Here is a 59,070-nt window from a genome sequence, read left to right on the forward strand (position 1 = left end):
CCACGGGGTGAGATCTTGCGTGGAGCCCCAGATCGAGGGAGATTATCAGTGGTCTTGTATGTCTTCCATTTCCTAATAATTGCTCCCACAGTTGATTTCTTCAAACCAAGCTGCTTACCTATTGCAGATTCAGTCTTCCCAGCCTGGTGCAGGTCTACAATTTTGTTTCTGGTGTCCTTTGACAGCTCTTTGGTCTTGGCCATAGTGGAGTTTGGAGAGTGACTGTTTGAGGTTGTGGACAGGTGTCTTTTATACTGATAACAAGTTAGAACAGGTGCCATTAATACAGGTAACGAGTGGAGGACAGAGGAGCCTCTTAAAGAAGAAGTTACAGGTCTGTGAGAGCCAGAAATCTTGCTTGTTTGTAGGTGACCAAATACTTATTTTCCACCATAATTTGCAAATAAATTCATTAAAAATCCTACAATGTGATTTTCTGGAGAAAAAAAAACTCAATTTGTCTGTCATAGTTGACGTGTACCTATGATGAAAATTACAGGCCTCTCTCATCTTTTTAAGTGGGAGAACTTGCACAATTGGTGGCTGACTAAATACTTTTTTTCCCCACTGTACTCTCTGCATCTAAGTGTGACTGTGACCTCTCCAGCTTGCTGACAATAAACAATGATGCATTTAAGATTGACTTCGAGTGTCCCTGTTTTAGAATTTCTAATACAATTGATAAAATAAAATACATTCTCATCAATCTACACACAAAACCCTATAATAACAAAGCGAAAACAGGTTTTTAGTCATTTTAGCAAATGTATATATAAAAAATATATATACTTTATTTACATAAGTATTCAAACCCTTTGCTATGAGACTCGAAATTGAGCTCAGGTGCATCCTGTTTCCATTGATCATCCTTGAGATATTTCTACAACTTGATTGGAGTCCACCTGTGGTAAATTCAATTGATTGGACAGGATTTGGAAAGGCACACGACTGTCTATATAAGGTCCCACAGTTGACAGTGCATGTCAGAGCAAAAACCAAGCCATGAGGTCGAAGGAAAACATTTCTGCAACATTGAAGGTCCCCAAGAACACAGTGGCCTCCATCATTCTTAAATGGAAGAAGTTTGGAACCACCAAGACTCTTCCTAGAGCTGGCCGCCCAGCCAAACTGAGCAATCGGGGGAGAAGGGCCTTGGTCAGGGAGGTGACCAAGAACCCGATGGTCACTCTGACAGAGCTCCAGAGTTCCTCTGTGGAGATGGGAGAACCTCCCAGAAGGACAACCATCTCTGCAGCACTCCACCAATCAGGCCTTTATGGTAGAGTGGCCAGACGGAAGCCACTCCTCAGTAAAAGGCACATGACAGCCCGCTTGGAGTTTGCCAAAAGGCACCTAAAGACTCTCAGATCATGATAAACAAGATTATCTGGTCTGATGAAACCAAGATTGAACTTTTTGGCCTGAATGCCAAGTGTCAAGTCTGGTGGAAACCTGGCACCATCCCTATGGTGAAACATGGTGGTTGGCAGCATCATGCTGTGGGGATGTCTTTCAGCGGCAGCAACTGGGAGAATAGTCAGGATCGAGGGAAAGACGAATGGAGCAAAGTGCAGAGAGATTCTTGATGAAAACCTGCTCCAGAGCGCTCAGGACCTCAGACTTGGGTGAAGGTTCACCTTCCAACAGGACATTGACCCTAAGCACACAGCCAAGACAACTCAGGAGTGGCTTTGGGACAAGTCTCTAAATATCCTTGAGTGGCCCAGCCAGAGCCCGGACTTGAACCCGATCGAACATCTCTGGAGAGACCTGAAAATAGCTGTGCAGAAGAAGACTCAAGTCTGTAATCTCTGCCAAAGGTGCTTTACTGAGTAAAGGGTCTGAATACTTACATAAATGTGATATTACCGTTTTTAATTTCTAAAAACCTGTTTTTGCTTTGTTATTATGGAGTATTGTGTGTAAATTGATGAAAAAATAAATATTTTATCAATTTTAGAATAGCGCTGGAACGTAACAAAATGTGGAAAAAGTGAAGGGATTTGAATAGTTTCTGAATACACTGTATTGTTTCTGCAATGTGGATTCACCCTCTATAGATAATTATTTGGTCATTTGTCTGCAGAAAAACGTTGTTATTAGGTCAAAAAACAGTAGCAGTATGCAAATCAGGGAGCCAAATGAATGGCCACAGATAGAACAATGAGTCAGATATTTCACTGGATGTATAAATGTGAAGAATCCATTTGGCTTATCTACTCATTATCAAATATGGTGATGAGAGGAAGCCCAGTCGCCAGCAATGGGAGAAGATGGAGCGAGATGGATTTTGGCTCCATACATGTGTGGATTCATGTTTTTTTCCCTTCTCCATAATGAATGTACCATATTATTATTATTATTAATTTATTTTTTGTACTTTTTACCCCTTTTGCTCCCCAATTTCGTGATATCCAATTTGTAGTTACAGTCTTGTCCCATCGCTGCAACACCCCTACAGACTCAGGAGAGGCGAAGGTCGAGAGCCATGCGTCATCCAACACACGACCCTGCCAAGTCACACTGCTTCTTGACACACTGCTCGCTTAACCCGGAAGCCAGCCGCACCAATGAACACCGTACAACTGGCGACCTAAGTCAGCGTGCCCGGCCCGCCACAAGGAGTATAATGAATGTACCTTTTTTTCATATTTTTCTTTTCACCCCCGTCCAGTTGGGGCGGCAATACAACAATAGTTGTGGTGCACCATAAAATCTCAGAGAAGAAGATCACCTGTGACTCCTCCAGAAGATTAACTGTTAGATGGATTATATTAATATTTCTCTACTGTGATTTCTAATTATTGAAATGGAGGAGACAAAGGAAGGTTTAACATGTAAAGGGGTCGCTGAAAGGCTGACACTTGGTATCACCAGAGTGCTTGGTATGCATTCCTTTTCGCTGGCTAGCTAGCATTTGATTAGCAAGCCTGTTGTTGCTGCTAGGCTAGCTAGCTAGCTAGCTAGAAGCCTGTTTGGGACGTCCTGTTAGGATTTTTTTCTCATTACATTACAGTTGTGGCTAACATTAATTATCATTCTGCTGTATCATATTTTGGTGTCACAGAGAGTATGCCTGGGGTGATGGACGTGCGTTTTGTGGAGAGGGAGCCTGCAGAGAAGCGATGTCTGCTGTCATGGGAACAGGTAAAAACACAGGCTTGCTGTCCTTCTTTCCATCACGACAGTGTAGGAAAGGAGAGAGAGAGGCTCCTTATCCCGGTTTGGGAGTGTATTCTGTGTATATCCATTTGAATTCAATCACTTTTTGACAGGATCACTTTTTGACAGCAACAAACTTCCCATACATATTTGCCCATGGAAGAAGTGGTCAGAAAGTGACTTTTTGGACCTAGCCCAAAGGCCGGCAGATGGCGATATTGAGTTGTCATCTTACCGTCCAAATGCATTGTATGCAGCCAGCAAAACATTAGTATCCCTTGTGGACCGGCACATACCTAAAACATTCTCCATTCAGGCTGCATGGGCTTTGATTTCCTCCTTAAAGGGATACTTTGGGATTTTACCAATGAGATACCCATAGACTTCCGTTCATTGCGCTAATGCTAGTTAGCATTTGCTCTCAAAACTACCTCTAACTAATGCCTTCATACTGGACATAAACATACAAATGGTATCCACCACTTCATCTGACTCTGGGGAAGTAGATGAATTGCCTCATTTCCAAAATCCCTTTAACTTTATTTAATAGCGAGAAGGCGGAAAAAAATGGAAAAATATGCATACTTTCCTTATGAAACACAATTTTCCACCACCACGCTATAGTGGCTAAACGCTAATCCTGGATGTTGTCTATCATGTTCAGGCAATCAAGTTGCAGCAGCAGGGCTGCCAACTTTTGAATATACTGTAGCTTTGAGTGAGATTTCCTATCGTGAATGTCATTGGCTCCACCTCTAGTCGGGGGTCTGTTATTCAAAAGCAAATTTCCTGCCATTCTATATAATATGAGCTTTTAAACTGACCAAATCAATTAAACAGATAATACAATCCCCTGAACACAATATTATATAGTTTAAATCTGTATTGTCCCCCCACTAGAATCAGTTACACATTTGGGTTCACAATCTGTTTGGGAAAAATTATGTTCATAATTAGACAAATCAAGTCACCCTACCGAAATTCATGGTTAATGCTGCCTTTTCGTTATTACATCCTCATGAACCTAGTGCTAAATTGCCAATGACCAAACGAGGTGAATTATGTAGCCTATGGATCTGAGCTAATGGAAGTAAATCACTATAGTAGGTTATTATGACACGCTGTCATTTACATTTTACATTTTAGTCATTTAGCAGACGCTCTTATCCAGAGCGACTTACAGTTAGTGAGTGCATACAATTTTTTTATTATTATTAAAAATAAATAAATTATACTGGCCTCCCGTGGGAATCGAACCCACAACCCTGGCGTTGCAAACGCCATACTCTACCAACTGAGCTACATCCCTGCCGGCCATTCCCTCCCCTACCCTGGACGACGATGGGCCAATTGTGCGCCGCCCCATGGGTCTCCCGGTCACGGCCGGCTACGACAGAGCCTGTCATAAGCAGTGGAGGCTGGTGGGAGGAGCTCTAGGAGGACGGGCTCATTGAAATGGCTGGAATGGAATATTGGAACGGAGTCAAACGTGGTTTCTATATGTTTGATACCGTTTCATTTATTCTATTCCAGCCATTACAATGAGCCTGTCCTCCTATAGCTCCTCCCACCAGCCTCCTCTGGTCATAAGGAAGCATTCTGAGACAGGGACAGGACTGACAGCAAATTAATCTGTTGACAATTATGTGTACAAAACAGTTTTACAAGTTGCCGTGCTGCTCTTTTGACAATTGAGTTCATAAAATTTGATCAGTGGAAAATGAATGTGCATGTCCAGTCCGCCGTGGCTGCACTCTTCTCTAATCGTGAGGAGCGTTTCTTCACAAACGCGCATCCAATCTCCTTGATCCCCGAACCTTACTAAACCAATCACAAGCTTCAATCTGCCGCAGTTCACAGTGCGGTGGCAGGAACATGATGGATCTCCCCAGTGAAGCTGCTGCGGTTACAATGCTCATGATGTAGAATAACAAGCGCATATACAGCTGTGGAAAAAATTAAGAGACCACTGCAAATTATTCTTAAATCAGCATCTCTACATGTATGACAGCCATTCCATTCCAGTGTCTGTTGAATTCCAACACAGGCACACCTCATTCTACTGAATTAGGTACTGATTAGGTGATCACCTGAACCAAATCTTATTTAACGAGGAAAAGTATAAAAACCACTGCTGTGGTCATCACTATCCTCTTGCAATAGGACCAGCTGGATGGCAAAAACAGTGCTAATAGTACCTCAAAAGTAATATTAATCAAAAAATAACTTTTGACCATGCCAAAAGAGTTGAAAAGGAAAGTTTTGAGTGAGGAAAATAAGGGTTCAATTCTGGCTTTACTGGCAGAGGGATACAGTGAGCGTCAGGTTGCTTCCATCCTTAAAATTTCCAAGACGGCGGTTCATAAGAACAAGGTCAAGTAGCAGACATTGGGGACAACAAAGCTACAGACCGGCAGAGGGTGAAAACGACTCTCTACTGACCGGGATGACCGCCAACTCTTTCGAATGTCACTCAACAACCGTAGGATGACATCAAATGACCTACACAAAGAATGGCAAACGGCAGCTGGGGTGAAGTGCACGGCGAGGACGGTTCGAAATAGGCTCCTAGGGGCAGGGCTGAAGTCGTGCAAAGCTAGAAAAAAAGCCCTTCATCAATAAGAAGCAAAGAAGAGCCAGGCTGAGGTTTGCAAAAGACCATAAGGATTGGACCATAGAGTACTGGAGTAAGGTCATCTTCTCTTATGAGTCCAATTTTCAGCTTTGCCCAACACCTGGTCGTCTAATGGTTAGACGGAGACCTGGAGAGGCCTACAAGCCACAGTGTCTCGCACCCACTGTGAAATTTGGTGGAGGATCGTGATGATCTGGGGGTGCTTCAGCAAGGCTGGAATCGGGCAGATTTGTCTTTGTGAAGGGGCGCATTAATCAAGCCACTCTACAAGGTTGTCCTGGAAGAAAACTTGTCTTCCTTTTGCTCTGATATTGTTCCCCAACTCTGAGGATTGGTTTTTCCAGCCGGACAATGCACCATGCCACACAGCCAGGTCAATCAAGGTGTGGATGGAGGACCACCAGATCAAGACCCTGTCATGGCCAGCCCAATCTCCAGACCTGAACCCCATTGAAAACTTCTGGAATGTGATCAAGAGGAAGATGGATGGTCACAAGCCATCAAACAAAGCCGAGCTGCTTGAATTTTTGCGCCAGGAGTGGCATAAAGTCACCCAACATCAATCTGAAAGACTGGTGGAGAGCATGCCAAGACGCATGAAAGCTGTGATTGAAAATCAGGGTTATTCCACCAAATATTGATTTCTGAACTCTTCCTAAGTTAAAACATTAGTATTGTGTTGTTTAAAAATGAACATGAACTTATTTTCTTTGCATTATTCGAGATCTGACAACACTGCATATTTTTTGTTCTTTTGACCAGTTGTCATTTTCTGCAAATAAATGCTCTAAATGACAATATTGTTATTTGGAATTTGGGAGAAACGTTGTCAGTAGTTTATAGAATAAAACAAAAATGTTATTATTACCCAAACACATACCTATAAATAGTAAAACCAGAGAAACTGATCATTTTGCAGTGGTCTCTTACTTTTTTCCAGAGCTGTATGCTCCATTTTTTTCAATGTGTGAGAAATAAGAGGTGTGGCGTGTGAGTGTGTAAAGAGGGTAAAAGCGTGAGACGGCCAATGCCTGTGAGTTGGCAGCACTGCAGAAGTCTGTTTTTCCACTCCTAACCTAATGCAGCGCTATATCGCATTAGTGGAAACTAAGACCGTTCTCAGGGCGGGTCTGTCGGTTTTGACTTTTCGTAGCAGGTGAGAGGAACTTACGCAGCAGGTTAGGAGAATTAGGGTAAGGTTAGGAAAAGGGTTAGGTTTAGCTCAAATTGTCCCCAACGTGACTCGAACATACTGTATCTAGCTACAACCAGGTCTGCCCTGGTTTCCACTAATGAGATGCTACCAATGCCGCAGGCCTAAAAGAAGCAGAACTCGTGGTCTGATAGTTTCAACCTGATTGGCTGAATGCGATACACAACATCTGGGATTAGTATTTAGCCACTAGCATGGTGGTGAAAAATATGCATTTTCCGCGTTCTCGACATTAAATAAAGTTGAGGAGGAAATCGAAGCCTATGCAGCCTGAATGGAGAATGTTGTAGGTACGAACCAGTCCACGAGGGATACAAATGTATTGCCGGCTGCATACAATGCATTTGGACGGTAAGATAACACGACTCAATAATGCCATCTGCCGGCCTTTGGGCTATTTTGGACCTGAATGCCAAAACATTCAGGAGATAAAGGTGCTCCAAGTTGACCCATTTTGCATACCCCACCCTACCGTGAGACATCCATGTCTTCATCACTGGAAAATATAAACGGTTGAATTTGATATCATTTAAAAGCTTAAACTGTTGTCAAACTATTTTATTATTTATTGAAAAAAGTTTACTTAGTAAAACGTTTCATTTTTAAACCTTTAACGTCAATTGTCTAAAAACACGTAAACTCCTATTTATTTATTTTTTCTTCGCATATGTTGTAGCTTAGACCCTATTTCACGTCATCTGAGGTTTTTGTTGTGCTGCCATTGGTTGAGACACAATTTGCTCTTGAACACAGGGTGGGTCTAATTTCAATCATATACACTGAACAATGATATAAATGCAACATGCAACAATTTCAAAGATTTTACTGAGTTACAGTTCATATAAGGAAATCAGTCAATTGAAATACATTCATTGGGCCCTAATCTATGGATTTCACATGACTGGGAATACAGATATGCATCTGTTGGTCACAAATACTTTTAAGAAAAAGGTAGGGGCGTGGATCAGAAAACCATTTGCCTCATGCAGCGCGACACATCTCCTTCGCATGGAGTTGATCAGGCTGTTGATTGTGGCCGGTGGAATGTTCTCCCACTCCTCTTCAATGGCTGTGTGAAGTTGCTGGAGATTGGCAGGAACTGGAACACGCTGTCGTACACGTCGAGCCAGAGCATCCCAAACATGCTTAATGGGTAACATGTCTGCTGAGTATGCAGGCAGAAGAACTGGGACATTTTCAGCTTCCAGGAATTGTGTACAGATCCTTGCGACATGGGGCCGTGCATTATCATGCTGAAATATGAGGTGATGGCGGCGGATGAATGGCACGACAATGAACCTTAGGATCTCGTCACGGTATCTCTGTGCATTCAAATTGCCATCGATAAAATGTAATTGTGTTCGTTGTCCATAGCTTATGCCTGCCCATACCATAACCCCACCACCACCATGGGGCACTCTGTTCACAACGTTGACATCAGCAAACCGCTCGCCCACACAACGCCATACACGCTGTCTGCCATCTGCCCGGTACAGTTGAAACTGGGATTAATCCGTGAAGAGCACACTTCTCCAGCGTGCTAGTGGCCATCGAAGGTGAGCATTTGCCCACTGAAGTCTGTTACGACGCTGAACTGCAGTCGGGTCAAGACCCTGGTGAGGACGACGAGCACGCAGATGAGCTTCCCTGAGACGGTTTCTGACAGTTTGTGCAGACATTCTTCGGTTGTGCAAACCCACATTTTCATCAGCTGTCCGGGTGGCTGGTCTCAGATGATCCCGCAGGTGAAGAAGCCGGATGTGGAGGTTCTGGGCTTGCGTGGTTACACGTGGTCTGCGGTTGTGAGGCCGATTGGACGTACTGCCAAATTTTCTAAAACGAAGTTGAGCATTCAATTCTCTGGCAACAGCTCTGGTGGACATTCCTGCAGTTAGCATGACAATTGCACGCTCCCTCAAAACTTGAGACATCTGTGGTATTGTGTTGTGTGACAAAACTGCACATTTTAAAGTGGCCTTTTATTGTCCCCAGCACAAGGTGCACCTGTGTAATGATCATACTGTTTAATCAGCTTCTTGATATGCCACACTTGTCAGGTGGATGGATCATCTTGACAAAGGAGAAATGCTCATTAACAGGGATGTAAACAAATGTGTGCTAACAATGTTAGCGAAATAAGCTTTTTGTTCGTATGGAAAATTCTGGGATCTTTTACTTCAGCTCATGAAACATGGGACCAACAATTTACATGTTGCGTATTATATTTTTGTTCAGTATATTTGGTCACCTCTTGAAAAGCATATCAGTCAGAACAATCTTTTTTTTATTATTCCATGCAAAACAATTGCGCAAATGTAGCTCTATCATCAGAGTTATACAGAAAATAACTGCATGCTTTTCATGATCAGTAAACACCAATTGATTTAGTAATTTCTCAATATTGGCCACTATTAATTGGAAATTTGAGTGATATAAAATAAAAGTGAGCTATACCTGACAAGTATGAGTGGTTTAGGTTTAATTTCTCATCCTTTGTGGGCTGTGTCTGTCAAGCAACAGAAGGGGGCATTTGCCGATGCACTGTTAGCTGATAGCCTAATGTTTACTTTGCAAGCTACCGGGGAGAAACTTTGTATAGTTGGTTAAACATAGCGGGAAGTAGACCGAATGTACTTTTTTCTCCAACCAACGTAGGCCTACCTAGCGCAGTTAGCTAACATTATCCCCTTGTCAACATTGTTTTTAAGAGTGTTTAATCACGGTTGCTGCTGACAGACATGATACATTGATTGATGGGCCACGTCAAATTGGCTATCTAGCTAACAGATTACATCCATATGGCTAGTTAACACGCTAACTTTCAGGGGATAAACTAGATGGCTATATCCAAATATTGTTTGATTTGCTTGCCATCTATAGTGGTGATGACAGTAGTCCGACTGACAACTTTACTAGGACGAGGATTTGCCAATGTCAAGTTCTTTCCAAAAGCCTATTCTTGGATGACAACCTGGTCTCAGAGCATTTCGTATTATTCTGTACAAATATCTAAAACACTTAATTTAGTATGATACGTTACATTTCGTATGGTTACATTAGACAGATGGTTACTTATGGTTACCCAAAGGTTGCGTGTTCGAATCTCATCACGTACAACTTCAGCATTTTTGCTAATTAGCAACTTTTCAACTACTCACTACTTTTTAGCTACTTTGCAACTACTTAGCATGTTAGCTAACCCTTCCCCTAACCCTAACCTTAACCCTTTAACTTAACCCTAATCCCTAACTCTATCTCCTAGCCAAGCTAACATTAGCGAGCTAGCTAACGTTAGCCACCTAGCTCAAATTTGTAACATATATGTTTTGCATATTTGTAACATATTGTTCGTTTTGTAAAAATTTGACATATTGTATGTTTTGTAAATTCGAAACATATAATACGAATTGTAATTCGGAACATACTGTATCAAACGAAATGGATTATGGACAACCACCAATTAATACATACAATACGAAACATAACATATCATACAAAATGGAGTGTCACGGATTTACTTACAGAATAATACGAAATGCTCTGAGACCAGGTTGCTGATGAAGCAAGCTAAATTACACCTTGTTTGCTTAGCTAGCTAACTACATGCCAAATGGATAGCCTTCCGTCACGTATCTGATATTACATGATCAGTTGATGTTTACTGATCATGAAAAGCATGCAGTTACTTGCTGTACACTCTGATAGCACTAAATGTGGAATAATCAGAAATGTGTAGTTCTGACTATGTTCTTCAAGAGATGATGATATTAAAACCAAATAGTAATTTATTTAACAATCCCTTGAAAAAGCACGTAGTTGTCAATGGTTTTAGCGGAACTGGGTTTCTCCTTGCCCCCCAGAAGCCAAATTGAACGCTCTCCACCGTATTGTGACATTTTATTGATAACGAACTATAGGTTTTCTATGGAGGATTAACAGTATACATTAAAAGAACAGAAATTCCAATTTAAGTCAACATTCCCTGATGTGTGGCCCTCCAACCATTTTTGTGGTACCATTTGAAAGTTGTAATTTCAGTTTTATTCCCATTTAGTATATTTATCGGACAGGCGGTCATCTTTGTGGTCGTAATTATAAGTTACAATTTAAATTCAATTTCAGTGGTCTGAAGGGATAGGTCCGTTCTATGAATTCTATGTATATGATTGAAATGACACCCACCCTGTATTCAAGAGCATGTTGGTTGTGTCTCAACCGATGGCGGGCACCACAAAGAAACTCTGCTGATGTGAAATACAGTCTAATCTACCAACCTGGTTTCAGACTATTTCCTATAATTCTGTACATAAATCCGAGACACTCCATTTAGTATGATATGCTACATTTCGTATGGTATGTGTTTATTTGTGGATGTCCATCACCCATTTCGTATGATATGTTACGAATTACAAATCGTATTATGTTACGAATTTGCAAAACGTACAATATGTTACTAATTTGCAAATGTACTATATGTTATGAATTTGTGAAACGTATGATATGTTACAAATTCTAGCTAGCTGGCTAACGTTAACTAGGCTAGAGGTTAGGGGTTAGCGTTAAGATTAAGTTTAGCTATTTTTTATTTTATTTAACCTTTATTTAACTAGGCAAGTCAGTTAAGAACAAATTCTTATTTACAATGACGGCCTACACCAGCCAAACCCGGACGACGCTGGGCCAATTGTGCGCAGCCCTATGGGACTCCCAATCACAGCCGGTTGTGATACAGCCTGGAATCGAACCAGGGGGTCTGTAGTGACGCCTCAAGCACTGAGATGCAGTGCCTTAGACCGCTGCACCACTCGGTAAGTAGTTTAAAAGTTGCTAAAATGCCAAAGACCAGACTGAAGCTACAACATATGCGAATATAACAACAATTGAGTTTACGCGGTTTTAGGTAATTGATGTTGATATTTATGAAGAAAAATTATAAAATAGTTTGACAACCCTGTTTTGTAAGCTTTTCAATTGTATCAATCTCAACCGTTTGTTTTCCAGTGACGAAGACATGGATGACTCATGGTGGGGTGGGGTATGCAAAATGGGTCAAATGTATCTCTTGATTCAGTTCCAAAAATGCAGTTCCAAAAAGTCACATTTTGAGCACTTCTACAATGGGCAAATATGAATGGAAAGTTTTGTTCAAATCAAAAGGGGTGCTGTCAAAAAGTGATTGTATTCAAATGGATTTACCCTTCTGTGTTGTCATTGATTGTTTGTGCGGTTTACAGAAAAATACCTGTGTTCTGCCCGAGGACCTCCGAGACTTTTATCTCACAACGGATGGTTTCACCCTTACCTGGAGTGCCAAACTCGAGAGTAGGTAACCCTGACAGTGACACATTCAGCTCCAAACATCCATAGAAGATCAGACAACCAGTTCTTCTCTCTTTGACACTCTTTCCTCTATTGTACCAGATGAGTCTGTGCCTTTAGGATGCATGGTGCTCAACGGTGTGGCCAACTTGCGTCCTCTTTGCCAGTCGTCGTCAGTGTTCTCCCTCCCCAACGCACCCTCACTGGCTGACCTGGACTGGGATGAGGAACAAGTTGAAGGTGACACCACCTTGTTCAGCTACTTAGTGGATTCTCTAGTTTCAGCCTCCAATGTTGTTGTATGCTGAATCATCTAGCTATGGGTTCCTTTAAAAAATGTTGGACATATTGTAGAATACGGGGCATTGATGCAAATGTTCCATAAATTGTTACGTCATGTATAGATAGGCCTATCTAGTTAACAACAATAGTAGGACACACACATCATTCACACATTCTGTTTTCCTCAGAGTCAGAGTGTGGGCCGGCGGAGCCCCATTTTGATTCCAGGAGCCGTATCTTTGAGCTGGACCCCTGCAGCGGGAATGGCAAAGTCTGCCTGGTCTACAAAGACTGCACAGAAGGTACTTTCCCATTTACCCATGTGATATGCCACATGCACTGTGTGCGTAAAGGATCATGAAAAAATAAGAGAGGAAGACAATTTCAGTTTGCCATATTTAAAACCACACTTTATGGAAATGTGCCCATCATTATTTAATCACCCTTGCTCTCTGTCCCCTGGCTGTTTGGTTCCAGGTGTGGTGGCCCAGAAATGTGAAGTGTGGTTCCTGGATCGCTCTCTGTACTGGCACTACCTGACGCCCAGCTTCACTGCCTACTACCGCCTGATGATCACCAACTTAGGCCTGCCAGAGTGGCAGAACGCCTTCACCCCCTACGGCCCCAGTCCCCAGGCCAAGGTAATACATCGTTACCCCCTAGAAGGAGCGAGGCTGGGGTTCTGGGATTTTGTTGGAATTAGGCCAAAATTTAAGAGGGTACATTTGGTGGCTAAGAGCACTTGAAAATAGTGACCCATTGTTCTTATGTATTGCATGTAGATATCATTGTAGATGTGGTACAAATACATTTATTATAGGCCCACTACCATGTATGTAAGTAAAAAACTAAATCAGCACAGCCAAAAAGGTGATCCATTACATATAAGGTAAACATAGATTTTATTGTTTCTTTCAATGTACAATATATAGTAATGTCAAACATAACATACCCCAGTTAGAGTTAGGCTATGTATAAGCACACTCCGGCCACATCAGCTAAAACAAATAAGTCAGGGGATTATGCCTAGAATGAAAGTGTGTTGACTGAGGTATGTTGTACGTTGACCCCCAAGCTCTGACTCCATGGAGGGTCATTAAGTGCATTTGTTTCATTGCCCTGTCGGCCTTACATACCTTGACTAGGTCTCACATAAAATAATATTAGTATTTTAGTCATTTAAGTGAGTTATAGTAAGTAACTTAGAAATGTGTAGCTATACTTTTTGATTAGACAACTTACAATAAGCTTTGTTATGTATGTTTAAAACAAGTCTGTCTTATGAAAGAGATTTCTCTCAGCACGCAAACAGTAGGAAATAATGCCATGAGTTTGTTTGTTTGGTTAGTTAGTTTACCCATTGTGCTTGTGTCATCTCTCTCCCCAACAGCAGTGGGCGTCTCTCTACCAGCCCCTGAGTTTCCACTGTGAGCCCAGTATGGCCGACCTCGCCGGAGAGCCGCCCATCAACAAGCTGGACCCCAGCAAAGCCTTCCGGGGCAAAGCCAAGCTGCTCGCCCCGAAGAAGAAACAGTCGGCCCAGGGAGGGGGGGGGGGCACTGCCAAGGGGCAGGGGAGCTCGGGGAGGCATAGTGGGGGCAGGCGATAAGGATGAGGAGACTTCCCCCTCCCCCACCCCAAAAAACACATTCAATGGGCTATGGCAGTTTCCCCTGCATTTGTGTCTTGGGTGAGGTGAAAAGGGCCCGGAAGCAACATGTCTGGCTGCTACCCTTCAAAATATTGAAGCTAACGTTCTATGTGGTAGCTAATGGGGCTACAGCACTTGGCTTCTCGAGTAAGTAATGGCAGGGAAACGGCAGCTATGTATTATACCACTATAAATGCTTCTTCTCCTGAATGTGTGTGCATGTGTCTGTGCGTGCCTGACATGTTTTCTCTAGCAATGCTGCTAGTCCCTGTGAAGCCTTGCAGGCCATTTTGCTGATCCTATTTATTTTCCTTGTGTGTCTATGGCTGTATGTATTTTCTATTAAAGGCAGATGAGAATTGTTGAGGTTAAACCTGTGTTATTGTCGATGGCCATTTTAATGAGTCCAGATTTCCTCCAGTGTCCTCAGATTTGCTGCATTTGTTCTTTGAAACCGATACGAGTAATGAGCACCAATTACATTCTTGACATAGTCTCTCGCATTTTGCCATCAGTTTCAAGACTCCATGATTCTATTGGTTGAGGGGTAAGCTAAGCTGATCCTAGACTTGTATATGCAGCTTTGACTTCTGTTAGAGGTGGTCTCATTCATCCTTAGCCTGGGAGCCAAACTGAATTCATGCTCTGTTTCACAGTTGTTTCACTTTCACGATTCATTCTGGACTGCCTCCAATAGACTCACTTGGACTTGGACCATCGAGAAATTAACCAGTCCAATCAGTGTCCTCTCAGAACTACTCAGCACTACATCCCCAATTGTTCGCCAATGTTTCTGTTCCATTGGATCCTCCTCCAGTTACTTTTGGTGTAGCAAGTGTGCACAAAGATAGCTGGGGTGCCTCACACACACACCTCTGGGCCGAGGTTTTTCTGCATATCCAGAGGGACAGCCGCCTCCTCTGCCTCGTCCTCTAGCTCCCTTCTGTGTTCACAGGGGGAGGGGTGGTGCAGTTCCACAAAGACCTTGTAGACGGAAGCCCCTGTGACTCCTCCCACCAGGGGGGCAAGTACAGGTACCCACCACCAGCCGTTACCTGCCCTGCACAACAGAGAGCGAGAGAGGGAGTGTGGAGATTGGTTACAGTGGTCAAAGTCAGTCAAAAACTAACAAAAATAGCTTTGGGGAGTTTTGTCGTACATAATTATATATTGTATTATTTGGCAGCCATTGATCTGGATTTTGGCAGCCAAGGAGCTGGAGCAGTTTTGCCTTGAAGAATGGGCAAAAATCCCAGTGGCTAGATGTGCCAAGGTTTTCTGTTATTTTGTCTTATTTCTTGTTTGTTTCACACTAAAAATAATTTTCATCTTCAAAGTGGTAGGCATGTTGTGTAAATCAAATGATACAAACCCCCAAAAAATCCATTTTAATTCCAGGTTGTAAGGCAACAAAATAGGAAAAATGCCAAGGGGGTGAATATTTTCGCAGGCCCCTGTAACTACAATGTTGTTGATCCATCCTCAGTTTTCTCCTATCACAGACATTAAACTCTGTAACAGTTTAAGGTCACCATTGGCCTCATGGTGAATGTTAGGAAGGACACCTGTATCTTTGTAGTGACTAGGTATTGATACACCATCCAAAGTGTAATTAATAACTCCACCATGCTCAAAGGGATATTCAATGTCTGCTTTTTTTATATTTTTTACGCATCTACCAATAGGTGCCCTTCTTTGCGAGGCATTGGAAAACCTCCCTGGTCTTTGTGGTTGAATCTGTGTTTGAAATTCACTGCTCGACTGAGGGACCTTACAGATAATTGTACAGTATGTGTGGGGTACAGAGTTATGTTAAACACTATTATTGCACACAGAGTTCATGTAACTTATTATGTGACTTGTTAAGCACATCTTTACTCCTGAACTTATTTAGGTGTGAATACTTTCTGAAGGCACTGTAAGATAAAAAGCCCTTGCAAGATTAGCAGGCAAGGTTGGGGTCAATTCACTTTCCACTCAGTTCTGAAAATGGCCAATTGACTTTTGAATTCACAAATTGAATATAAATGAAATTACTGGACTCCCTGAACCAAAACTGAAAACTGAACTGACCCCCACCGGGTCTTACCCCCCACTCCCCTCAAGTCTTACCGGAACACCTCTGGCCCCCAGCCTGCTATAGCGGTGAAGATTCGAGGTCCCAGGTCGCGGCTAGGGTTGATAGCGTATCCGCTGTTGCTCCCCAGAGAGACTCCTATGAGCAGGACCAACAGGCCCACAACGATGGGCTCACCCCCCGATGGAGCAGGCTGGTTCCTTTGGTCAGACAGGGCCATCAGGCACAGCAACAACATGGCCGTGCCGATCACCTGGAACGCACACAGCGAGAAAACGGGCATTAGGTTGATATGTTTAATGTCTAGGAGAGAGGAAAACAACCATGATTGACACTATGGGGCCGAATCAGACTTAGGAAATGTATGCCTTTTTTAAGCATTCTGATTTAAGCACTTCTCAGTATTTGGTATTCAGACACCATATGCATGTGCGTAACATGGTTTGCGGGTGTGGCTCCCTTGCATGCACTGAATACGCTTAATTCAAACCAACCAAAAACACCTACTGGCCAATTTGATCAGATAGTTTTTCTTCAATATGTTTTTCTGTTCATTCATCTAAAGCAATCCCTCTAAATACTGTGTACCTTGAATTTGAATTTGATCGGCACAACATTAGAATGTAGCCTATGGAAAATGCATTCAGAATGGATATAAATTAAAGACAGTCGTCAAAACATGCATTTTTATCTCTGTTCAGAACCCATGTGTAGATTTCAAAACACTGATATTTCACTATATATGTTTAGGGAAGTTTTCATGAACCCTAGGCTACTTCATGGAAAGATTTGGAGAGCCTTTACGCAAAAAAAATAAAAAAATAAACTGTTTTGATTCATTCTGAAAATTGCCACATTCAGTTCTTCACCCCATGTTAATGTTGGAGGATTAGTGCACATATAATTATAATAGGGAGAATAGTGTACAATAGTATACCCTGGCCCATTGCCCACACTGACCATGGAACTTAAGGTTACCTAATGTATGGGGTTCTCAAAGTGGGGTCCGCGGACGAGGTAGGCTACTGCAGGGGGTCTGTGACATGTTTTAATATATATTTCATTTTTTAAATGAATATTACTAACAACAACAGATTAAACAACTTTTGTCCAAGGGATCAGTGGAATAAGTTTAGATGGTTTAATACAATACAATGTAATATTATTTTTAAAAAACAATTTATGTTCTTACAGTTTTTCTCAGTCGCTTTGGTGCATTTCTTAGATCAAAAGTGCAATTCTTGATACTACTTGTACAAATTCCAAATCATCTAGTCACTTGTGCACATCATTAAAGCAATTTCTTATTCCTTTGAACAAATTGCAATTGCTTTTGTACATATTGCAATTGATAATGTACAAGTGTCAGCTTTTTTCCACATTTTCAATTGCTCATGTCATGTTGATCAAAATATAGTAGATGGGTCTCTGTTGAATAGTCTTACCCCTCAAAACATCTAGGCATTAGTTCCTTGCATAAGCCATTACATGCAAAATTGTTGAACTATTTGTCATAAACTGTCAAGCATAGTTTTACACATTTCTATTAGACCTTTTGTACAAAAACGTAAATTGCTGAATCGTGCAGGTGAAATTAACCCTCACTCATGAAGGAATGTAAAGTGTTAGTTCAACCAACAATCAACCAGTTGTCTAAATTGCTCAAAGGTGCATCTCATGAAGAATCAATTGGCAAGCATATATAGACAGACCACAACACAGAGTTGCAATTTTCCAATAATGGATGGACCAGGAAACGAACAGGGTCAACAGCCAAGAGGAGGAAGAAGAGGAGCAAGGATGCGTGGTGGAAGGCAAAACAGAGGAAGAGGCAGAAGAGGACATAGGCGCATATCTGATGACATAAGGGCCACTATTGTAGACCATGTTGTCAATCATGGCCTTACAATGGCTGAGGCGGGTCGAAGGGTGCAGCCGAATATTGGGAGATCAACCGTGTCCTCAATAGTACAAACGTTTCGAAGAGAGAACAGGTATGTCCACCAATGTACAGTGCACTGTTACTGTATATAAGCAGTATACTGTATACTTCCTACAATGCTTCATATTACAGTAGTCCACTTGTATTTCACAGCATACAGAAATATACTCTATACAGATACATACTGCACCTTACATGCACCCACCTGTATGTTTTACAGTAAAATGTGTGTTCGCATAGTTTTTGTCTATGTGAAAGTGTGCGATGCATCACTGCATTTTTCCACACATAGGACTGCAAGATTACCTCAAACCGGTGGCAGAGGACGCCTTTTCACACCTCAACAGGAGGAGGCTATTTGCACCATGGTCCGAGCAAACAATGCCATGAGACTCAGGGAAATACAAAGGACCATTATAGAAGACAACGATGTCTTTGAAAACATCCATACGGTTAGCATCTCAACCATCGACAGGGTGCTGCATAGAAACCAGATGAGTATGAAACAGCTGTACCGTGTACCATTCCAAAGGAATGAGGACAGAGTTAAGGAGCTACGGTACCATTATGTACAGGTAAAACATATATCTATGTAACTACTTTACAGCAACATTTTATAGTGTTACATAGTACAGTAAGCATAAACTGCACACATTTCCATTGCTGTGGAAGGAACATGCAATATATGTACATTTTATGTCACTCTTCCTTACCAAAACAAATTCAACTGTGTGTTCTGGGATATAGCGTATAATGGAGTTGGAATCAAGTGAACCCTCTCACAACTTTGTATACGTGGATGAGGCTGGCTTCAACCTGACCAAATGCAGAAGGCGGGGTCGGAATATCATCGGTCACAGAGCTACTGTGGATTTGCCAGGCCAACGGGGAGGAAATATCACCATGTGTGCTGCTATTTCGGAGCATGGTGTCCTAACCCATATCCCCCTTTTAGGGCCATACAACACCCAGCATCTACTCAACTTTTTAGAGACTCTCTACAGGGCTCTCATCCCTGATGATGAGAGGGGTCTGTTTAGAGAGGATTTGCCAAAGTATGTGGTCATTTGTGATAATGTGAGTTTCCATCGATCAAACATCATAAGGCAATGGTTTGTGACCCACCCGAGGATGCTCATAGAATTCCTCCCACCTTATTCACCATTCCTTAACCCAATTGAGGAGTTATTTTCAGCATGGAGGTGGAAGGTGTACGATCGTCAGCCACACACACAGATGACCCTGCTGGCTGCAATGGATGCAGCATGTGAGGACACCACAGTAGACGCCTGCAGAGGATGGATAAGGCATTCCAAAAGATTCTTTCCACGTTGCATTGGAAGGGAAAATATCCGGTGTGATGTGGATGAGAATATGTGGGCTGACAGACAGGAACGTCTGGATGTGTAGAGACAGCACTAGAACAGTGCTGTGGGCAAAGTTGTGCCTTAGGGGTGGTTTCCTGTGTTTCTTTCTAATTTAGTTTTTTTTCCTTTGTGCCCCTTGGGTTGTCCAGTCTCTTTCAATCAATAACCCACATACAGTAATATGTAAATAGTACTGTTGAAATTGATATATGCCATAGAAGTGCAGCCTTGTGCATTTTCAATACAGTAACTGTCATCCAAACTGTAGCCTAAGTTTACATCAGGTAATACTGTCAAAGTACACAGTTCCATTGACAACATGCCTAAACATTTTGACAACCTTGTTCGTGAACAATGACTCAATGACTTATCATTCTGATGACACTGACATGATCATTGGCATGAATATTTACTTTTGAGAGATGTACTGAGGATTTTTAGTGACTGACTAGCTTTAGAAACATATCTATTGTATATTGCAGTTTGTACAAATTGTTCTGAGAAATGCACTTATTATTTTGCACATGTTAGGGATGATGTGAAAAATGCACCAAAGCGACTGAGAAAAACTGTAAGCCTGGGAAACATGGGCCAAACATAAAACATAAAATGCATTGTAACGGCAAAGTTTTCTTTCTGCCTCATGGCAAAATGGGTAGAATTGCAGGATATTAGCTTTAAAGATGCAACAACAAAAAATATCTCTGCCCCATGACAAAATGTGTAGAATTGCAGAAAATTAGCTTGAAAACTGCAAAATAAATTCGATAAGAGGCAGGCCTTTAAAATGTTCCTCCCGGACTTGGTTCATCCGGCCATGCACTGCCGAAGTCATAGTAACACTCCTTGTATGCTATTCTTATCTTACTGAAGTTGTGTTCTCAAATCGAATCAAAATGTATTTGTCACATGCGCTTTGCAGTCATGGGCGGTGCATTTGCCATACCTAGCGGTGATGCAGCCAGTCAAGATGCACTCAATGGTGCAGCTGTAGAAACTTTTGAGGATCTGAGGGCCCGTGATAAATATTTTCAGCCTCCTGAGGGGGAAGAGGTGCTGCTGTGCCCTCTTCACGACTTTGCGGGTGTGTGGATCATGTTAAGTCCTTAGTGATGTGGACGCCAAGGAACTTGAAGCTCTCGACCCGCTCCACAACAGCCCAGTCGATGTGGATGGGGGGCGTGCTCTCCCCTCTTTCTCCTATAGTCCACGATCAGTCCACGTTTTGCTCACATCAGCCATTGAGAGCGAGATCACATAGCCATCCGGAAAAAGAGGGGCTTTCACACAAAGCACAATGTTCTATTCCTCGAAGCGAACATAAAAGGCATGTAGCTCGTTTGGGAGTTCTGCATCGCTGTGCAACTCATGGCTGAGTTTCCTTTTGTAATCCGTTAGTGTCTTCAAGCCCTGCCACATACGACGAGCGTCGGCACCGGTGTAATAGGATTCCAACTTCCTCCTATATTATCCTTTTGCATGTTTGATGTCTCATCGGAGTTCGTAGCGGGATTTCTTGAATGCTTCCATGTCCGTGTCCTGTTCCTTGTAAGCGGTAGCTCTAGCTTTTAGCCCAGCGTGGATATTGCCTGTAATCCATGGTTTTTGGTTTGGATATGTTCTTATAGTCACTGTGGGGAAGACATCGTCTATGCACTTATTGATGAAGCCCGTGACTGTTGTCGTAAACTACTCAATGCTATCGAATGAATCCTGGAACATATCCCAGTCTGTACTAACAAAACAGTCTTCTAGACTCGTGTCTGCTTCATCTGACCACTTACGTATTGAGCGCATTACTGGTACTTCCTGTTTGAGCTTTTGTTTGTAAACAGGAAGCAGGAGAATGGACTCGTGGTCAGATTTGCCAAAGGTGGTACAAGGGAGGGCCTTGTATGCATTTCTGTGGGTAAAATAAAAGTGGTCTAGAGTTTTTGTTGGTAGGATGGTTTTAAGTCTCCATGAGTTAAAATCTCCTCCCACCAGAAACGCTGCCTCTGGGTGAGCGGTCTCTTGTTTGTTTCTGGCCCCATACAGTTCGTTGAGTGCCAGAGTGGTGTTGGCTTGGGGCGGGATGTAGACACCCGTGATAATTACGGATGAGAACTCTCCTGGTAGATAACAGGGTTTGCAGCTTACCATTAGGTAAAATAAAAGTTTGAGAGCCCCTGGTGTAGAGGGCAATTCCACGTTAACGGAATTACGCTGAGACTCTGTTTTTTTTACTTTAAAATGGATGCCAAACACAACCATTTATTTCAAAGTTTAACAAACCATACAACTCTATGCACAATGATTACTTTTAACAATTTTGACAGAAACATTTACAAAAACACATTTTGTGGAAGATCTGTGCAGATGCAAACTTTGGTAGCAGAATTAAAGTAGAATCTTCCTCAGGTTTTTATGAGACCATTTTCCAAAAACTCTTTAAAATATTTGCTCCAAATTAAGATTAAAAGATGTCTGAAGAAAGAATGGGATGTTAGCTATAACATGACACCTTGAGTTAAAAAAATATATTTTGGTTATTGAACTACAGAAAGTGACGTGGATTTACACCTGGTAACAGAAATAAGGTAACGGAATTACATCATGGGTCCCTGATCTGTACTGCACAGAAATGCATCATTGTGGATATGAATGTCATTCTCATGTTTCACAAGTTTGGACATCAGAGTGCAGCACAGTAGAGCACAGGTCTTACGCTTCGATCACACCGACAGCGTCATTGCATTTTGGTACACCAGAAGTACATTCATTTCCAATGGAACGCTGCGTTTGCCTTGCAGCATTCCACTGCAGAGGCAGTTGCAGTGGGTTCTGTGTGGTGCATACGTTGGATTTATCGAACGTATGGGTCAAACTGTATGCGTAGATGGCTTGACGGAAATGGTAGCAGAAGGTGAATGTTTAACTTTTGTTGCACACATATCCAGATGACGCTGCGTACTATTTTGCGCAATGACGCTATCGGTGTGATCAAGGCATTAATGTAACTCTGGCTCTATGATATTATGAATGAGGTCTCTCACTTTAGGTAACGCCTCATTAGGGGCGGAGTCTAGGAAGATCCAATCTCACAACGTCTGTTGTAGACATACAGGAGCAACGGCCAATAGTGGACCACTGCACTTCCTATATAATGGTCTGTAGTCTTCTCCAATCTTCACTTCTAAGTACATGTTCGTCTTCCTTACACAAACCGTCAAGAGTAACAAGGTGAGAGACAGCATAATATCATAGAACCGGGGTTACATTAGGTAACCTTAAGTTATTTTTTAAATTTGGTCTCTCACTTTGGGGATATAGCCAACCCCCGTAGAGCTCATATACTCTCTGAAGCCAAATCTAGACAGGATCAACCCTCAGAAGTCCTGACACTAAGCACCGTATGCGCTAATGAAGGCGCAGTGACATCCAGTCGGTAGAACCTCATGAAGATATGGGAGGTACCCCAACATGCCGCATTGCAGATCTCTTGAACAGAGATGCCTCTGAACAATGCCCATGATGTAGCCACACCTCTGGTGGAGTGAGCCCTCAAGCCCTCCGGAGGTGTTAAGCCATTGCTGTTATATGCCATTATAATAGCCTCCACTATCCAATGGGATAAATGCTGTCGAGAAATGGGCCTCCCTGCGTGGAAAGGTGGCCAAGAGACAAAGAGCTGATCGCTCTTTCGTAGGGCTCTCATCCTGTCCATGTAGATGCGCAATGTGTGCACTGGACACAAGCGCTGGAGACAGGGGGGCAGGTAGCCTAGCGATTAAGTGTATTGAGCCAGTCACCAAAAGGTCGCTGGTTAGAATCCCAGAGCCGACTAGCTGAAAAATCGGTCCATGTACCCTTGAGCAAGGCACTTAACCCTAATTGCTCCTGTAAGTCGCTCTGGATAAGAGCGTCTGCCAAATGACTTAAATGTGAAATGAGACACTCTTCCTCCATGGAGGAGAAAGGCAGTGGGTGAAATGCCAACAGCTCTAAAATGAGGCGATTATAAGCACTACTATCTTAAGGCACAAAAGAGAGGTTAGCTTGTTAGGTAACCTTGGATAACCCTGGGGCAAAGTGTAGGCACGAGTGGTGGACTGACACTCCTTTTGTGGATGTAATGGCTAAAAGTAAAGACTCCAACACCATAATTAAGTTTGCCGACGACACAACGGTGGTAGGCCTGATCACCGACCACGATGAGATAGCCTACAGGGAGGAGGTCAGAGACCTGGCAGTGTGGTGCCAGGAAAACAACCTCTCCCTTAACGTGATCAAGACAAAAGAGATGATCGTGGACTACAGGAAAAGGAGGGCCAAGGACGCCCCCATTCTCATCGATGGGGCTGTAGTGGAGCAGGTTGAGAGCTTCAAGTTCCTTGGTGTCCACATCACCGACAAACTATCATGGTCCAAACACACCAAGACAGTCGTGAAGAGGGAACGACAACGCCTATTCCCCCTCAGAAGACTGAAAAGATTTGGAATTGTTCCTCAGATCCTCAAAACGTTCTACAGCTGCACCATCAAGAGCATCCTGACTGGTTGCATCACCGCCTGGTATGGCAACTGCTCAGCCTCCGACCGCAAGGCGCTACAGAGGGTAGTGCGTATGACCCAGTACATCACTAGGGCCAATCTTCCTGCCATCCAGGACCTCTATACCAGGCGGTGTCAGAGGAAGGCCCTAAAAATGTACGACAGGATATGTACGCTGCTCCACAACAGCAGTTTGTGGGCTAGACTAGTCCGTGCAGGAGCAGAGATCGGGTGCCACCCTGGAGGTTGATGTATTCCACTGCAGTCATATTGTCTGATCTGATCAGGGCATTACATTTCTGAATAAAAGGCAGAAATTGCTTTAGAGCTACAAGCACCGTAAGCAACTTGAGGTAGTTGATGTGAGTGAGACAGAGCTGTAGGTCACAATCCGATCTCAACTCTGCCCTTGTGAAATGCCCTCCACCCACCCTATGAGAGATTGTCTGTCGTCACCACCTTCCTCACAGCTACTACCCCTAGGGGAGAGCCTTTGGCGAAGCTCTCCAGTGGTGGAGAGCCGCAATGCAGGACGATGATACCGTTATCCCTCGTTTGAGGTGACAACAGGGACACAAGCGTTGGGATTACTGAGATGGTGGAGGCCATCAACCCCTAGTATATGGAGAACTGTTGTAGCACCCTCTGGTGGCGTTATAGGGATTTGCCTTTTGGTTATACTCTTGTGATGTGCCCTTTACGAAAAGTTTTAGTGCAACAGTAGTACCTTTATTTGAAAAGGCAGTGAACCCGGAACGGGGGCAGTGTTCATGGCAACTGAAACCTTGTCTTCATCAAACAAGGGTGTCGAGTGGAGAGCACTCGGGGAGGAAAGTGGGCTGCCTCCATCTTCCCTGTGTCTAGACACAAAATGATAGGTCGCAGCAAGGGAAAAGGGCTCTGACAAAATAGACGATAGAAATAGATGATAGAAATAGTAGGAACCAGAGAATGTCAAAGCATATAATTCAAACATTCAAGAGTGCTCAAAGGTTAAATTTGGCGTTTGGCTTGCATCTCCAAGTTTCATAACTGCAAGTTAAAAGGCCATTAGGTCACAGCTTTTTTTTACTTCACTTGGAACAAACAGGTTCGCTCGACCTTATTCATGGTTTCCTCATGCGTAAAAGTAGTGTTATTATGAGGGATTTAAGTCAAGGTCAGAATACTCATATCTGTAGACAGATCTCTGCCACACCTACATTTCTGTGATCTCTGGCACGTGTTTCCCCATGCTTAAGTTCAAGGTCAGACTACGCATTGAGAGAAAAGTGCATAAAAAGGAAATTAAGTTCCATTTACGTGCACATCACTTGGGTCTGAATTCCTCCCTATGTGCTTAATACCTGGCTACACACAATTAACACACATACACACACACACACACACTTGGTGAGAAAAGGGAGAGATAGCTTGAGTTGTCCTCCGTCAGTGGGAGATGAACGTCCACAGTAAAATATAGATCAATGGGTAAACTGGCTTGACAAACCTGTTCAACAGGTGTCTTTATGGGGTAAAATTACCCTTTTCCTGCTTACCTGGTCTAGGAATCCAGCATGAAGTGAGAGGTAGGGTGCTGGGTAGGTAGCAAAGATCCCAGCTGTAGCCTTAGGGCCAGACACAGTCAGATTCCCTCCACAGTAGTGGTAAATGGCATCTGGAAATACAGTGACGAAGCAAGTTTCACAACATTGCACAGCACCTCATAACCATATTCAACCAAAACACTACTTCTATCTGTAGGATTTCAAGTGTTAAGGTTGGGAAATGTACATGTAGCTCAAACAATAATATTGAAACAAACATTTCCGGCCCTCATAGTGACATTTAATGCAAACAAGCGCTTCCTTGTACTGGCTGTATGATTTACCAAAGTGAACTGGTCATTGTCTTCTATGTTATCATTACGTTTTTACCATAGTAAAGGGAGTATATGGTCCCAGCCGCCAAGAAGGAGCCTATCAGCTGACTGAGGATATAGACAGGCAGCATCCTCCAACCCAAACGACCAAAGAGACACATGGAAAATGATACTGCTGCGTTCATATGGGCCCCTAGGAGGGAGAGGAAGAGAGAGAGCGAGAGAGAGAGAGAGAGAGAGAGAAGTATTTTCCTTTTGCACTTAAATGTGCTGTATAAGAGGCACCATTCATGAAAACGATTTAAAACATTACCCATGACAAAAGGAGGGGTGTTGTGTTACGTACCTGAGACCCTCCCGCCAATATGCACTCCCATAGTCACGCCCAGGCCGAAGCCCAGGTTGACACTGAGGTATTCTCCGAACGCACCCAGTCCAGTCACGACCTGCGCCACAGAGCCCAAGCCAAACACCTTGAATATAAACACAACATAAACACAACCCGTCAAAAACAGACATCCACAGAGGCAGTGGGAGAATTTATTACAATCATTTATTACAGCTGAATATATCCAAGCTGGTTTGTGGGTCTACATAATGTATTCCTTCTGGTGCATTTGGATTCAATTACTCAATTAAACAAAGGATTACTGTTAAAGTAAAAACATGTCACTTCATAAAACTTCCAACAAGCTTTGTCACAAGGCAAAAACACATGCCTTTAAAGGGGGGCTGAACTTCCTGATTTAGCCTCTGTTTCAATTCCTAGATTTGGGTCTTGGATGCGTGCTTTGATGTGTGTGTCTCTGGCAGTGGTGTCATGCCCATAGGGGGCACAAGAGCACGTTCCCCCTCAGATTTGTCAATTTTTTGTTCTTTTTCTGATGTTAAATTAATTATTAAACGTAAACATTATTGTTTATTAAAAAATCTGCCAGCGGTATTTTGCGGAGGGGGCACACTGACTGGACCAGGCCAAGAGTACCCCCCCCCCCCCCCCCCCCCCCCTCCATTCTCCCCAGTAAGTGGTTCCTTCCAAGGTGCACCATGGAGCAAAGACACAGCATTTGATTTGATTTTAGCTGCCGATGATGGGCAGGACTCACAGGCGGTATGTTTGTAAATGAATTTGATCTAGCTATGTAGCCTATTGATTCCTTCTTGATGAATAAATAAAACTAAAATGTTTTGTTTTTTCAATGTAATACTAGCCACCTAGCCATTTTATGAAGTTGGCTTTAGCTAGCTAGCTAGATAGGTTCCCAATCTCCCAACCTCATAACTAGCTACCAAGCCATATCAGGCTATTAATCAACTTAGAGTAGTTTGTCTAAGTACGGTATCTTAGCTGGCACGCTGCTGGCAAAGTTGCTAGACTTTAGAAAAGTGTGTAATTACTAAATGTACTCAATAAGACTCACATTCCTTTCAACCTTTTATCCTGATTTTAGGGGGATGCAGACTGCTCAAGAGGTATGCAGAAACATATTTGGTTTAAATGTAATCTGGCACCTTATGATAATATCATGACATTTGTGTGTTAATTATGATGCCATGATATGTGCCTGTATTGATGTGTGGTATGATCCCATGTACTGTGTTGTAATTTGGATGTAACATCTTAGGCATGTTATTGCAGTATATTTAGATGTGTGATTTACAACAGTCAGAATGACACACTCATTAAAATGAAAATTGAACAGGTAAAGAGGTATGCTTTGATAACATATACAGAAAAATATACTTTTTTTTTTTTTTTTACATATAATTAGACAGAATGATTATGGCTCTAGATTGCAGAAAAAACCTGTTTCAGGTGTTTGAAAAATGCTAAATGCTCCAACATCCTCCCTCCATTTTACATTTACATTTACATCATTTAGCAGACGCTCTTAACCAGAGCGACTTACAAATTAGTGCATTCAACTTATGATAGCCAGTGGGACAACCACTTTTTTTTATGGGGGGTGGGGGAAGAAGGATTACTTTATACTATTCCAGGTATTCCTTAAAGAGGTAGGGTTTCAAGTGTCCCCGGAAGGTGGTCAGTAACTCCGCTGTCCTGGCGTCGTGGGGGAGCTTGTTCCACCATTGGGGTGCCAGAGCAGCGAATAGCATTGACTGGGCTGAGCGGGAACTGTGCTTCAGTAGAGGTAGGGGAGCTAGCAGGCCAGAGGTGGATGAATGTAGTGCCCTCGTTTGGGTGTAGGGTCTGATCAGAGCCATAAGGTAAGGAGGTGCCGTTCCCCTCACAGCTCCGTAGGCAAGCACCATGGTCTTGTAGTAGATGCAAGCCTCAACTGGAAGCCAGTGGAGTGTGCGGAGGAGCGGGGTGACATGAGAGAACTTGGGAAGGTTGAACACCAGACGGGCTGCAGCGTTCTGGATAAGTTGAAGGGGTTTAATGGCACAGGCAGGGAGCCCAGCCAACAGCGAGTTGCAGTAATCCAGACGGGAGATGACAAGTGCCTGGATTAGGACCTGTGCCGCTTTCTGTGTAAGGTAGGGTCGTACTCTGCAAATGTTGTAGAGCATGAACCTGCAGGAACGGGTCACCGCTTTGATGTTAGCGGAGAACGACAGGGTATTGTCCAGGGTCACGCCAAGGTTCTTTGCACTCTGGGAGGAGGACACAATGGAGTTGTCAACCGTGATGGCGAGATCATGGAGCGGGCAGTCCTTCCCCGGGAGGAAGAGCAGCTCCGTCTTGCCAAGATTCAGCTTGAGGTGGTGAACCGACATCCACACTGATATGTCTGCCAGACATGCAGAGATGCGATTCGCCACCTGGTTAGCAGAAGGGGGAAAGGAGAAAATTAATTGTGTGTCGTCTGCGTAGCAATGATAGGAGAGACCATGTGAGGATATGACAGAGCCAAGTAACTTGGTGTATAGAGAGAATAGGAGAGGGCCTAGAACTGAGCCCTGGGGGACACCAGTGGTGAGAGCATGTGGTGCGATTCTCGCCACGCCACCTGGTAGGAGCAACCTGTCAGGTAGGACGCAATCCAAGAGTGAGCAGCGCCGGAGATGCCCAACTCGGAGAGGGTGGAGAGGAGGATCTGATGGTTCACAGTATCAAAGGCAGCGGATAGGTCTAGAAGGGTAAGAGCAGAGGAGAGAGTGTTAGCAGTGCGGAGAGCCTCCGTGACACAGAGAAGAGCAGTCTCAGTTGAATGACCAGTCTTGAAACCTGACTGGTTTGGATCAAGAAGGTCATTCTGAGAGAGATAGCAGGATAGTTGGCTAGAGACGGCACGCTCAAGAGTTTTGGAGAGAAAAGTAAGAAGGGATACTGGTCTGTAGTTGTTGACATCGGAGGGATCAAGTGTAGGTTTTTTGAGGAGGGGTGCAATTCTCGCTCTCTTGAAGGCGGAAGGGACATGGCCAGCGGTCAAGGATGAGTTGATGAGCGATGTGAGGTAAGGGAGAAGGTCTTCGGAAATGGTCTGGAGAAGAGAGGAGGGGATAGGGTCAAGCGGGCAGGTTGTTGGGCGGCCGGCCGTCACAAGTCGCAAGATTTCATCTGGAGAGAGAGGGGAGAAAGAAGTCAAAGCATAGGGTAGGGCAGTGTGAGCAGGACCAGCGGTGTCATTTGACTTAATAAATGAGGATCGGATGTCGTCAACCTTCTTTTCAAAATGGTTGACGAAGTCATCCACAGAGAGGGATGAGGGAGGGGGAGGAGGAGGGTGATTCAGCAGGGAGGAGAAGGTGGCAAAGAGCTTCCTAGGGTTAGAGGCAGAGGCTTGAAATTTAGAGTGGTAGAAAGTGGCTTTAGCAGCGGAAACAGAGGAAGACAATGTAGAGAGGAGGGAGTGAAAAGATGACAGGTCCGCAGGGAGTCTAGTTTTCCTCCATTTCTGCTCGGCTGCCGGAGCCCTCTTCACATACTTTGTTTGTACTTTCACTCTGCCAAAACAGTACACAGTTACAGTACTCACCCTTCTAGATAACTTGAAACAGTATAACCAGGTCTTGTGTCTGGAAGTAGCCTAGACTAGCTAACAAGCTAGCTAACTTCCTTCGCCAATTAGCTTCAGCCAGCCGGTGTGCCACCATGGCAAAGTTGGTTTAACTTTGGATAGCCTAGTGGCGCTAGTTAGGGACCGTCAATAAATTATACAATGTAAATGTGACAATATTTTAATGTTGCACATCTTTTAGCTGTCTCATTAAATGCTTTAAATATTTGTATCTGAATTTCTACAATTTATAGTTGTTTGAGGTTTTTAAGTCATTGAAATTTGGAGCTATTAACATTTAAAATGTACATTCCGTAATTTACTGATGGTAATTATTACGTCTTATCCTTGAAATCTGTCAACTCATGAGTGATGTACTTAATTAGTTATAAGAATATAATCAGCTTAGGGGGATGTGGTTATTGTATGAATATTGTATCATATGTAGGTTACTAAGGTAATGAACTACTTCCAACCCACACATATGCCCCAAGGTTACTCTTACATTTTTACATTTTAGTCATTTAGCAGACGCTCTTATCCAGAGCGACTTACAGTTAGTGAGTGCATACATTTTAATACTGGCCCCCCGTGGGAAACAAACCAACAACCCTTGCGTAGCAAGCGCCATGCTCTACCAACTGAGCTACAGGGATCTTTTGGATCAACTCCCCAAAAATACTTTCACTGATTACTAGTAAATTCGTTTTTGAAACCAAATATATGATTCAATGCCAACTGTTTAATTTGATTAGTTTCCAAACATATTCTTCAGTAGCCACACTATCATAACCAAGCATTGACTACCGTAAAATAGAAACCATTTTAGGCTCTTTAGTATCAAATGTAATTATGCCAGTATCATTACAGATGCTAGCTGTGAACACCAACTACAAGATACCACTTTAACTGGAATGACATTAACTCTCATGGGTGTGCAAAAATAACCAACTGAAAGCCACGACCCCAGTAAGCCATGCCTCCAACTCTTCTGATAGGCTACATTTCCCCCACCGCAATTCAAAGCGAATGCGCATGAGGTGTTGAAAGCATTTTAGAAGCTTTCATTCAATTAAAAAAATCACATTGATCTGTAGAATTTGTTATTTGATTTCAGACACATTTAATAGAATAGGTTGAACGAACCAAAGCGTATTTTTCAATCATTCCAATTAGTAAAAGCACTTCAGATTAACAACAGCGTCGTCCCACTTTTTACAGTGTAGGTAAATCACAAAGGAAAGGGAAAGCTCCTTATACAATTACTGTATAGTAGTAAAGACAATATCCCACTACTACCACGTGTGTGTCTTCTGAGTGTGTCCTAAGCTCTAAGAATAGAATTTGTTGGCAGGCATGTGACAAACAGGCAGCAGACCCCGGCTATGAGACTATTGACTGCTTTCCCTAGGGACCCAAGACCACATGTCTGGGACTGTGTGTGTGTGTGTGTGTGAGAGAGAGAGGTGAGAGAGAGAGCGAGTGCTTGCGGCCAACTGGCCAGCCATGTTATCACAGGGTCAAGAGCATGACAGTGACAACCAATGCCACATGATAAGCATCTACATGGGGATCTTATTGCATCATGCAATTTGTATAGGAATTCCAAGCAGAATCACAGTTGACTGGAAATCAATCAATGAATAGAGACACTAGTAGTAATACTAGTAGTAATAAACTAGTAATACTAAATACCTTTAAATACAACATTTTATTAATTTATTTGTCATCCTTTTTTTATTCATTTATAATCCTCGTCTTTCTGGAAATATGCAACAACCAAAACATATAACATGCAAATGTAAATGTAAAATTCAAATAAGCAAGGGAGTAAGGGCGAGGACAGACTGACCCGTGGATGTGGACACCAAATTACAACGGATACATGTTGCTCCGTGCGTGTGTGAAGTTTGTGACGTAAAACGCCTCCTCTTTTCTAATTGGCTAAACGGACGATTACGTTTCCGTCGGCCCGTCAAAACTTCAACTCATCTGAACTTTTTGTCCGTGAAAATAAGTTGACGGTCAACGTATGACTCCCATTGAGAAATTATTAGAAATCACGGATACGGATAAATCAACGGGCCAGTCTGACCTCGCCCGTAAGAAGTGAGAGGTTGATGGTGTCCTCTAACACTTTCTCTCTCTCTCTCTTTCTCTCTCTTTCGCTTACCATCATGACATAGGTGCTGAGGGTTTCTGCGAGTCCCACTCGAACATATTCATTTATCACCCAGATCTTGGACAGTTTTCTACTTCTTCCATGCTCTTGAACGCTCCCCTGCTCCATCGCATGCATTGATTATTTTATGTTTCTCTGTCTGTCTTCTATGCCCGCTGCTTGTCTTTCTCTTATTTTCAGAGAGTCACACTCAGTCCTTTGTAGTTTGTCAATGTATCTGGAAGAATTTGGGCAACGACCCTCAAAATCGCAATCGACACACAGCCTTGTTTGTATCTCTTTCTCTTTCCACTTCCCTTTCTCTCGCTTCCTTTTCTCACTGGCGTGGTCATCACTCATGGTTTGTATTTTATGGCCTCCTTTCTCCTCCCACCTTCCCCCTCTCACATACCCTCTTTCCTCCACACACACAGTCACACACACACCCTACAACGGACCAATGTCTGGGAGGGGTGTTTGCTTAAGGGGGAGGGGCAGAAAAACAATGTGGCTTGTCACAGAGAAATCTTCCAAATCCAATGTGCCGAATACAACAATATTGTATGCTTACTTAGGAGCCCTTTCCCAACGATGCAGAGTAATAAAATAAATAATAATAACATAAAATAAATTAACGCTACTCCTGAGTGGCGCAGTGGTCTAAGGCACTGCATCGCAGTGCTAACTGTGCCACTAGAGATCCTGGTTCGAATCCAGGCTCTGTCGCAGCCGGCCGCGACCGGGAGACTCATGGGCGGCGCACAATTGGCCCAGCGTCGTCCAGGCTAGGGGAGGGAATGGCCGGCAGGGATGTAGCTCAGTTGATAGAGAATGGCGTTTGCAACGCCAGGGTTGTGGGTTTGATTCCCACGGGGGGCCAGTATAAAAAAATAAAAATATGTATTCACTAACTGTAAGTCGCTCTGGAAAAGAGCGTCTGCTAAATGACTAAAAATGTAAAAATGTAAATGTAAATAAATAAAAATACACAACAATGAAGCTATATACAGAGAGTACCAGTACCAGATCAATGTGCAGAGGTACGATATATTTGAGGTTGATATGTACTTGAAGGCATGGTATACAGTGGGGAGAACAAGTATTTGATACACTGCCGATTTTGCAGGTTTTCCTACTTACAAAGCACGTAGAGGTCTGTAATTTGTATCATAGGTACACTTCAACTGTGAGAGACAGAATCTAAAACAAAAATCCAGAAAATCACATTGTATGATTTTTAAGTAATTAATTTGCATTTTATTGCTTGCCATAAGTATTTGATCACCTACCAACCAGTAAGAATTCCTGCTCTCACAGACCTGTTAGTTTTTCTTTAAGAAGCCCTCCTGTTCTCCACTCATTACCTGTATTAACTGCACCTGTTTGAACTCGTTACCTGTATAAAAGACACCTGTCCACACACTCAATCAAACAGACTCCAACCTCTCCACAATGGCCAAGACCAGAGAGCTGTGTAAGGACATCAGGGATAAAATTGTAGACCTGCACAAGGCTGGGATGGGCTACAGGACAATAGGCAAGCAGCTTGGTGAGAAGGCAACAACTGTTGGCGCAATTATTAGAAAATGGAAGAAGTTCATGACGGTCAATCACCCTCGGTCTGGGGCTCCATGCAAGATCTCACCTCGTGGGGCATCAATGATCATGAGGAAGGTGAGGGATCAGCCCAGAACTACACGGCAGGACCTGGTCATTGACCTGAAGAGAGCTGGGACCACAGTCTCAAAGAAAACCATTAGTAACACACTACGCCGTCATGGATTAAAATCCTGCAGCGCACGCAAGGTCCCCCTGCTCAAGCCAGCACATGTCCAGGCCCGTCTGAAGTTTGCCAATGACCATCTGGATGATCCAGAGGAGGAATGGGAGAAGGTCATGTGGTCTGATGAGACAAAAATAGAGCTTTTTGGTCTAAACTCCACTCGCCGTGTTTGGAGGAAGAAGAAGGATGAGTACATCCCCAAGAACACCATCCCAACCGTGAAGGTGGAAACATCATTCTTTGGGGATGCTTTTCTGTAAAGGGGACAGGACATCTGCACCATATTGAGGGGAGGATGGATGGGGCCATGTATCGCGAGATCTTGGCCAACAACCTCCTTCCCTCAGTAAGAGCATTGAAGATGGGTCGTGGCTGGGTCTTCCAGCATGACAACGACCCGAAACACACAGCCAGGGCAACTAAGGAGTGGCTCCGTAAGAAGCATCTCAAGGTCCTGGAGTGGCCTAGCCAGTCTCCAGACCTGAACCCAATAGAAAATCTTTGGAGGGAGCTGAAAGTCCATATTGCCCAGCGACAGCCCCGAAACCTGAAGGATCTGGAGAAGGTCTGTATGGAGGAGTGGGCCAAAACCCCTGCTGCAGTGTGTGCAATCCTGGTCAAGACCTACAGGAAACGTATGATCTCTGTAATTGCAAACAAAGGTTTCTGTACCAAATATTAAGTTCTGCTTTTCTGATGTATCAAATACTTATGTCATGCAATAAAATGCAAATTAATTACTTAAAAATCATACAATGTGATTTTCTGGATTTTTGTTTTAGATTCCTCTCTCACAGTTGAAGTGTACCTATGATAAAAATGACAGACCTCTACATGCTTTGTAAGTAGGAAAACCTGCAAAATCTGCAGTGTATCAAATACTTGTTCTCCCCACTGTAGATAATAACAAGAGTAAAAAAGGAACAGAGTAGCAGCAGCGTTTATGATGAGTGTGAAAGTATGTGTGTATGAGTGTGTGTGTGTGTGTGTGTGAGAGAGAGAGAGAGAGAGTGTGTTAGTGTGGTGTGTGTGAGTCTGTGGGTGGAGTCTTGTGAGTGTGCATAGGGTCAGTGCAAAAATAAGGTCAATGCAGATAGCCTGGGTAACCATTTTGATTAACTATTTAGCAATTTTGTGGATAGCCGCTGTCACAGAGCCAGTTGGGCGGAGACAAAAATGCTCCGGTGCCACTTGCCGGACGGTAGCAGGGAGAACAGTATTGGCTTGGGTGGCTAAAGTCTTTGGCAATTTTTCGGGCCTTCCTCTGACACCGCCTGATATAGAGGTCCTGGATGGCAGGAAGCTCGACCCCAATGATGTACTGGGCCATCCGCACCACCCTCTGTAGTGCTTTGCGGTCGAGGGCAGTGCAGTTGCCATACCAAGTGGTGATGCAGCCAGTCAAGATGCTCTCAATGGTGCAGATGTAGAACTTTTTGAGGATCTGGGCCAAATCCAAATCTTTTCAGCCTCCTGAGGGGGAGGAGGTGTTGTCGTGAATACTTCATGACTGTGTGGTAAGTCCTTAGTGATGTGGACACCAAGGAACTTGAAGCTCTCGACCCGCTCTACTACAGCCGAGTCGATGTGGATAGAGGTGTGTTCGCCCCCCTGTTTCCTGTAGTCCACGATCAGATCCTTGGTCTTACTGACGTTAAGGGAGAGGTTGTTGTCCTGGCACAACACTGCCAAGTCTCTGACTTCCTCCCTGTAGGCTGTCTCATCGGCATCGGTGATCAGGCCTACCACCGTTGTGTCATCTGCAAACTTGATGATGGTGTTGGAGTCATGCGTGGCCACGGAGTCGTGGGTGAACAGAGAGTACTTGGTGATGAGTTTGAAGGAGACTATGGTGTTCAACGCTGAGCTGTAGTCAATGAACAGCATTCTCACATAGCTATTCCTCTCAGGTGGGAGAGAGCAGTGTGAAGTGCAATTGAGATTGTGTCATCTGTGGATCTGTTGGGGCGGTATGTGAATTGGAGTGGGTCTAGGGTGTCTGGGATTTAAAAGCACTTCATGATTGCAGATGTGAGTGCTATGGGACGATAGTCATTTAAGCAGGTTACCTTGAAGCTCTTGGGAACAGGGACAATGGTGGTCACTTGAAACATTATGAGATTATAGACTTGGACAAGGAGAGATTGAAAATGTCCGTTAGGACACTTGCAAGCTGGTCTGCGCATGCTCTAATAACGCACCCTGGTATTCCGTTGGACCCAGCGGCCATGTGAGTGTTAACCTGTTTAAAAGTTACTCACATCAGCCACGGAGAGCGAGATCCCACAGTTGTCTGGAACAGCAGGGGCTCTCATGACTCAGTGTTGTTTACCTCGAAGCGAGCATAAAAGGCATTCAGTTCGTTAGGGAGGTCTGTGTCACCGGGCAACTCACGGCTGGGTTTCCCTTTGTAATCCATAATCGTCTGCAAGCCCTGCCACATCCAACGAGCGCCAGAGCCGGTGTAGTAAGATTAAATTTTATTCCATTTTATTCCTATAGTGTTCTTTTTCATGATTGATGGGATTTATTGTACGTCTGTGTCCCATTCCTTGAAAGCGGTAGCTCTAGCCTTTCATTTTATTCCTATATTGTCCTTTTTCATGTTTGATGGCTCGTCGGAGGTCGTAGCAGGATTTCTTGTATGTCCGTGTTCCATTCCTTGAAAGCGGTAGCTCTAGCCTTTAGCCCAGCGCGTTGCCAAATTAACTGTTTGGCTACTGGTTCTGTACCACAGGGTGTTATAATGCATGTTACAGAATAGAGACTATACGGAATAGAGACAGAATAGAGTTTCACTTCTATCGTGATTGTATGATAAATGCACCATTAGATATTACTTTCCTCCTGATCTGAGATCAGATATAAAATCATCAAAGAGATGTCCCACTGGGCACACCACATCATTTTAACTAAATAATTGGGTAATATTTGGTTGAGACATTGATCAATGAGATTACAACCTATATTCACCCTCTAAAAAAGACTGCCAAAAGTCAGTTGAATTTACAATGTGTTATCACTATGCTTTCAACCATCTAAAAGCACAACCAAATTCCAATGGAAAAACAATATCAGATTTTTGGTTTAGTTGTCACCCAAATGTCTATCACTGTGCTTTCAATCATTTAAAAGCACAGCAAAGTTAAAATGGGAATACAATGTCAGATATTTTGTTTATTTATACAACAGATTAATGTGTTATCAATGTGCTTCATCTAATAGCAGAACAAATGGCAGTTAAGATTACGAGTCAGTACAGATTATTACAGTAAATCTTTTTTTGTACTTCAATTGGTAGTTACAGTCTTGTCCCATCGATGCAACTCCCGTACGGACTCGGGAGAGGCCTAAGGTCGAGAGCCATGCGTCCTCCGAAACACGACCCTGCCAAGATGCACTGCTTCACCCCCAGAAGCCAGCTGCACCAATGTGTCAGAGGAAACACCATACAACTGGTGACCGAAGTCAGCTTGCAGGCGCCCAGCCCGCCACAAGGAGTCACTAGAGCGCGATGGGACAAGGACACCCCGGCCAGCCAAACCCTCCCCTAACCTGGACAACACTGGGCCAATTGTGCACCGCCTCATGGGTCTCCCAGTCACAGCTGGCTGTGACACAGGCCGGGATCGAACCCAGGTCTGTAGTGACACCTCAACCACTTAGACCACTGCGCCACTTGGCAGGCTGTGCACGCTATCTCGAACGCTTTATATGATTTCATAAGAAGACATTTATAGTTATAGTAACCTGAAAATGTGGCAATGGATGTGTTACTCATCTTAAGGTTAATATTGATATTGTGATATTTAATTGTGTTTGGTTGTCAACGCAACCAAATATCAACATTTGAAGGTTATTTATCTTCTGCTTGGATAGTTCCATCTGTGCCAATGACTTAGTCTGACTTTAATTCCAGTTTGTCCACAAATTAATAATTGATTCACTTCTCCATCTCAACCAAAAATCTAAGTTAAAGAATAGGACTGAATCATATCAAACAAACTTTAAATGCACTTTAAATAAAGTTTGATTTGATGTGGTCCTATTCTTTAACTTCAATTTTAAAAAATCAACCAGAGCTTGAAACCTTACGACTATTGTATTATCTATTTTTTATTGAATTCTGGGTTGAATTGAAAAATAACTGTTGATGACTTTGCAAATGATATATCGGCCTAAATAGCATCATTGATGATATATATGAGTGATAACGTATGGTCACATTTCATTTGCTCTGTTAAACCTACCCTTTGCTGCCACCACCATGCTTCCCCGTAGGGATGGTGCCAGGTTTCCTCCAGACGTGACGATTGGCATTCAGACCAAAGAGTTGAATCTTGTTTTCATCAGACCAGAGAATCATGTTTCTCATGGTTTGAGAGTCTTTAGGTGCCTTTTGGCAATCTCCAAGGGGCTGTCATGTGCCTTTTACTGAGGAGTTGCTTCTGTCTGGCCACTCTACCATGAAGGCCTGATTGGTGGAGGTGCTGCAGAGATGATTGTCCTTCTGGAAGGTTCTCCCATCTCCACAGGGGAACTCTAGAGCTCTGTCAGAGTGACCAACCGGTTCTTTGTCACCTCCCTGACCAAGGCCCTTCTCCCCTGATTGCTCAGTTTGGCCGGGCAGCCAGCTCTAGGAAGAGTCTTGGTGGTTCCAAACTTCTTCCATTTAAGAATGATGGAGGCCACTGTGTTCTTGGGGACCTTCAATGCTGCAGAAATGTTTTGGTACCCTTCCCCAGATCTGTTTCTCGACACAATCCTGTCTCGGAGCTCTACGGACAATTCCTTCGACCTCATGGCTTGGTTTTTGCTCTGACATGCACTGTCAACTGTGGGACCTTATATAGACAGGTGTGTGCCTTTCCAAATCATGTTCAGTTTAATTTACCACTAGTGGACTCCAATCAAGTTGTAGAAACATCTCAAGGGTGATAAATGGAAACAGGATGCACCTGAGCTCAATTTCGAGTCTCATAGCAAAGGGTCTGAATACTTACGTAAATAAGGTATTTCCGTTTTTTATTTTTATAGATTTGCAAAAATTTATAAAAACCTGTTTTCGCTTTGTTATTATGGGGTATTGTGGGTAGATTGCTGAGGATTAAAAAAAATATCCATTTTAGAACAATTTGAAAAAACTCAAGGGGTCTGAATACTTTCCGAAGGCACTGTATATACACATTTCCATTTTTCTCTGCCTCAAGGTTCCCCTACAGGCATTTGACCTGGGGCTTCAGCCCCTGTAAGCCCCTGCATTAATCAGGCCCTGATTAGACTGACAACTTGTGAGATTAATGTTACATATTCAGATGACCTTCGTCCTGGGCTGCCCTTTCTATCACAAGACATTGAAGAAATTATTGATCTGGCAATTCACAGTCTGTGGGAGGTCCCGTGTTTTTCAGTTGGTAGAGCATGGCACTTGAAATAAAACATATGAAAATGTATGCACTCACTACTGTAAGTCACTCTGGATAAGGGCGTCTGCTAAATGACTGAAATGAAATGTCCATGTATAGCTGCAATAACAATCCTCCTCTGCATTTCTAGCTGTAATTTTCTTAATCACTAAAAGCTCTTCTATAAGGAGAAAATCCTAACTGACATGAATGCATGTGAAAATGTGGCTTAAGTGAAAGTTAGGAATCGCCCCTAATACGAGCCTGCTGGTTGAAAAGGGCTGGTGCTGACCACTACAGAGAATGTCCAGCACCTATAATTTATATTGCTTGAGTACTACTGAAAACACTACAAAGATGTTGATAAATATGCCATTTAACAGACGCTTTAATCCAAAGCGATTTACAGTCATGCATCCATACCTTTTACGTATGGGTGGTCCCGGGAATCAAACCCACTATCCTGGCGTTGCAAGCGCCATGCTCCACCAACTGAGGTACAGAGGACCACAGTTAAACTACCACCAAGCTACTGCAAAATGTATTTCAATTACTAGTTGAATTACATTATTATTATTATTATTATTACTAATTCCCAACTCTGCAGTCATCTCTTATAGATTATTCCCGGTAGGGTCTAATTAAAATGCACCTTCCACTTCAAGCACTGGCCAAGCCAATGTCAGGGAGTTCAGGCTAAACAGTATAAGCTCAAGGTCTGCTTGACTGAGGGTTGACTTGGAAGTACCTCTCAATATGGTGCTTTGGCAGCCACAACACACTGTAGGCTTCATCTATCACCACTAGAGGGAAATGTACACCACCAGTATGCAACACACCACTAATTACACACTAGCCCTCCTTTGACCTGCCCCCCAGAGCATCATCATAACCACAAGCCACTGATTCCTTTGCCCTTTGACACAATATGAAGTATCTGGAATCCGGAGCACAGGGAATGAGAATGGGTGAATGGGTGTGAATGGGTCCATAACACTAGAACTACATTTACATTTTAGTCATTTAGCAGACGCTCTTATCCAGAGCGACTTACAGTTAAGTGAGTGCCTACATTTTCATACTGGCTCCCCGTGGGAATCGAACCCACAACCCTGGCGTTGCAAACGCCATGCTCTACCAACTGAGCTACATCCCTGCCGGCCATTCCCTCCCCTACCCTGGATGACGCTGGCTAATTGTGCGCCGCCCCATGGGTCTCCCGGTCGCGGCCGGCTATGACAGAGCAGCAGGAGGTAGCTAATAAAGTACCTAATCATTTCAGAATCAACCTATGGTACATTACAGTACAAGATGTGCAGAATTTGAAACTGAAATGGTAGAGTTCGTCAGGAATTCTTGCAAATATTGCAAATATTACATAGGCCTATATACTTCCAACATGAGCCAGTTAGTCAAGGAGATCAATAACACATTCATTATTAAATAGATTAAAAGGGACTTCCAGTGTCTATTTTGAGTGGAATGGGGTTATTTTCATGTAACAAAGACACCAACAGAAAAGCGGACTGAGTTCTTGTCCCATTGCTGATGACAGATGATAGTAGTTAGCAGATTCCCTTGCCCATTAACCCCTGTTTGCTCTGCCACTGTAGGAGTAGGAGCTGTTGCTTTTATCATAATGCACGTTTCTAGAGATGTAGATTAGTGGTTAAAAGCTTTGGGCCAGCATCTGAAAGGTTGCTGTTTTGAATCCCCGAGCCGACTAGGTGAACAATCTGTCGATGTGCCCTTGAGCAAGACACTTAACCCTAATTGCTCCTGTAAATTGCTCTGGATAAGAGCTTCTGCTAAATGACTCAAATGTAAATGTGGAGACAATCATGTCAATGTCATGGAATGTCACTCCTACTTGCATCCATAGCTCTGTCTATGAATTTGAGATTAGTTAAATTTACCTGGCAGCATCCCTCAGTTTACCTGACAAAGTGGCAGAATCAGGCTGTTAAAATAACAGATTGTACATTTAAAAAGAATGGATCCAGATTTTGACTCGTTAAAATGGGTGGCATCCATGGAGAAATGCTAGATGCAAAATATAAGGCAAACAACTTCTATTTTAAAGGTTTAATAGCCATAGACAGACATAGACAGACATGTGCGTATGGGAAGACAGACACATTCCTCTAAGAGGTTCGCAGCCAATCTCTCCCCCTCCAGACAGGAGGGCAAACCTAAATACTCTTGCCTTATCTGTTCACTGTTGTTTCACCCTTCCGTGCCTGGTGCCAAAGCATTAAATCAAGGCTGAGACCTTGGGATTGAATAGACTATACAATTGAAACATTTTAATCGCTAAAGGACACCCATGGACGATTGTATGGCTCAAGGGCCCAGATACCAGTTACTAAGACCTGCTTTATGGTGACCTCTGGCCTTAGAGAGGGTACCTAAATACCAAATTCCAATAGGGAATAAGCATCAGAAAATAGCATTCTTAACATTCTCATTTTTTCTTTGGGGAAAAGAGAAGATAATCTATTTTCGTCCAATCTAACATGGCACTTCGAACAGTGAGACAATGAAACATCTTCCATGGGCCAAAAACCCTCCTTAGAAATGAGTAAAAAGGTTAAAAAGACGTCATGGGACTGACCTACTTAACTGGATTTATGTACTGAACAGGCAAAACCCTGAACAGCATAAACAATCAAGAAACAATCAAGAAACAATCATGCCAAAGAAATACATGTGTTTGTCACGGATTCTGCCGAGGCTGCTCCTCCTCCTGGTTCGGGCAGGCTTCGGCGTTCGTCGTCCCCGGAGTACTAGCTGCCACCGTTGAATGTTTCTATGTGTGATTGCTTTTGTCTGTCTGTCACACCTGTGTCCGTTTGTGTCTGATTACGTGTTCTATAAGTTGCCTGTGTTGTATTGGTTAGGTTGTGTGTTGTTTTCCGCCTGTCCGTAGTGCTGCGTGTTTTGTAGTTGTTTTCTTGTTTATTTGTTATACGCATGGTTTGCGTATTGCTCGCCTCGGTTTTGTTGTTGAGGCCGTTTACTGTATTTTTGCCCAGTGGTTTTCACAGTAAACTTTGTTGGACTAAACTTCGGTGTCCTGCGCCTGACTTCCACACTCCATACACCTCAGCCCTTGACAGAACAACACACCACTATGGAGTCAGCAGGAGCAGTGGCGGCACCCAAGTCGCTGGAGGATCGGATCAGCGACCAAGACACCATGATCCGGCGACTTGGGGCCGCCATGAACGAGGTGTCCAACACTCTGCGCCGGTTGGTTACTGGAGAGGTGCCCACGCCTTCTCACACCATCCCATCACCAACGGCCAGTCCTCCTCTCTCAGCACCGGAACCCAGTGGCGTTCGGCTCTCGCTCCCGAGGGCATATGACGGTTCTGCAGCAGGGTGTCAGGGGTTCCTCCTGCAGGTGGAACTCTACCTGGCTACCATACACCCAGCGCCCTCGGGATACGAGAGCGTCTCCGCCCTCATCTCCTGTCTATCCGGCAAGGCGTTGGAGTGGGCCAACGCCGAATGGAGGGGAATAGACGCAGCTACCATCACCTACGCGGAGTTCTCCCGCCGCTTCAGGGCTGTCTTCGATCACCCACCTGAGGGGAAGGCGGCGGGGGAGCGTCTGTTCCACCTCCGACAGGGGAAGAGGAGCGCACAGGAGTTCGCCCTGGAGTTCCGGACTCTAGTGGCGGATGCGGGGTGGAATGCGAGGGCCCTCATCAACCATTACCGGTGTAGCCTACGAGAGGACGTTCGTCGTGAGCTGGCCTGCAGGGACATTCCACCCTCCAGCACCTCCGAGCCGATTCCCATGGAGCTCGGGGGTGCTGGCGCTAGAGAGAGGAGGAGAGAGAACCCAAGGGGGGCCATCCCCTGCACCAACTGTGGCCGTGGAGGACACACCGCGGCCAGGTGCTGGGGAGGGTCTCCTGGGAGAGGGGACAACAGGTCACGCTCTGGGGAGTCATTTCAGGTGAGTAGGCGCCCCACTTACCCAGAGCTCTCTGTTGGTCACATGAGTATACCTGTGAGATTTCCACAGGTGGCACCTCATTCCCAGCATAAGGCGCTAGTAGATTCAGGCGCAGCTGGGAATTTTGTTGATCGTGCATTTTGTATTAGGTTAGGAATTCCCCTTCGGCCGGTAGAAGCCCCCTTTCCTGTTCACGCCCTAGACAGCCGGCCGTTGGGGTCGGGGCTGATCAGAGAAGTCACAGCACCACTTAAGATGACGACGCAGGGGGGTCATGAGGAGATCATTCAGTTTTATCTGATTGACTCTCCTGCGTATCCCGTGGTGTTGGGGCTTCCCTGGTTAAGCGCCCATGATCCTACCATTGCGTGGCAACAGAGGGCTCTTATGGAGTGGTCTGCCCAGTGTGTAGGGAGATGTCTAGGTGTTTCCTTAGGGGCGACCTCGGTAGAGAGTCCGAACCAAGTGCCCGCAATGCGCATTCCCCCTGAGTATGAGGATTTAGCACTTGTGTTCAGCAAAACGAGGGCAACACGGCTACCACCTCATAGACAGGGGGATTGTGCGATAAATCTCCAAACAGGAGCGGCACTTCCGCGGAGCCGTGTGTATCCCCTGTCTCAAGAGGAGACAGCGGCTATGGAGACTTACATAGCCGAGTCCTTGGCACAGGGATACATACGGTCCTCCACTTCCCCGGTTTCCTCGAGTTTCTTCTTTGTGAAGAAGAAAGACGGGGGTTTGCGCCCGTGTATTGATTACCGTAGTCTCAATCAGATCACGGTTAAGTACAGTTACCCTCTTCCACTGATTGCGACTATGACAGAATCATTACGCGGAGCGCGGTTCTTCACAAAGTTGGATCTCAGGAGCGCGTACAATCTGGTGCGCATTAGGGAGGGGGATGAATGGAAAACTGCATTTAGCACCACCTCGGGTCATTACGAGTATCTCGTCATGCCTTACGGGTTAATGAATGCTCCTTCAGTCTTCCAATCCTTTGTTGACGAGATTTTCCGGGACATGCATGGGCAGGGTGTGGTAGTATACATCGACGACATCCTAGTGTACTCTTCTACACGAGCCGAGCATGTAGCCCTGGTGCGCCGAGTGTTGAGAAGACTGTTGGAGCATGACTTGTATGTCAAGGCAGAGAAATGCCTGTTCTTCCAGGAGTCCGTCTCCTTTTTGGGTTATCGGTTGTCCGCGTCTGGTGTGGAGATAGAGGTAGACCGTGTGTCGGCCGTGCGTAATTGGCAAACTCCAACCACTGTAAAAGAGGTGCAGCAGTTCTTGGGTTTTGCTAATTACTACCGGAGGTTTATCCGGGGCTTTGGACAGGTTGCAGCTCCCATTACGTCCCTGCTAAAGGGGGGTCCGGTTCGTTTGCAGTGGTCAGCTGAGGCGGACAGGGCATTTGTCAAACTGAAGAACCTGTTCACCTCGGCCCCGGTGCTGGCGCATCCGGATCCCTCTTTACCATTCCAAGTAGAGGTAGACGCGTCCGAGGCCGGCATTGGGGCAGTCCTGTCGCAACGGTCCGGCACGCCAACTAAGCTCCGCCCCTGTGCGTTCTACTCTAAGAAGCTCAGCTCGGCGGAGCGTAATTATGACGTTGGGGACAGGGAGCTGTTAGCTGTAGTCCAGGCCCTAAAGGTGTGGAGGCATTGGCTTGAGGGGGCTCAACACCCTTTCCTCATTCTGACTGATCACCGTAACCTGGAGTACATCCGGGCAGCTAGGAGATTGAACCCTCGTCAGGCTAGGTGGAACATGTTCCTGACCCGGTTTGTTTTTAAGATCACATACATCCCAGGGTCCCAGAACGGTAAGGCAGACGCCCTGTCCCGGCGGTATGACACAGAGGAGAGGTCCATTGAGCCTACTCCCATACTGCCGGAGTCTTGTCTGGTGGCTCCGGTGGTGTGGGAGGTCGATGCGGAGATCGAGCGGGCACTGCGTACCGACCCTACTCCCCCCGAGTGTCCGGTGGGGCGGACGTACGTTCCGCTCGAGGTTCGTGATCGCCTTATTTATTGGGCTCATACATCACCCTCCTCTGGACATCCAGGTATTGGCCGGACAGTGCACTGCCTTAGCGTGAAATACTGGTGGCCAACGTTAGCTAGGGATGTGAGGGTTTATGTCTCCTCCTGCTCGGTGTGCGCCCAGTGTAAGGCGCCTAGACATTTGCCCAGGGGAAAGTTACATCCCCTGCCCGTTCCACAACGACCATGGTCCCACCTCTCGGTGGATTTTGTGACCGACCTACCCCCCTCCCAGGGGAATACCACCATTTTGGTCGTTGTGGATCGGTTTTCCAAGGCCTGTCGTCTCCTCCCAATGCCGGGTCTCCCTACTGCCCTACAGACCGCTGAGGCCCTATTTACCCACGTGTTCCGGCAATATGGGGTCCCCGAGGATATAGTGTCTGACCGAGGTCCCCAGTTCACCTCCAGAGTCTGGGGGGCGTTCATGGAACGCTTGGGGGTCTCGGTGAGCCTTACCTCGGGGTACCACCCAGAAAGCAATGGGCAGGTTGAACGAGTCAACCAGGATGTGGGTAGGTTTCTGAGGTCCTATTGCCAGGACCGGCCGGAGGAGTGGTCTAGGTATATCCCCTGGGCAGAGATGGCCCAGAACTCTCTCCGCCACTCCTCCACCAATTTAACACCTTTCCAGTGTGTGTTAGGTTATCAGCCGGTCCTGGCACCATGGCACGAGAGCCAGATCGAGGCCCCTGCGGTGGATGAGTGGATTCGGCGCTCGGAGGAGACGTGGGACGCTGCCCATGTCCATCTGCAGCGGGCCATCCGTCAACAAAAGGCGAGCGCCGATCGCCACCGCAGTGAGGGACCGGTATACGCACCGGGAGATCGAGTCTGGCTCTCGACTCGAAACCTGCCCCTCCGCCTGCCCTGCCGGAAGCTGGGTCGGCGGTTTGTGGGGCCCTTTAAAGTCCTGAGAAGATTGAACGAGGTGTGTTACAGGTTACAATTGCCTATTGAGTACAATAATATTAACCCCTCGTTCCATGTGTCTCTTCTCAGGCCGGTGGTAGCTGGCCCACTCCAAGAACATGAGATAGGAGAGACCCCTCCGCCCCCTTTGGACATCGAGGGGGTCCCGGCGTACAGAGTCCGGACCATCTTGGACTCGAGGCGCCGGATGGGTGGTCTCCAGTATCTCGTGGAGTGGGAGGGGTACGGTCCGGAGGAACGGTGCTGGGTGCCTAGGAGGGACATCCTAGATCCATCCCTCCTGACGGAGTTCCACTGTGGGCATCCCACGCGCCCGGGTCCGCGTCCTCCTGGCCGTCCCCGAGGCCGGGGTCGGCGCACGGCTGGAGCCGCGCGTCAAGGGGGGGGTACTGTCACGGATTCTGCCGAGGCTGCTCCTCCTCCTGGTTCGGGCAGGCTTCGGCGTTCGTCGTCCCCGGAGTACTAGCTGCCACCGTTGAATGTTTCTATGTGTGATTGCTTTTGTCTGTCTGTCACACCTGTGTCCGTTTGTGTCTGATTACGTGTTCTATAAGTTGCCTGTGTTGTATTGGTTAGGTTGTGTGTTGTTTTCCGCCTGTCCGTAGTGCTGCGTGTTTTGTAGTTGTTTTCTTGTTTATTTGTTATACGCATGGTTTGCGTATTGCTCGCCTCGGTTTTGTTGTTGAGGCCGTTTACTGTATTTTTGCCCAGTGGTTTTCACAGTAAACTTTGTTGGACTAAACTTCGGTGTCCTGCGCCTGACTTCCACACTCCATACACCTCAGCCCTTGACAGTGTTACTTGTCAATCATTCTATCTTCAGTAATGCAACTTTAATCATCATGTCGGATTACATTTCATAAATACAGCAGGAGGTAGCTAATAAAGTAGCATAAAACACATAAATCAGTGAACTGTGTGAAACTTACTGATTACAGAACATGTGATTACATACCATTGAACCCATAGTAAACCTGTCTGACACAGCCCCCGACAGTCAGTGACCCTGAAGCAAGGTTGTGGAGAGCGGCAAAAATCTACCTCACATCCATTATTCTTTATTAAACACTTTGTGCAGCATGTATTTCCAATCATCATCATTGACATTGGAATTTTATACATTTCTCTGCAGTTTTTCAGCTACAAGTTGCTTCTCATACTTTCTAATCTCACAGCACCAATGTTCTATAAACATCAGGAAGTCCGTTTTTCACAAGATAAAACGGCATCACTCACTGTCCTTCGTGGTCCTTGTACCTTCAGCAGTCTGACTCCAATATTATCAACAGATGTGACCGTTGAGTCTACCATTCAACACAGACACTGGCAGAACATAAATTTACAGAAAGGGATATAAATATCTAGGTATCCTGCTAACATTAACATAAACTTTATTTACAGTATATTATCTTACATTTATACCAATAACTTTTCTCAGTAGATTCCCCGTTTGTCTATGTCTTATATTGTTGCGAATGGCATGTTAATGACAGATCTGTACTATTATACATTTCCCAGTGTGACGACCCCAACAATCAACCCAATCAACCCAATACCCCAAATAAACAATTTTGGCAATCCCAAATCTCTCCCCTCCCTCCAAGCACTAAACCAAACATCTCTTCAATTCTTCTTCTGATAATTTACAGTTCAGAGCTCACAACAGCACAAATTAAATGTATGGTTGTCAGAGTGGGTGGCCCTTGATGACGTCCCGATGTCAATATCTGGGGATAGTCCGATTTTCCCAACCAGACAATCTCTCAACTGAGCCACTACAACCATCCTTTACAGTCCATTCTGCCTCACCCCTTTTTGATCAGTGCACCAGCAGCATGAGAAAAGTAGCTTAGTGGTTAAGAGCATTGTGCCAGTAACCGAAAGGTCGCTGGTTCTAATCCCCAAGCTGACTAGGTGAAAAATCGATGTGCCCTTGAGCAAGGCACTTAACCCTAATTGCTCCTGTAAATCACTCTGGATAAGAGCATCTGCTAAATAAACATAAAAAAGATCCAAACCTCAAGGAGCCTGCTCAATCCAAAGAGAAATCCAAACCCAAGCCATACTGTTGTCAGGCCTTCTCTCCTTGTTCGGGCAGGCTTTGGCGTTCGTCGTCACCGGCCTTCTAGCCACTGCCGCTCATCATTTGTTTTGTCTTGTTTGTTACACACACACCTGGTTCATATCCCCTCATTAGTACCTGTATAAGTGTTCCCTCTGCCCCCTTGTCTTTGTGTGTGATTGTTTATTGTGGAGGTTAGATTAGCTCAGTGGAGCTCTTTGTATGTTGTATCGCCGGGATATTTAACCCGTGTGCCTTGTTGTTTCCAGTGCGCCTGATTTCCGCACTGGAGTGTTTGACGCATTGCTGCTTACCGCTGTGTTTTCGGAATAAACCTGTGATTTACTCTCATGTGCCTGACTCCTTCAAAATCACTCACCCCAACTGTCCCCACTGTGACAATAAAGAACACTCTCAACTCATGTGAGTTCAAGAAGCTGAACACAGGACAGAGCCTCAAATGGATAAAGGATGGAAAAAGGTGTTGGAAGCACGGACGATCCCACAAAGCTGATGCTTGCACCCTCAGAAGACCTTGCAAGACATGTAAAGAGCAGCACCTAACAATCCTTCATGACGCTATACAGGAAAACCATAAAAGTGTGCTCATGGTGAGTGTCCCTAGAGCAAGGTGTACCTGGACAGACACAACCGATCGGCGAAAGGAATGCTGAAGGTCGTGAAGGTCTTACTTCACAATGGAGACATACGCTATGCTCGACGATGGTTCGGAGCGTCGGATCATCGTCCTGCCACAGGCTGTTCAACAACTAAACCTCACTTCTGAGCCTGAGACCCTCACCCTCAGGAGACTTCGACAAGACATTCTGCAACTGCAAGGTACATCAGTTACCTTTGACGTGTCCCCCCTGCTCAAACCTTTCAAGAAGTATCAGATACATCAGGCATTCACCACAGACAACCTAGGCCTTTCCGAACACTCCTCCCCAGTAGCAGCTCTCCAAGGGCGATACGACCACCTTCGTAAGCTTCCTTTACCACAAGGTGGACCAAGCTCAACCTCTGCTGCTGATTGGTTCAGACATGCCCACCTCCTGATACCCATTCAGCCAGTGTGTACAGGCCCGCCTGGTGGACCCATTGCCATCTACACCGAACTCGGCTGGTCCCTGCAAGGCCCTACTAGCTTTGCCCACACAGCACCAGCTGAACAACACTGCCTGCTCACCACTACCGTTTCGCCTTCTGCCGAGCTCTTCAGAAACGTGGAGCGACTTTGGTAGATCGATTCCCTTCCCTATGTGAGTGAGGAGCTGGTGACTTACTTGAAACAAGACCAGTAAGCCATGATGCTTCTACAGACGTCCACCTCTAGGATAGAAGTTGATGGCGTTCAGCGCTACACTACACCCCATTCGGTATGACTTGCAGTCCCTGCTGCGCCATCTATGCTCTGCAGCGTCATGTTCAGGACAATGTAGGTGCCAACCAAGAGCTTGTGAAGCTAGTCAAGGAGTCATTCTACGTGGACAACTGCCTTCGAAGTATATCCTCTGCCGATGAAGCAAGAAACCTTGTTAATGGACTGCGGCAGTTGCGCCATACTGGAGGCTTTGAGATATGCCAGTGGACTAGCAATGTACCAGCTGTCATCGAGCACCTACCGCCCGAGGCCAGATCGGAAAGCAGCAAACTGTAGCTTTCCCAAAGTAGCACAGATCTCCAGGAACCAACCCTGGGGCTATGTTGGAATTGCCTCCGAGACTCCTTGGGATATAAGCACCGCACTGTGGAGCGCTCCAAGCCTACAATGAGGAACATCTACAGCATGCTACCCCGTCAATACGCTAGGCTACATCGCGCCTTTCACAACCCGAGCCAAGGTACTCGTCCAGGACCTGTGAAAAGAAGGGATAGGTTGGGACAACCCCATTCAGCCTCAGAGCCTGCTGGACAGATTACTTGTCTGGGAACAAAAGATTCCTGACCTTGTCCAGATGGAACTCCCCAGAACTTAAGCACCACCATATACTGACAACCCAAAGTCAACCAGAGACCTCCACATATTCTGTGATGTGTCAGAGAGAGCATATCGCTCTGTTGCCTACATGCAGACTGTGGATGACCAGAAGCAGGTACACATTTCCTTCTTTCTGGCAAGGTCTCGCATTGCGCCAAAGAAGCAGCTGCCAATGCCACGCTTGGAGCTGAGTGCTGCACTCACTGGGGCTCAGCTGGCCAGTGTCCTCCAAGCAGAACTCACCCTGCCCATTGGACAAGTCATCCTCTGGTCCGATTCCACTACAGTCCTTCATTGGCTCAAGACAGAATCTTGTAGATACAAGGTCTTTGTAGGAACTTGTGTTGCAGAGATTCAGAACCTTACAGATGTAGCCAACTGGAGGTATGTGGATACTGCAAACAACCCGGCGGATGACATCACTCGGGGCAAGACTTTGAAATAGCTGGCCCAACCGCATCGATGGCACCAAGGACTGGAGTTCCTCCAACACTCAGAAGATCAGTGGCTTTCAATGCCTTCTGCTGACCCGGAGCCTGATGACAGCAAACTGAAGAAATCAGCCTTCTGCAGACATGTGTCTGTCAGTTCCAGTCCTCCCAGATATCAGCAAGTTTGATACATGGAAAGACCTCATGAAGGTAACAACTAGATCCCTACACGGGGCGGCCGATCCACTCTCCAGTTCACCCAGCGAAGCAGCAGACTACATAGCCGCAGAGAACCTCCTCCTGAAGCAAGCTCAGATGGAATCGTTTCCTGAAGAGGTCAAAGCCGTCATGTCAAACCGGTCTATACCTTCTAACAGTCGTCTGGGTCCCTTGTCTCCTGAGTACGATAAGGATTCAGGACTCCTTAGAGTTGGCAGTAGACTGCAAAGAGCAGAGCACCTGGAGATGGATGCTATGCACCCCATCGTCTTGGATCCGCATCATCCGCTGACCAAGCTACTCATTCAAGATTTCGATGAGACTCTCCTCCATCCCATCCCAGCCCAGAGAGGGTTCTGGCGGAACTGCATCATAGATACTGGATTCTGCGAGGAAGGGAGGCCACCCTGCTCATCTGCGACTGTACAAGCCACCCTTCTACTCTACTGGAGTGGATTGTTTCGGACCATTCAACATAAAAATCGTATGTCGCAACGAAAAGAGATGGGGCATCGTCTACAAATGCATGCAGCCGCTGCACCCACCTGGACCTCCTGGAGAGCCTGGATGCCGGTGCCTTCCTGATGTCTCTAAGACGCTTCATTCCACCTCCAGGCAAGCCTTTCGAGCGTCTTTCGGACAATGGTACAGACTTCGTTGGAGGAGACCGAGAACTGCGAGAGGCCTTCAAAGCGATGGCCCCCCACCTGAAGGAACAGTTGGCCGAACAGAGGATTCCAGTTCAACCCACCAAGCACTCCTCACTTTGGTGGAATGTGGGAAAGAGAGGTGAAATCAGTGAAGACTGCTCTCAACGTCATACTCAAGGAACAGACCATCACTGAAACCATGCTCCGCACTGTGCTTATCAAAGGGAATCTTGAACGCAAAACCCCTCGGATACATCTCCTCCAATGTCACGGACCCAGATCCCGTCCCACCGAGGTTCCTACTTATGGGACGCTATGACGCATCTCTTCCTCAGGTTTTGAATGACTCCAGTAACATGGAAGGGAACTTACTGTGGATCAAGTGGTTCTTATCGTGGACCCTCAGCTCCCTAGAGCTCTCTGGCCTGTTGGGAAGGTGACTCATACTTACCCCGGAGCTGATGGACGTATTAGGACTGCTGCTATCCAGGTCAAGGGTCGGACTTACCTACAAGTGGCACGGCTGGTGCAGCTCCCAGCCATCCTTGATGACGATGCAGAAGAACCTGTAACTTAGAACATACTTTCCATCTGGTTAGAATGTCATAGCAGACATTCAGGGCGGCTGTGTAAGAAAGCCTGTCCCTTTAAGAACTCGATGACGTCACAGCTATTACAAGCTGTCAGAGTGTTTAGTTCATTACCAAGTGCAGCTCGCCACCTGCTGATGTGAACAGATATCTCAGTTTTTGTACATTATTTCCTTTCTGACCAATTGATTCACTGTGCGTGAATACCAGAACAGTAAGTAAGGTAAATGTTTTCCCTCTGTTTTACTGATGAAGTTGTCAATAGTTTAAGAATATTTTAATCATTATTACAGCATTATTTATCTCGTTTTTATGCTAGCTATCTAACATTCTTAGCTACATTTTCGCCTGTCATTGTTAGCTGGTTAGTCTGATGTTGCTAGCTACTTGTATTTTCGTTTCAGTCATTGGATTATTATAACAGATGAGCTGTATATCTTGTTTCGTTATTGCTAAATGAATGTGCCTTATCTTAGTATTGATGCCATTGTATTCATGTTTATTATTTCCAGGCTACATCTTGTATGGATAGTTAATTGGATAATCATAGCTGAGTGACATGGAACAGAATTGCAAGCATTGTTAATCTCCAATCAACATTAAATAACCCTAAACTGAGGAACTGTCTCTCTCACCGTCTCTCCAATAGGAGTACAATATCCATAACTTCACCTAGTAAATCAGTGTATAAATTCCAGAGGCATCACCCTCTAATTCAGTAACTGCTGTTTAATTTAACAGGAAAAAACGAAATCAATGTGTATTCGCAGTGCTGAGCTAGTATTGTAACTGACATGTAACGTTAGCTAATGTTTCATCCCCTCTCGACTAAGGTGAATGAATAAACTAAGCTAGCTAGTAGCTACCACAGCCAGGTCAGCTCTAGCCTCTAGTTATCTGTCAGATAGCGATATGAGGGGGATATTATTACTATCTAACAGCTTTTGTTTGTATTGAAATAGCCTTTGTTTTGTCCCGTTTCTGAAGTAAATGAACTTGGCTAGCTTTTGCCAGTTGATGTACCGTTAGAGGGAGAGCTGGCCAAAAGTTGGCTAACCTTAGCTATTCTTTTTGCCCCAATCACACTAGACCTGAGTCAAATGATGAAAACATCGGCCAAACGATTAAAGATTGATATTCTGATGTTTTTCAGTGCAATGTGAGTTTTATTAGTCAGTATGGAAATGTAACATTATTGATCTGTCCGTTTCCCTAGCTAATTCCCTACACTGACACAGTAATAAAATGCTCTGTTACAGGCTTCACTGTCATGGTGCACAGTAGAGGTCTGTGTGAGACCGATTTCTTCATCCGGCTCTCGCTGGCTTTCTGTCCGACTCCCACTACCTCAAGAACTGGTCCCAGACCCAACCGCAGTCCCGCAATGTTATTTTAGGCGTATGTGACACCGCTCACTTGCCAGCCATGGTCCCAGCAATTTTGCATCCTATAGGCAATATCAAATGCGCAAAAAATAACTTAAGAATAGGTAAAATTACCACAGAGATTCTCACATGGCCCTTAAATTGTATTACTGAGCTATATTTAAGTGATAATGCCAGAGAAGCCGGTGTTTGGAGGATATAATTGGCACGGGTGTTGTTTGGCCCGAGATGAAGTCGAGGGCCGGCAAACCGTGCCAATATATCCTCCAAACACCGGCTTCGAGGGCATTATCACTTTTATACAACGGGTTACCAACATATTCAAATAATTGTTTACATATTTTCATTAAAAATCTTATTTGGATGAATTTATTCATACTATTTCATCCTTCCACAAGATATAGTCCCGACACAAATCTAAGGTTGCTACCCAAGCCTGCTGGTCGTTCTTTCTATCGGTTCGGTTGCTAGAGACGCGACCCAGTCGTTCAGTCTTTTTGTTCTGTATCTATGGACTCGACCCAGTCGTTCGTTCTAAATGTTCCATTGCCATACTGGCTGGCAACGTTTTTATCCCTTGCTTGCTAGCTAGCTAGCAACTATGGCTAACTTACAGTCACGTCAAACAGTGCAGCCAGAATAACAACAAAGTAGCTGCAATTGTTTAAGCAGTTTTTTAGTGACATTTATTTGGATACATCCATAACCATGAGATAATGAGGTGCGATTTCGCCTGGCATGAAAAATGTGCTCTCTCATCCGGACATTGTTGTTCAGAGGAGCTAGCCAACAACACAGTTAACACAATTTCCTTTCCCGGGAGGTTTTTGTGTGAAAGTCCTGGGTTTCGCGGGAAATTGTCCTTGAGCTTTTGATCGGGAGTGTACCGTGTAATATTTACAGGTAAGGAAGATTCTTCTACAACTTAATTATGTCATTGGCAAGTATGGTTCTTATAAAAGCCTGCTTTAATTATAACTTGGAGAGCTGTTTAGACCCTGATTTTCATGGTCTCTGAGCTAGCTAATATAGCTAGTATCACCTAAAGAATGTCAGTTACAGTAGCTAGCTAGAAAAAGATTAGCTAGCTATCCTCATTACGTTGTAGCTACATGTCATTTATTTGATCCCATTCTAGTCTGTTCCCACTCAATGATGACTTCTCCCATCAATCAAGGTATGTTCAACAATTATCTTCAATGTTTGTATCAAAAGAATAAGTAAAACACTTTAACGGGTGGAATATTTCATCAGATTAGCTAGCTACTTGTCATTAGGCTTTTAAAGGGGAAATCAGCAGTTAATACATCCATCTTTGGACTTTTAAATTAATGATATGTACCCATTGATTCTTGAAGATATAACTTAGAAATGCCTTATGAGCTTAATTCTACTGTCATACCCCACCAGAACCCCAAATAAAAGCTTGTTTGACTCCAATGTTTGTAAACTAAGTAAATGTAAACAAACACTGTATAGCCTCAAGCTATGTCATGGATGGTCAGTCCATGCATCCATAGCTCTGGCTATGAATTTGAGAGTGGTAACATTTCTTCAGCCCCGTCCCATAGCTTTTTACCCAAACAGGAACATGGAAGATGCTTTATTGTTTCTACTGCTGATTGCCGCATTAAGTGCTTTTCATTTGCTTCATATTGTAACCTGCAGGAGGCTCTCTATGTGAGTTCAGTATAATGAAAAGACTGGCTCCTACTACCCTGACCAAGGGCTTTTGGTCTTGCTGGCAAAGGCTAATTACCTTTCATTTACATTTTAGTCATTTAGCAGACGCTCTTATCCAGAGCGACTTACAGTTAATGAGTGCATACATTATTTTTTTATTTTTCATACTGGCCCCCCGTGGGAATCGAACCCACAACCCTGGCTGAACACGTTCCTAGCTGTATTTTGTCTAACCTAGGATTGAGATGTTCCTTTTAAGCTATGTTGTCCTTTACGACATCTTTCAGCAGTTTATATTTCTTTATTGGCCCTTCTTTTACCAAGCAAGTTGTCTGAGAACACAAACTGTATTACAGCAACAAACTGGGGACCATTTGCATGCATGGGAAGGTGAGGGGTAGAATGGGCCAAAATGAAGTGTACAAAAATCAAGATGTCTTCTCTTGTGTTTTTTGTGGGGTAGGGTCTGCCTGTCTTGCCTTGACGCCCCGGGCCCTCAGGTCCTGCAGTTGCTGGGTCAGTGGGACCCATAACTGTCACTCTTGCCCACGACATGCTGGTGTCAGATGTGAGTCACAAAAATGTTGAAATTAAGTGTCCAGTATATTGAAATGAAATGCTTCCATCTCATGAGGATAAGTAATCTACCTGATGTTTATGTGAGACAGAAAGATGAAAGTAAAATGAATTGTTTTGTTTGTTATGCGTGTGATAGTATTTAACTGCATGTCAGTACATTTACATTACATTTTAGTCATTTAGCAGACGCTCTTATCCAGAGCGACTTACAGTTAGTGAATACATATTTTTTTTATACTAGCCCCCCGTGGGAATCGAACCCACAACCCTGGCGTTGCAAACGCCATGCTCTATCAACTGAGCTACATCCCTGCCGGCCATTCCCTCCCCTACCCTGGACGACGCCTATCCAACCGTTTCACTCCTATTGAGTGGAATGTTACCCAACATTTACATTTAAGCAGTGCATTGTAGGTACACTACACCACAATTTCCAATACAGTAGGTACTCTTTCCATTTGTCTTATTGAAACACACAGAAAACTATAGTATTTAGCCTAAAGCAGCATATGATTTTACAGTTGACTGTAGATGTAGGCTACTGTATAGTCACATGGCATGATGTTAAAATGTTAGAGCAGCACATTGGTCTGAACAACTTCTAGCCTCTTAGTGAATGTCTCTTAATGAGAAAAAAATCATCCAAATGTACAGTGGGGAAAAAAAGTATTTAGTCAGCCACCAATTGTGCAAGTTCTCCCACTTAAAAAGATGAGAGAGGCCTGTAATTTTCATCATAGGTACACGTCAACTATGACAGACAAATTGAGAAAAAAAAATCCTGAAAATCACATTGTAGGATTTTTTATGAATTTATTTGCAAATTATGGTGGAAAATAAGTATTTGGTCACCTACAAACAAGCAAGATTTCTGGCTCTCACAGACCTGTAACTTCTTCTTTAAGAGGCTCCTCTGTCCTCCACTTGTTACCTGTATTAATGGCACCTGTTTTAACTTGTTATCAGTATAAAAGACACCTGTTCACAACCTCAAACAGTCACACTCCAAACTCCACTATGGCGAAGACCAAAGACCTGTCAAAGGACACCAGAAACAAGATTGTAGACCTGCACCAGGCTGGGAAGACTGAATCTGCAATAGGTAAGCAGCTTGGTTTGAAGAAATCAACTGTGGGAGCAATTATTAGGAAATGGAAGACATACAAGACCACTGATAATCTCCCTCGATCTGGGGCTCCACGCAAGATCTCACCCCGTGGGGTCAAAATGATCACAAGAACGGTGAGCAAAAAATCCCAGAACCACACGGGGGGACCTAGTGAATGACCTGCAGAGAGCTGGGACCAAAGTAACAAAGCCTACCATCAGTAACACACTACGCCGCCAGGGACTCAAATCCTGCAGTGCAAGACGTGTCCCCCTGCTTAAGCCAGTACATGTCCAGGCCCGTCTGAAGTTTGCTAGAGTGCAGTTGGATGATCCAGAAGAGGATTGGGAGAATGTCATATGAAACCAAAATAGAACTTTTTGGTAAAAACTCAACTCGTCGTGTTTGGAGGACAAAGAATGCTGAGTTGCATCCAAAGAACACCATACCTACTGTGAAGCATGGGGGTGGAAACATCATGCTTTGGGGCTGTTTTTCTGCAAAGGGACCAGGACGACTGATCCGTGTAAAGGAAAGAATGAATGGGGCCATGTATCGTGAGATTTTGAGTGAAAACCTCCTTCCGTCAGCAAGGGCATTGAAGATGAAACGTGGCTGGGTCTTTCAGCATGACAATGATCCCAAACACACCGCCCGGGCAACGACGGAGTGGCTTCGTACGAAGCATTTCAAGGTCCTGGAGTGGCCTAGCCAGTCTCCAGACCTCAACCTCATAGAAAATCTTTGGAGGGAGTTGAAAGTCTGTGTTGCCCAGCGACAGCCCCAAAACATCACTGCTCTAGAGGAGATCTGCATGGAGGAATGGGCCAAAATACCAGCAACAGTGTGTGACAACCTTGTGAAGACTTACAGAAAACGTTTGACCTGTGTCATTGCCAACAAAGGCTATATAACAAAGTATTGAGAAACTTTTGTTATTGACCAAATACTTATTTTCCACCATAATTTGCAAATAAATTCATAAAAAATCCTACAATGTGATTTTCTGGATTTTGTTTTCTAATTCTGTCTGTCCTAGTTGACTTGTACCTATGATGAAAATTACAGGCCTCTCTCATCTTTTTAAGTGGGAGAACTTGCACAATTGGTGGCTGACTAAATACTTTTTTTCCCCACTGTATGAGAATATTGCATTTTGAAATGCAAATACTATTGAATCTGTAGGCAAATTGAAATAGTGATTCCGACATCAGTGGACCTGAGCGAAGGGTGTGTCAGATTAATTAGGGCGTTTTGGAGGGGCTGAATGTTGCACCATTTAGGCCTAGGCTACAGCCAATTATAGACTGATCATGTCTTTGTCAGTGGGCAAACGTACAAAATCAGCAGGGGATCAAATACTCTTTTTCCTCACTGTATGTAGGCTGGTTGAAAGCACCTGCAGGCCTGTTTGAGGGACAACTGGACAGAATATATCAGAATTCTTGGACTTCAGTTAAGAACCTCCTCTCCTTCAAGGAAAGCACCTTCTTTATACTTCCTGTTAGGCATGATGCTCTCAAGGTGTGTCTCTCCATCTCTCTCATGTCGTGTGGTAATATATCTCTCTTTCTCTCCAGGATACATTAGGGGATGTTGTTTTGCTGTTGGTCAACTACTTTATCCCCCTCATACTGAACGTTGCTCACTCTTGTTCAACTGCCCTTTGATTGAATTGGTTTAATTCAATGTTTACATTTACATTTTAGTCATTTAGCAGATGCTCTTATCCAGAGTGACTTACAGTTAGTGAGTGCATTATTATTTTTCATACTGGCCCCCCGTGGGAATCGAACCCACAACCCTGGCGTTGCAAACGCCATGCTCTACCAACTGAGCTACATCCCTGCCGGCCATTCCCTCCCCTACCCTGGACGACGCTGGGCCAATTGTACGCCGCCACATGGGTCTCCCGGTCGCGGCCGGCTACGACAGAGCCTGGATTCGAACCAGGATCTCTAGTGGCACAGCTAGCATTGTGGTTTTTACTGAAAGTTGACAGATGGGACTTTTATGGAGGGATGTGTGTGTGGGGGGAGAGAGAGTGGATAGATGTGTGTCGATGGGTTTGGTTGAAG

At 44.6% G+C, this 59,070-nt stretch overlaps 2 protein-coding genes across 2 annotated transcripts; one reads left to right on the forward strand and one right to left on the reverse strand.

Annotated features, from left to right (window-relative positions):
* Positions 1-2,714: 2,714 nt before the first annotated feature.
* LOC311138195 (tubulin polyglutamylase complex subunit 2-like) lies at positions 2,715-14,626 on the forward strand. The gene is made up of 7 exons (XM_084172867.1): positions 2,715-2,885; positions 3,068-3,147; positions 12,245-12,332; positions 12,432-12,569; positions 12,800-12,913; positions 13,089-13,252; positions 14,002-14,626. Exons 1-7 carry the CDS (start codon positions 2,810-2,812, stop codon positions 14,218-14,220), a joined length of 879 nt encoding a protein of 292 aa, XP_084028993.1. The 5' UTR covers positions 2,715-2,809; the 3' UTR covers positions 14,221-14,626.
* On the reverse strand, positions 13,497-32,509 carry aqp7 (aquaporin 7). The gene is made up of 6 exons (XM_084172866.1): positions 32,181-32,509; positions 26,389-26,515; positions 26,098-26,235; positions 25,720-25,838; positions 16,375-16,592; positions 13,497-15,322 (listed from the first exon to the last, which is right to left on the reverse strand). The coding sequence occupies exons 1-6, from the start codon at positions 32,304-32,306 to the stop codon at positions 15,124-15,126; spliced, it is 927 nt and encodes a 308-aa protein (XP_084028992.1). The 5' UTR covers positions 32,307-32,509; the 3' UTR covers positions 13,497-15,123.
* Between the last annotated feature and the right edge of the window lie 26,561 nt (positions 32,510-59,070).

Source organism: Coregonus lavaretus, assembly GCF_964263955.1.
Source record: "Coregonus lavaretus genome assembly, chromosome: 12".
Taxonomy (NCBI): domain Eukaryota; kingdom Metazoa; phylum Chordata; class Actinopteri; order Salmoniformes; family Salmonidae; genus Coregonus; species Coregonus lavaretus.

What these genes read in the sequence shown, in the direction of transcription:
- LOC311138195 (XM_084172867.1), top strand. Translation starts at nt 2,810, where the DNA reads ATGGAGGAGACAAAGGAAGGTTTAACATGTAAAGGGGTCGCTGAAAGG. An exon ending in GTCTGCTGTCATGGGAACAG is followed by an intron (nt 3,148 to 12,244) that starts GTAAAAACACAG and finishes TGCGGTTTACAG; the next exon opens with AAAAATACCTGTGTTCTGCC. An exon ending in CTACAAAGACTGCACAGAAG is followed by an intron (nt 12,914 to 13,088) that starts GTACTTTCCCAT and finishes GTTTGGTTCCAG; the next exon opens with GTGTGGTGGCCCAGAAATGT.
- aqp7 (XM_084172866.1), bottom strand. Translation starts at nt 32,306, where the DNA reads ATGCATGCGATGGAGCAGGGGAGCGTTCAAGAGCATGGAAGAAGTAGA. An exon ending in TATTGGCGGGAGGGTCTCAG is followed by an intron (nt 26,236 to 26,388) that starts GTACGTAACACA and finishes TCTCCCTCCTAG; the next exon opens with GGGCCCATATGAACGCAGCA. An exon ending in ATGCTGGATTCCTAGACCAG is followed by an intron (nt 16,593 to 25,719) that starts GTAAGCAGGAAA and finishes TGTGCGTTCCAG; the next exon opens with GTGATCGGCACGGCCATGTT.